The 72089-nt window shown below is 44.6% G+C and overlaps 2 protein-coding genes across 2 annotated transcripts; one reads left to right on the forward strand and one right to left on the reverse strand.

The window, feature by feature from the left end:
* The first annotated feature begins 2214 nt into the window (after positions 1-2214).
* LOC115313324 (retinol dehydrogenase 7-like) lies at positions 2215-28524 on the forward strand. Its single transcript, XM_029972276.4, has 5 exons — positions 2215-2422; positions 11628-11834; positions 14259-14441; positions 16794-16926; positions 28176-28524. Exons 1-5 carry the CDS (start codon positions 2215-2217, stop codon positions 28522-28524), a joined length of 1080 nt encoding a protein of 359 aa, XP_029828136.1.
* Positions 28525-45379: 16855 nt separating this feature from the next.
* Positions 45380-56988, reverse strand: LOC120837207 ((3R)-3-hydroxyacyl-CoA dehydrogenase-like). The gene is made up of 4 exons (XM_040206448.1): positions 56982-56988; positions 56550-56774; positions 50641-50846; positions 45380-45769 (listed from the first exon to the last, which is right to left on the reverse strand). The coding sequence occupies exons 1-4, from the start codon at positions 56986-56988 to the stop codon at positions 45380-45382; spliced, it is 828 nt and encodes a 275-aa protein (XP_040062382.1).
* Positions 56989-72089: the final 15101 nt, after the last annotated feature.

The raw sequence follows: 72089 nt of genomic DNA on the forward strand, positions 1-72089 counted from the left end.
GACATGTGTAGTGACGACAAGAAAATCTACGAACAGCGTTGCTATCATCAGTGAGGACCCTTGCGACGACGTCGCTCTCACGTGCTTGGCTCTAGAAAAGTGAAAGAACGGGTTGAAGACAACGTTGCGGTATACTTGCACGTGATGGACGTAAGTGACGGGGCCGCCAGTAATTTTAAGAATCGTTACCAGCTCCGCCAGCTTGCACAGAATGAGTGCCCACAAGCCCAGTGGTTATTTTCTGCATCTGGACATGAAATAATGCATGCGACGGAGTCGGCGAACTCGTGAAGCACCAGGCCACGCTGAACAACCTGAGAGAGCGTTCAATAAACGCAATTCAGACGGCCAGGACAATGGTAAGCGTTCTATTTGAAAAACTGGGTGCATCTTGCGTATCCGAACGAAAATGCGCTTGTTCGGTATCGTCAACAAGAAAAAAGAAAGAGTGGCTGACGGTGCGGACTTTTCCTGGCATTCAGTCTTGGCACGCGTGGCGGCTGTGCACGTCATCAACAGAAGGAACCTGTGACTTTTATGTAGCACGGACAGTCGGATTTGGTTAGAAGAAACTTAATTAAATGGGTACATCGAAGAAAGCCTTAGTTTAAAGTGCCGAATTTGATGCCCCAAGGACTGTTCATTTTGAATGCAGGGTTATTTTATCTATCACAGCTTTCTTCACAAGGTATTTAACCTACTATTTTACTTGATGAGAGCTTATGATCTTTATCTGATCACCCTATGAGAATACCGAAACGTTACCATCGCGCAGGATAAAATATCTCGGCTTGCCATGATGTATTCGCAGACCAAGAGTTTCGAAGCTCTTACAGTCCGGCGCGGTGGCACCGCTCCGGCCTTTCTAGGACGACATACTAGAAAATGTCGTAAAAGATGACGTCTAGACCGACCTCAAGGACGACCTCAAGAACGGCGTCTAGTACGACGTTGAGGACGACGTCCTGGAGGACGACGTCAAACACCACGTTTACGACGAACTCTCGGACGACCTCTTGAACGACATCGAGGACGACATCCGCATACGCGCGGCGCCTGCGGACGTCGGGCATATGCGGACTTCCTGTGAATGTGAAGGCGCTGCGCGGTCGCGCGGCGCCTCCGCATACACGCGACGCGCATACCTACGGTGTATTCGAAGCCAAATAACGCATCTCGAATCGACGGTGAAGTTGCTAAACATCGCATTACAACAAGTCTTGCACCATGTTCTATTGCTGCGCGAACTAGCTCTTGCAAGATTTGGTTGGTGGGGGAAGAATTTATGGTTTTTGTCTTTTAAACGTGAGCTTTGACAATAAAACATAGATCAAATACCTAAATATAGCGATATATATCTTAATTCAAAAGGCGAAGGGGGAAATTAATAATTCTTGGCGTAAACCCGGACTTTTTCATTGCGGTTTTTAAGGTGGATATGAGAATAGGCCAATTTAAATAAGTAAAACATACCGCCTCCGTTACTTATATATAAGTATTCGTTCGAATAAAATATGAGAGCGTTGATTGACATTAAAAGAGCGTGGTTCTTTAATGGCCTTTCAGGTTCCCCTATTGTTTGGCTGTAGAAACGTGAAACACAGAACATGCCAATAAAGAGAAGTGTTCGCCAAAAGAAAGCTAAAAAGCATACATCGATGACTCTTACCCAAGTTTAGTTATATTCATCGGAAAATGCGGGTCAGTGGGGCAGCGATCTTTTAACGAACGGTGTTCAGTGACATTGATGCTACGGGATATCATGATATCAAGTAACCGAGCGGCAGTGTGAGGTCACGTGGTACAATGATGTCAGGTGACACTAGATTCTCGTTAAAGATAGCAAAAAAAAAAGTCAGCTGAATTTCATTTAGCAAACAATGTTCAACACATAATTTAGCCAAATTCGTAGCGTAAAGTTAGAGGGTACGTTTTGACGGCATAAAATAGTCGTCACGTCACACCATGACGTCATAAGATAAGGACATTCTGATTGCCTAGCAAATATGGCAAACAAATATTCGCTCTAAATTTAGCTTGCCACGGCTTTGTCGAAAAACGCATGCGACCTGGTCGCGAAACCGCAGTCGCGTGCGCCAATAAAGGCTATCGCCGTAAAACGCGTCTGGCTGTATCCGGTGAGCACCTTCGCAGCGAGTGCGTGCTGATACAGCTGTGGGTCCGCACGTTTTTTCTTCAACCAGCGAGCGAACAATGCGAATCGCCGCGGCCCACCTGTTTCTCCTGCTGGCGGTGCCGCTCTGGCTGGTGTCTGCCAGGGTGCCACTGTTGATACAGTGCGCCCAGAGCCTCGGCCTGCTGATTCTGATCACGCTTGTCAGCTACTGGACAGTCTGCATTCTACGGCGGAAGGTGTTCCTCAAGCTCGTTGATGGGGACGGCAAAGCAGTGCTCATCACAGGTGAGGCTCAAATAACCCCCGACCGGTGCTGTATCAATGCTACAGGGAAGACGGGTCCGCTTATGACGGCATCGTCGGTGGGTCTCCGACTTGCCTCAAGCGGCATGGCTTGCCGCAGTTTGACGAGAGTACGCCGCAAAGCGATGGTCGCATGCGTCTTGGCGTCGCTGCATGATATAATCGCGAGCCTTTTGAGACGCTGCAAGACGCTGCAAGACTCGCTGGCGGCGACGCTGACAGGAGCTAGACGGCGCTGCGTGATTCCATAGCGATACCGTTCGAGGTTGAAAGGTGTAGGCATTGTCTTCTATATAATATTAACTGTTTCCACATTGTCCTAGAAAGGGAGACAACGCGTCCTTTGATTTTGACTTGGGTTCTTGAAGTTGGTAGACGTTAGAAGCTTCGATGGGTCGAAAGGTATGTCCCACTCTAAAGATAGGTGCTCACATGTAGTGAAGATACGATGCTGCTGCTTAAAGAGAATACCGCAATTATAACGAAAACAATTTTTAAAGCCCATTTGGGACACGTAGTTCTTTTATTAATTGTTTTAACGAATCTGTTTTCCATTATTTTGCGCAATATTTACGCTGTTAGACGCAATTTAGGTGGAGGTCACGGCCCGCTCTAAGCTTCGCCCACAGATCAGTGGCCCCGCCCATTACAGCTGGATTTTTCTGGCTGCTCTGCCGAACACCCTCGGAAGTCTAGTGTCACCATTTTGCGACATCTGGTAATCCTAGTCGGGCGTCTGGCACTGCCCGCCAATCACAAGCGCAGACGCGCGGCAACCTTCGGAATCGTATTATATTTTACCAAATCCATCGTCGTCTGCAAAGCCTGTAAGAATCGAACATGAAATCTGCGCGTCGGCGTTCGTTTTTGCTCTCGTCCGTCTGCTATTTCGCCCCCGTCTAAAGAAGTTCTAAAACGCTCGCAATACTCGTCCATGAAAGCGGGCGTTTTAGCGTTCCATGTAGTGCGAGCGACTATCCAATACGAGGGCCTGTCAGCGTATGTCGACTTGCGGTAAAACATGACCGAGAGGGCTAAGAAAAGCACAAATTAATACGCAGTCATTTCAGTTTCTATGTTGTTATTTTTTCGCATGGCATCCGCAGGCAAGATGAATGAGCGTCATGGGCGCTTAGTTATAATGTGACCTAAATATATTCACTTCCGCAGGCCAGGTGCAGTGCAAACCTTGAGCTACTTGCCTTTCGAAGCGAAGTGACGGGAACATACCTCAACTAATTTGATGCGAGACGAACGCCAGATTGTCTCCAGCCAAGTGGCTCGAAAAGTTTGCCTGTCTAGGTACCCTATCGAAAAATCCGGTATAACTTTTCACTATCCGGATTATGGAACCGGAAATTGGTTTCTGGAAACCCGAAATCCAGATTGCAGACAAAGGAATAATTTCTGAAAACCTAAATTCCAGATAGAATCCGGATAGAATCCAGATAGATTTCCGGTTCCATAATCCGGATAGCGAAAAGTTACACCGAATTTTTCGGTAGGGTATCTTCTCAATAATAAAATCATGGTTGCAGTAGACCCTCTCCGAAATAATGCCCTCTGTTGGCAGCTGTGAAATCCCTGCACACTGGAGGACTAAAACCTCAACGACAGAGCACAAGAGAAAAAAAAAAAACACACACACTTACACACAGAAAATGGGGATGAGCGTAGTGACGTTGCACGTTCGATGCTGTTGGATTGGCACGTAGGCTCGTAGAGTTGGCCACAGTCCAACATCCGCTATCTTAAGGAATCACTGCAAGTTCCTCGATACAGCCGCTCCGCCATTGTGCAGTGGTTTCGACCTTTCAATAATCGGCACGTGACTTTCGAAAGGGTTGCAGAATTCAAAGAGCATCGGGGCCGCTTTTAGGGAAACCAACATCGTTATTCAAAAGAAACACGCGCTAACGAACAAATCAACTCAGATCGAACAACATAGTTGACGTGGTAGTTTTCGTGGCGGGACTGACTTAGGCTGCAGTCCCGCTACGAAAAACAAGCACCAGCACAGCTCTTCCGAAGGAGCGTACTTGCGGTAGTTGTTTGTTACAAACTAAATCGGTTGAGGAAATCTCCCTCTCAACACTCCGGTGAACGCAAAATGACACACACTCGTAAAAAAATACGAGTTCAACAAGCTGCACTCGTTCAGCACGCACTCCGTCGACGCCGGCAGCCATGTTTGTCATCCATTGTGGAAACGGCAATCTTGGGATACTTTTGAAAACATCAATAACTCTTGAAAACATCAATAACTCTATCGAACTTTTTCTTCTTCAAAGATGAAAACAAAATTGCAGTCAAAATATTATTACGGCACGGCAATTCAATTCCACAACCAACATTTCACACGTCAATCATCTATTCAGCCAATGAGAGATGAAAACAACTTGTAAGCACGGGTCGGGGTTTAACGGGCTGCAGCCTCCATTTTTTCCACTTAAATTTGGTCTCGCAGCTCAAATATTTCTAGACTATGTCTTTTTAGTCGTAAAATAAAGCAAAAATACTTAGGTGTCCTGTCGATTCCCTTTAGAAATTCTTTTTCATTACGATGTCACTTTAATGGAGCGCGCACCCCATTCGGGATTTGGACTGATTCGTTATTGATAGGGTTCTATCAAAACCATATCGGCCCAGTATTTGTATTAATTTCGGCGTTGTCACACACTAATTGAAACTGTATTACCCTTTATTATACCGGCACCAACCTTAATATTAAATAATCATGATAATCTTATTTTAGCCAGATTTCTCCAAGAATGACGTGATGTTTATGATTTCTTAAAGTGTGAGTTTTACGTCCACGCAGGAAACTGAACTTACTGCATACAATACTCTCAACCTTCCTCAGCTCAAATGTACCTCACACGTCTCTAACAGCCGTCAGTTATAAAATAAAAAAAGCTGTACCTCTGCAAAAAAAAACAAAACAAAAAAAAAAAACACTACTAGCTCTCTTAATCCTTTTTTAATTATAACTGCTATTATGAGTGCCACTGCGTTGAAAGCTGAATTAAGCGTTACTTCTTTTTGGAACACAAAATAAATATAAAACGTTTTCACAGCTAGACAAATTTCATTACTACTCTGTTAAAAAAAAAAAACGCATTCTTTATAGATTTTTTATATTGCATATACGCATAAGAGCCAATGGTCGCCAGTTTGAGTAATCCGAGTTATAAATCACAAAATTGGTTGCATAGTTGTTTTGATAGCAGTAGCATGGTTTGTCACTAAATGAGCGAACTTAAAGCTTTCTTCCCCAGAGGCAATGCAAACAGTGAACTACGACCACTACAATAGCGTATTTCGCTTCTCGGTTTGATGGGTAGTGGTAGTTCGATCAATAAAGAAGTGCATGGCGGGGGTATCATGACTACTTGAAATACCATCTAGAAAGCAAGGCTTGCCCATGACGTCATTGTAAGTGGATTCTCGAACCATCCCAAGCGGCAAACACGTTCAAGCTTGACGACGGTCACCGGAAATTGGCAAACTCCTCGATTGTTGCGTTACATTTCTAACTGAATATTACTTTATATAGAGGCAGGTTACTAGCACGCAAGGTTACTCGGCAACAAAGGATTTGTTTTCTCGTAATTTCAAGAGTCAACGCCGATTAGTTTTTACGTTATTCTTCACTTGAAATATTTTTGGACTTTTTAAACTTGTAGATGTGTCTCCCCCTGCTCGTCAGCAATTCGCTGACGAATTTTATACAGCTCTGTGTCCCTCGGACAGCGAAATTAAGGTGGCAATTAATCTGTGACAAATATTCCTGCCCGCGCTCGAAAGCAATACACCCTTTGCAGTTTTACACAAGTGCCCTAGCGGGTGCCCAATGAATTTTGGTTGCTGCGTTCTTTCTTCTGGCTGCTCTCCCATCAGATCGCCTTACAGCACTGTTCACGTCTTCTCAGTCTTCCCCTTTTTAGATTTAATTTCTTCTTTTTTGGATTGCAGTGTATTTTTCTTGTTTTAAACATTTTTGTTCTTTTTTTGCCTGGTGTACTTTTTGAATGTCTAGTGTTTTTCTTGTAAATTTTGTCATCTCCGACACAGGAGTCTACAGATATCATGCCGCTGCTAACGCCGCTTCAGAGGTCTGTACTACGTCACGACGCTGTATTTCGCCATAAACTCGTCTATTTGACTATAGCATACATGGAGGCTCGAGAGAGCAAATTCGTAATGTCACTGCGCATGTCATCTTTGTAAGCAAATCAACGACGTAGCAATCGCGACGCGATAGCCAACTGCGCTTTGATCTGGACGATCGCGCACCCTCCCCTGAAACGAGAGCGCCGGACGCTTCAGAAGTGCTAGCTCGGCGATAATGCAGGACGCTGCTTATTCGTGTCGAATCCTTTGACCTGCGAACGCCCGCGAAGCCGTTTCAGTGATCGGCGTACCCTACGCAGCGCCAGTCAACAACCACCCCCGCGGCATCGCAACCTTTCTGGCGCCCGTCGGCTGTCCGCGAGCGCCGGCAATTGGAAGTCACGACACGACTTGTAAGCGAGCATTTTATAAACCTTCGCAAACATAAACCCCCGTGACGATGGACTGGCGGCGCTCGGAGAAGAAAGATTACGATGCTGCAAAGACAGTTGTTGAAACGTAAGCTGAGCCCTGCAGCGGCTTCGCAGGCGTTCGAAAGAAACGTATTCGTGAGGAAAAAGCAATGTCTGTAGTCCTCAGTAGGCTAACGGTGCTTGAAGGTCCCCCGCTGACACTCGAGAAGAGCGAGCGCGGTCGACCTGATCCGGGCGCAGTAGGTTCTCACATCGCGATTCCTAAGTTGTTGCCCTGCCTTCAGTGATGACATGTGCACTGATATTCACAATGGCTTTCTTGAGACTGCACCCGGATCGAATAGACAAGTATATAGGGCCATGCCGCGCTGTGAAAAGAGTGGTGCTTATCTTCGCCGTGGCGTAAGCAGCGACGAAATGTCAGTCGACGCCCATGTGGAAAACAACAGAATATATTTAAACAAAAAACTAAACATACAAAACGTACAGCACGCAGAATGAAATAAATCCACCCAGAAACAATAGAAACACACTGGAATATATAAAAGCAAATGATCAAAGCTAAAGACTAAAGAGTAAGAAGACGCCTATGATGAGGTAAGGCGAACTGAAATGGTGTGCAACCAGGAGACAGCACGCGGTAGCCACAATTCCTCGGGCACGCGCTAGGGAACTTGATAAAACAGCAATATCTAGATTATTCAAGTCGCAGCAATCAAAGACTACAACGAAGTTAATGCACACCATGTGCATTACACCTTTCCTAATCGAATGCCTGACTGTAGTGAGCATTGCAGGCTCACTACAGTCAGGCTGCCAGAGGCATGTTGCACTTGACAGGCGAAAGCCTGTCAAGTGCAACATGCCTCTGACGGCCACTAACCTAAATAGCCTACATTACCTCAGTTCTGGAGCACCGGCTGTCACAACATACTCGGCGACTTCTTTTCCCAGTGAGCGCAGCAGAAATTTGTGTTTTGTTTTTAGCAATTAGGGCAGTGAAATTCAAACCTAGCCAAGCTCTTGGTTCTATGGATGTTCGATGTTCAATTGAGTTGCTATGTAATAAAGTTTAACACTTCCTTACACCCACTTTCAACAAGATACTCCGCGAACCCTTGAACAAAGCATGATCTGAAGGTGTATTCGACCTAATCACTTAACAATGACGTCAGTAAAACCGCTATGGAAGTCACGGTTGGCACGAGTTTGAGACTTAAAACCCAAGCCTCTAGCCGATTTTCTTCTGGTGGCGAATCTCAAAATGCTGTCTCCGCATAGTATTTGTAACCACTCAGGTATAATTAACCAATTCCAGTGACATAAATCGGAAATGAAAACTGCAAAAACATGATAGAGCATCACTCATCTTGAATGCAGGCATCGCTAGGAAGCATACCTAAACAGCGAAAGTGTATGACATTTTATTCCTAATGTTACAGTGGTACTATAGTGATCCAGCTGTTAGGACTTTACGCCATAAGAAAGCAACAGCTTCTAGGGCCTGTGAGCACTGTTCTGTAGCATTGCCACTTACCACAGGTGACCTACCTTTACGAGTTAGTGATGACTTAGCTTTAAATAAAGTTCATAACGAAATTTATAGAAGGCGTTTTTTTAAGCCTTACATGTTTGTTAAAAAAAAGTTGTGAAAGCTACACATATGTGGTTTCTGCAGGTGAGTTATACGGCCAGGGGGACATGGAACACGCGGCTAATCGTAGTGATCAGTTGGCTAAGTAAGTAAAGTTTGTTAATTCACTTTATAATTAATGAAATTAGGCATGGGGTTTTAATTAGAAACTTGCTGAACGTCATCGAAAACCACTAATTCATTAATTTTCAGAAAGCCTTTGAGCGGATGAGAAGCGTAGCAGTGTATAAGTTACCACTCGTGGAGCAGGTACAAGTCTAGCGGCTGCGGTAAGGGGCCCGCGCGATTTTTCCGTCCCTTATGAGAGCCGAAGCCCTGTATTTGCTCCACGAGTGGTAACTCTAGCGCACTGCTGCACTTCTCACGAACTCAAAGTTTTCTAATAATTATGATTTAAATGTTTTCGATGACGCTGAGCAATTTGCTAATTGGAACTAAACGATTATTCTCACTAATTAAAAAGTTAGTTCGCAAATTTCACTCAATTAGTCGACTGATTTTTACAATTAACCCCATATTCTATGTCCATCTGGACGTATACGTCACTTGCAGAAACTGCATAATTGTAGCCCACAACGTTTTTAAACGAACCTGTAAAGCTTAAAAAAAGACACCCTATATATATATATATATATATATATTGCGTCACCTCGAGCAGTGAATTTTAAGTGTTTTTTTGTTGTTTTTTTTAGTTTGAGAAGTTTATTTCTAGACACGGATGCTGGTACAAAAAAAAACATTTCTGGCTGCCTGGCTTTTTGTGTAGCATATAGTACACGTGATCGATGCTTCCCTAAGTTGATGTGAACGTCCCTCAGAAGCTTCGGCTTGTGCTGCTAAGTGAGAACGAGTTAATCAATATCTTATATGACACCCATATAGAACCGCTTCTTAAAGCACTGGACCACATTCTACTTTTTTATCTATATGATTGCACCTCAAAAATTAAACCTGCCAGAAAAAAAAAAAAAAGAATAATCGCCTAACTTATTAAATACTTGTTGTAACGAGCATATGAAATTTTTACATCGTTCGTTATAGAGATATTTGGAAAATGCCAAAAAGCAGACTGAACTATGGAACTGAGATGTTAAGACAGCCTCCTATCGTTATTAACTTGTTTATTAACATTTACTAGATACCTGTTAAAACGCTAACATCAATTTTATTACAGATATGTTTATGTTATATTTTAATATTCTCTAGAGGTGTGCACATTTCGAATTCAGTGTTTTCTTAGAGTTGTGTGTTATCTGTTTGCTTTGCCTTGTTCTATCGTTGCAGGATTGCAATTTCTTTCTTGCATTTCTCATCGTGTATCCGCGTCTCTCAGCGAAGCGGCTATGGACGTGGTCGAGCCAACATATATTCTGTTTTTGCCCAAGTCTTCCGCACCTGCGCAAAAATATATATGTAAATAAATTGAAATTAAATGCGGGAAAAAGAAAACATGAAGTAAAACATGTGTAGAGGCTCTGCTATATTTTTCATTGGCATCGAAAACAGCCACCGGATGCTCGATTCAACAACCCCTCCGTTGAATTCGTGGAACAGTTGCCCCTCCTCCGGGTCTTTAACTATACCTGCTGACGCACGTAGGTCGGTTAACCAGTCGGCCGGATGCAATACGCACGAAACATAGGACAGCGGAAAGAGTTCCGGAAATAGTTATCGCCTTGTGAATCATCCACTTTGAAGTACCGGAAACTGTAACAACAGATCAAGGGAAACAATTCAAACGTTTCTCTTTCGCAAGTCGTTTGTTCTGGGTGCGAACTGCACCAAGAGCACAACATACCAGGCATGATTGAACGGCATAGTGTAAACATTCCTTGGTCAAATAAAGCCTGAAATTAGAGCGTGTGATTCATCAAGTTCGTTGACAGAAGTCGTGCCAGCATAAATTTGAGAAGTCGCACAGCTGCGCTAGCCCACATCCAAGTGAATTTCCGCAGAACAGCTTTACGGCACCGATATTTGGCTACTCGGTGAATATATTTTTACACAAATAAAAAACTTGCCTTTCACACTGCTGAAAATACGCAATCTGGTTAAAATCCTGCTACGAAACCTACAGCCAACTGCGCCGAGAAACTAGTCCTGAAACGTGTTGGTAAGCCCAGCTTTGCAATGTTGTACACCATTTTTTTTACAAAGCGATACGATAAATCGCCTGTTGCCGTGCCCTATGATGGGACATAGCTAATCTTACAGCGCAATGACAATGCGTTCACCCTCTCAATCGACGTCCGGCAGTACGTTACACCGTTGGACCACATCCGACCGGGGCATCTATATATAACAATGATATACATCAACCTAACAAAAATATTTCACCGTCGAGTCAAGAGAACATCTCGGGCCTATCAACAAATCCCTAGGGGCGAACCATGTAGTGCTTCCTGGTGAGCCAAAAAAAAAAAGAAATGCCCCACAAAAAGCACACGAGCAGAACCAGTATTCCAGCATGCTATGTTAGCTTAATATAAGTAATGCAAATACATTAGTTGAATGTTTTCTATATATTCAGAACTCATTTTTTGACAGATTATCGCGATATTTTACTACCGGCTAAATATCGTTGGTCATGTATTTAATCAATTCCAACGGTTGAGTTGTGGTTTTGATTCCACAGAAGTCTTCCAAAGGCATTGCTAACAGATAAGTCATATAAAACAGCATGCATATGCAAGGTGTTAAGGATAATTACAATGAGCTGGCTTAGTCTCAGCGATGTGAAAATTATAATGCAAGCTGATCATAGATACAAACTCACTTTGTTCGAAATTTAATTTGCCTTCCGTTTGATATTTAACGACACAGATTACGACAAGATAACTTGGGAACATTTGGTGTTAGAGTGCTTTAGTTGTCAGAAGCTGTTGAAGTGGTCTTGTTAATTTCACCTAGGTGATTGATCTACTCTAAGGAATTTTACGGATATAAAATGCTGGTAGTATTTTTTTATCCTGTTCTCTCGATGCAGGGTGTGATACGGGCTTCGGTCACTTGCTGGCCAAGCGATTGGCCAAGGAGGGCTTCTACGTGTTTGCGGGCTGCCTCTTCTCCGACGGCGATGACGCCAGAGAACTAAAATCTTCGCCGAACATCCATGTCCTTCAGCTGAACGTCACCAAGGAGGACCAGGTGGAGCTCGCCTTAGAAGAAGTAAAGAATAACTTGGGCTCCAGAGGTATGTGCATTCCAAACAACAGGTCGGCTACTAAAAACTGCTACTTAACTACGTAGGCTTGAACCGGTGCTTCAAGTTTCAACTAGTTCAGAAGCAGGGTTACTTTTCAGACATTAAAAATATGGAGCAAGGAGTTTCCTGAATGTTTAAACGGTAACCAGCTTGCCTGTATCTTTTTTTTCCTGTGAGATATAGAGGTTTTATAAAAGCATGAAGACGAAAACCGGGATTGTTCTGTGATGGCGCCTCCATAGGAAAGGGTAGAATGTAATTCAGATATTGAGAAAGTAAATACGCATATCAACGAAACAGACGCACATTGTTTTGGTTTCGAAATAGAGAAGCTCCAGTACGTTCTTGGAGTGCTCTAATTGACCTACGCAGCTGCCGCCAATTATTCCAAGCGCCAAGACTCTGCAACCAGATTCAATAAATGTGAACCTTACAGTGGTGCACTCGTTTGATGTCTCTTGGCATGTTTTGTTTTTTGTATACAAACAATCAATGCCCAACACCTTCCTTGCAGTTGCACACAAAAGGCGGATGCCAACGTAGACCCCGTAGCCTTGTCCAATGTATCGAAACCGGTAGCTTGAAAAAGCTTCGAACGGCATTGGGCCAACTAGTTCAAACTTGAAGCATCGGCAAAATGATGAGCGGCAACGCGCCGTCAGAAGGCACAGCCAGTCACCTCGGCTGGCGCTCTGGTGCTCCGCAAATTACTGTTCCCGACTTTACACTAAGTAAAAAAAAATAATGTATGAATAAATTATGAAAACATCGAAGAACGCACCACTTTAACTGTTTTAAAAACACTATGGTGTTAAAAAAAATACCACGCAATATAGAATAGCTTTTTTCTATACTGGTTTTGCGTTCGCAAAACAGAAGGTTCTATTTACTCCACTCGTATCCCTCACTTTTGGTTAGTATTCCCATTGGGCACATATTATGGCGCCCCGAGATAACAAAAACAAAATTCTGCTATAAAAAGAACGTATTGATGCGTTCATCACATGAATATCGACCCCTGCTACAGTTCATTGGTGAACTTCGGGATTATTTGTTTTATTGTAACCAACTTTTTCTATTGTTTACCTGTTTGTGAATAATTTGTTATCAGGGAAGCACTCTGTGTTTTATAATTTATTCTGTAATTTTTGTCCTTGATGCTGCTGCCTAACTGGGGCTGAGGACCAGTGAAGCTGATTCATCATATGTAATATTAGCAACTAAAGACAGAGTTAGGCCTTGTACAATCTGACTGTTCCCGACAAAGCAAAGGGAATGGCGACAAACATGTGTAACGGAGTGATGAAGTTATTTTTTCAAAAATAAAATGGTGACAGTTTTTTCAATTTTTTGGTACAGTGTTTGCGCACTATTAAAATCCATATACTAAACTCCTACCCTTCCACTACATTTCTCAGCGGTTTACAGCCCTGCCGTCAACATTAGACAAAATATTTTGTTTTTGTTTTCGTTCAATTCGTCACAATAGCAGATTCAGTTAATCAAAGCGCGTGGCTCTATTGCTATAATAAATTCTTATGAATACGGTGTACTAGAAATATTACAACTGCTCTGCAGTTTCTAATAATAAATATGTGTTTAATGTTTAAATCAAGGCTTCCTCAATTTAAAACAAAAACAATTTCACGAAATAATAGGAGCCATGGTATATAAACCAAGTAGCTCCTTAAAAAGTCAACCGAAAAAATCGGCGCCTGCCCGTAACGCGGTCAGAGATCTACCAAAATTGTATTTTAGTGGTGCATTTTAACCCTGTGAAATGTTAAGCCTAGCTCGCTCGTAAAAAAATACCTATATTCACACCAGCTTCTACGGCGGGTGCCAACCCAGTACACAAAGTTAGCCGAAGAAAGCATGCCTAGATTTGAGAATGTTTGCAACTGCTTGAATGAGGTCACGTGGTGCGAACCCGCGTTTGTAATAAAAGGCGCGACGGGGAGGAGACAGCGTCGATGATTTGCAAGCTTATGAACGCATAAAAAACCAATATGCACAGGCGGTATCTCTCATTAAATTGCAAACACGCTGCGGCTTGAGTTGCTCCTTCTCTTAGTTCTAGGTTCTCTAATCGAGTGTTTTGTACGTGACGCCATTTTTCGGAAAGCGCAACAAGCAGATGGCGAGGCTCGGTTGAAAGCAGACGATGCAATCGAATGTCAACTGTTCCTCTTAATAGATGGAGGAAGAAAACGCAGAAGCAAATATTCCAATCACCCTTGTTTTGCGGCCTTCGGTATATCAAGCGGCATCACTTCCCTCACCGTGGGTGCAATGAGAAAAGCAATGTATTCTACAGATATGTTGCGCAATAATTTGTATTCTCTGGTATTCGCAGCGTCCCAAACAACTACGAATTTTTGTGATCATTTTCTTTCATTTATTAAATCACAGTGCTCTGGTCAGTGGTGGCCAATGCCGGCGTGCAGAATTCGGGCCCCGTCGAGTGGCAGACCATGGCTCGCATTCGGTCCGCCTTCGAAGTCAACGTCTTCGGCGTCGTCCTCGTCGCCAAGAGGTTCCTGCCGCTGCTTCGATACTCAAGAGGGAGGCTCGTCATCGTTTCGAGCGGCTTTGGTCAGTGGGTATTCAATTGATCGACATAAGCTAGCATTTTGTTTTTCGAAGTAGTTTCGCAAAACAGCTGAGTTCCACTTACCAACCTCAAGTAAGTTATGTAGACAATGCTTCGGAAGAATAGCCAGGTATCACAGTGCTTTGCCTAAAATTATTTTTTTATCTGAATATATGGGGCTTTAAAAAGTCAGAGAAAGCCAGGGTAGAGCCGCACTTGAACTTGTTTGGCCAGAGTCGAGATAATTTGGCCATAACTCTCCAAACAAGTGCTAATATTTTGCTTCACTGTTGGTAACCGGAAGTAATTTAGCCTCTTAGGGCCTAAATTGATGAAGTGCCAGAGTTCAGCTTCCTTTCTAGTTTTACGGTTTTCATGTGGTATTTTCGGGCCTAAACTGCCAAACAAGTGCCAGATGGAGGCTTGAATACTGATTTTTCAGTTCATATGCGGTATCTTTGACTCGGGTCTTGTACTTTGTCAATGATGGGGTGAGCCAGATAAAAGTCATAAAAATGCCAATGCACTGTGGCACTAGCCAATGCATTAGAGCAAACCATACTGCCGAAATCAGGCCCCTAAAATTGCCATGTTTGTGTCAAATTAGGCCATTTCCTGCTGTGCTACATAGGCACACTCTCGAATTAGAGCATGCAACGTTATTTCCGGTACGCCCAATAAACTGAATGAGATATATCCAACAGCTTTCCTTGTATCACAAAAAAAATGAAGCGTATGACGTTCCGTGAAGTGGTGTCAGCACTCGGTCCCACCTCGGACAATGCAACGCTGCGACTCTTTGACAGCTAATTTCAGGATCAAATAAAATGTAGAAAACTTGTATTCTCGAAGCAGTGTCCTCCAGGAAAGGCTCGTAAGCTCTTTTCTGGTAGCTACACGGGTCCGCAATTCAGGCAATCCGTACCTAAGAAGACTCGGATTCGGTTGCAGGGGTTGCAGCATGAAATGAGAAAGAACTATACTTCGTTTTACATTAAGTCCAGACGCAGCCGCCGCTCGAGCTGGTGGGATTAATCAGGCAGTGTCAAAAGGGCACCACCATGTTGTTCGACGTGTTTTTGTATTCGATATACCATCGCTGAACAAATCATAAACAAAAAAGGCCCGGCGACTTGAGCTTTCCACGCTGCTTGATTGGTACCATCATCTCGTAGCGTCTGATGCGTCTTGACTTAAGCCGAGGCGAAGTATAGTTCAAAGATATTTGTTTAGGATAAACATTGAAAGTCATTAATATGGAAAGAAAACAAATGACGTACACACCTTCAAATAAGAAGTGATATACGTCAACAAGAACTGAGCTAGACATTATTGGGAAACAAGGTTCTATATCTCGCAAAGTTCGCAAAAGAGGAATCGTGCACGAAGGCTAAAAATATAAAATAGCTAAATAAATGGCCGGGAATGCGTTTTGAAAAGTTGGATCAAAGTAAATATGCCGTGTGTATGTTTTGACACTGGGAAGATAGTCAAATCCAACGGGCGTCTGGAGTCTACACTGCGGATGACAATATTAGCCAGTTGAGGACCACTGCTGGCCTGGAGTCTGTAACGTGCATCCCTCTGTAGTGATACACGAGCGTACGCTTGCAAGATGCTTATCCAGATCAAAACAGGCAGGGGTGAGAATGAAACCCAGGATGCCTGGGTAATGAAGTTACGTGGCTGGATCGTAATTAGTTGGATGTTGCTCTCGCCCGGTGAGGTTGATGTTTCAATCTGCGTTTTGGGTTGTTACAATGCACCTTTGGCCACAGTCAGCGAACTGATGTTCTTTTGGCTTTTTTTGTGTGGAAAACATTAAGCTGACTGCAAACGTGCCTATCCTCGTCTCCAAAAAAAAAGTATTCGCATCTGGATAAGTTTTGCCTTTTGCAATTTAAGCAAATATACAACGCAGAGTTCAAGCTCTGGGATATGAAAGAATGACGTGTTACACAAAAGGTCGAAATTTTTTCTCACGTTATTCAGTTTCAAATGTCAAAACTTGCATAAAAGAAAACAAATTGCCTCTTTTTAGTTGTCTAGACCAATATATCAATCGTACACGTGCTTTGGTAGACAAGTTTAAGAACACTGGGAACTTCTTTATAAATGCTTTTCCTTCTCTATTAAGCTTTCCTCAACGCAGACGCAACTACAGCGTAACCACTGCGTTTGAATGTCTGTGGAATTCCGTATGTTTTAGCGCATTGCAGAGAACGTTACGGGACGGTGCAAATGATCTACTCAAACTCCCGATTATTCGTTGCCAAAGTAGTTAGTACTCGTTATTCTTAATCGCCTCCAACTTCAAAATATTTTTTTTTCTTCCCTGCATCTCCCACGCCCAGGCCGAGATACCCTCCCAATAGCGGCAATTTATTGCATGACCAAGCACGCCTGCATTTCACTTGCCGATGGACTCCGTCGGCAGTACTACGAGAGTGGTGTCCACGTCAGCACCATTGAGCCTTGGGTGTACAGGTGGGCTCGGTTGTGAATTTCTGCACGCCATTATTCGGAGCGTGCAACACCTATAGAGTTGCGCGCTGCTCCTACTTTCTATTGCGTCGTGTTCAAGTAAGGTGATATTAATCATATACTGAGGTTGGCAGCTACACTGGATGTCATGCCAGTCCGGCAGTGGTCTATATGCGGAATGCTTAGTGTAAGAGCCGCACGGCAGCGCATCTGTCTTGGCACATGCTTGCTTGCAATACAGAAAGAAACCGTGGAACAGGAGGAGATAAGAGCGAACGGGCACTTCAGAACGCCGAGCTTTGATTGGAAGGATGATGGGTACACGCAAAGGTTATACTCACTGACACGCTCAGAAACGCAGGGAATGGGCTATTATGTTCTGGCTTTTTGCTTTCTGATTGGTTATTCCTACCTTGTTATTGCCTATGCCGCAATGTCATAGTGGCTGTGGAGTGGTCAAGAAACGCTCGGGGCTAGTCACGTCACGAGGTTTCCCAAGCCGTGAATGACTTTAGCTGCCGTTGTCTCTACACACAGTTAGAACGTGCGTCCGGCGTTCGAGTGTGAGACACTCAACGAGGAACAGACGACGCGCTTGTTCTATGGTGCCTGGAACTCGTCTCCAAATGGTGAGTTTACCCCATCTAAACAAATTGATCCCTCCATTTCCGCCTGATCACGTCATGGAAGTGACACGCTGTCGCCGGTCGTGATCCTAGCAGTGGTCCCAGCAGCGATGTGCTCGTGGAGGAGTCCTGTATTGCAGTAGGTCGCTCTGTCGTGTCGCAGTCCACGGAAGCTTCGGCAGCCAGAAGTTGGGAAGCCGTGACGACAGCGCCACTTCGCATTCGCCCGTGGCTTTCGCCAGCATTTCTACGACCAATTCGAGAATTGCAAGATCCTACAGCGGGACTATCCGGATTCTGTGACGTCATTTCTTGCCACCTCGGGACCACTTTTTACGCCTGGGCGGGATAGGACGCTAAACACGCCAGTCCGGAACGGGCTCCAGGCGCCATACTTAGTCGCACTGATTGGAGCGAGACAGTGGGTAGAGGCAAGGGCAGTTAGCCTTTCCGTCTACCCACTAATCCTTCCAATCATAGCTCGGCACTCTCACGTCTCCCCTCCCCCCCCCCCCGCTAACTCATCTCCTGATCTACCTCATTTCGTTACAGATAATCCAGACAGCCTCTAGAAATGAATGTTTTGGCATTTTTTTTAAAGTTCTAGCGGTTTTCATACCGACGTGGTTTTTCGTTGTTTTTTAGCATGAGCTTGCTAGTCTCTTAATATCTGAATGTTTTGTTAAGAAAACTTTAAGTGCTCATTTCCCAAGAATTTCATTTCAATTCCACTATTTGCTCTCGGTTTTCTGTATCATTCATTAAAGCCCATCCACAGAAACAAATTACAGGAAGGTAAGTTATATCGTAATCAACAGCGGGTAAGTTTCAGCGGGGCATGAGCAAACAAAGCCACCATCGCACCCCCCAAATATATATAGAATAACTTTTTCGAGCGCTTCATTGATATAAACAAATTACTACCTGTAACTCCAAAATTGTTTCGCATGTTAGCGTGTGAAATTGAAGTTGTTTAGCTTGTCGTAAATTCGTGAAACGTAAGGATCTGTACTTATTTTAATTGATAAACATGTTCACTAAAATACATAGTGTCTCACCTATCATCTTTTAGAGATATCATAATGCCTGTGATTTCGAATTCAAATCTGACCATAGCATATTGCCCAACAATCGTTTCTCTCTCTCTCTCTCTCTATATATATATATATATATATATGTATGTATATATATATATATATATATATATATATATATGGGTGGTTTCATCTCAAATCGTGCAGGCAAAAAGGGTCGAATTTTTAATTTCGATGAAAAAAATATATGTTATGGCGCCGTTTTTAAAAACGCAGTCGCCGCAGACCGCAAGTTCGTCGGATTTTTTGTTCGCGACTTATGAATTTTTAAAGAGGCCGCGGCGAAAAGCAGCGTTTTTCACACCCGTCGTGGGTCGGGTGTTTCGCTTGATCTCCCGCCGTGGATTTTCAGTCCACATTATATTATCTTTTTTAAAGCACTCTGTGGACACATTTAAAAGGCTCCAATACCATAAAATAATTTTAGGCGTTTTGCTTTTTTTCTGTAAAAATGTCAAAAACGCCCCCTTGGTCAATTGTTGACGAACTTTGACAATTAATTACTGGCGATCTACTTGGGTTACATCAATACTTTTTATGTCCACGGAGAGCCCAAAACACGTTCTTTATATGTATTATAAAATAACTTGGCTGTATAAAATATTATTTGCGGTACGTTTACGTTAATGTTATGTGAAAACCAAAAAGTACCATTTTTGAAATTGATTTTCTCAAAAAACCCATTTTTTATTTTTTTTATTTTTTGTTAAAATGTGGATGTGATAGTTTTCTACGCGAAAATCAAGTCTAGAAAGTGTATATTTTGTTTGTATGTTTTATATTTAGGCCTCAATATCGAAAAAAAAACGTCTTTGTTTCGCAAGACCCAAGTCAGACATTCCGACCCATCCGTCTCTATGAATTGTGAAAAAGTTTTCTTGAATTTTCTTCTGCATTTTGTAATCAATTATAAACGAATTTTGTGGTATTGAATATTTATGTATGTTTTGATAAGAGCGGGAACCACGAGATACATATCTAACCAAATCAGCAGGCCTTGTAGACTTTGAATAACCAAAAGGCACAGACGTTGTATTGTTTCGATTTATAAATCTTTCACAGTAAACCAGCACGACTAGCTAATAGCTGTCATATTACTGAGACAAAGAAAGTCACCACATCCGTCGATATGTTATATACAATTCTTTCCGAAACCAAACACTGGGGGTTTGTTCACCGCACATCGCACAGGTCACCAGGGAATGTCCTTTCACTTCCGTAATACACAAAAGTGGTGACACAGAAACGGTCCGCAACACACAGAGAGTGTGTCATGGAGAGGGGTAGGAAATAAAAATAAATAAATAGGAATTAAATTGCCCAACTGCGATCTTAACGAAAATTGCGTTAAAAAAATAAAGTATTTAGGTTGGAGTGGTGGCAAGACGATAGGTCCATGCCTGGTGGAGAGTCAGACAAAGAAGTCGACGGCACGTAAAGGTAAAACAAAAAAAAAAATCAATAATTTAATAAAGACGGGAAAACTCAGCCGCACATGGCAAGAAGATAAACCAACTCCTCCGGGCATTCCCTAAATGGGACGCAACCAAATGCGTGCGAACACGCTCTCTACATCATCGCCTAGGCCGCTACGCCATGACAAAATAAACCCAACAACTGAACAGTGCTAACAAACAGTTAGTAAGAAAACATTGAAAAAAAAAAAAAAACGTTCAAAAACGCACCCGAGAAACAAAGTTCAGCGGGGCGAAGAAACACACACGAGTCGGTCCCACGACACTGAACTCTGGCAGGAGGACGGCGTCCAGATGATGCTCGAATCTGTTTTTCCCTCTGTTACGCACATCCACGACGGCTGTGAGGAACAGTGGCTGTGCGAAAGAAAGTGAAGAATAGATTCGAGCAGGCGATGCGCGAGAAGGTAACCGAGACTATGCCTCAAGCTTCATATCGGGAGAGGAGCTTTCGAGGTAGTTTCTGCAGTTACTCAAACTTTCTCTTTCCCCATCCCTTTTTCAAAAGAGCACATCAGCCGGCGCTGACTTTTCATCTCGGGAGAAGCCCACTCTTCACAAACGGTTATAGTTGACAAGGAGGCTGACTTCGACCCAACTAGTCTCCGGGCAAAATACAAACACAAGTATATTTACCAACACGCTCGTTTTAATGTCAGTCTCCGGGCTTTGCTGTTTCCAAAAGAGATAGCCCTTTATAAGGACAGAATGAGCGGGTTGGTGGGGATAATTAAACTTAAACAGCCCCTTCTCGTTTTCTTCCTCAAGTTTAATAGATAACCCTTCGGTGCTATCGGATCTCCCCGGAGAGAGAGAGACAGCACGACCGTTTCAAGGTAAGGATAGGGCGCTCGAAGCTGGGGCAAACAGGCGGTATCGTTTCACGCATGCACGGATGGCTGGTTTCAAATTTCCCCACATCCCTAACGAAACCGGCCCATCTTCGTGGGTGCGTCTGTGGGATTTCTGTCCCGCGCCGCCGGTTTTAGCGCGCACGCGGCGTTGTTTTGGCTGGCAGAACAGTTGTTGACCGTCGATATTGTAAGGCCATGGTGTCCTCATCCTTGCAGGCAACGATTCCTTTGTTTTCCCTTGTGCAATAGTCTGACTGACTCCTCCTGGGTGGCTGTCACTGTTCGCCGCGTCAACGACACAATCGTACCATTTTACTCCTCGTGACACAGGGTGCGCTGCTCGCTTTACTGTCACGGGCCGTCCCATCTAACACAACGAGCGCGAAAGGTCGTGGTCATCTGCTGGCTCCGAAAGGGCGGGACGTTCATGCAGGCCAATGAGGGCCCCGAATCAATACGACGTCTGCCGACTCCTACACGTTAAAAATTTACGACACCTGCTGGTCTGTTAAGAAGTGTTGCTTTCTCTTTTTGGAACTCCTCCCAATCTAGCTTGCCGCCTATAATAAAATTTAAATAAGAAATAAATATAACAGGGTGGAAATACTGTATTTCATTTTTATGTGGGAACGTTGAAAAAAATAAAAAAAAACTATTTCCAAGCTTGTGAAGACGCGCAATTCGTAAGTCCATTTCGTGCCGTAAAAACATGTTTTTGTACGATATTGATGCTTAAATATAAAACATACAAACAATATATACACTTTCTAGACTTGATTTTCGCATAGAAAGCTATCACATCTACATTTTAACAAAAAATAAAAAAAATAAAAAATGGGTTTTTTGAGAAAATCAATTTCAAAAATGGTACTTTTTGGTTTTCACATAACATTAACGTAAACGTACCGCAAAGAATATTTTATACAGCCAAGTTATTTTATAATACATATAAAGAACGTGTTTTGGGCTCTCCGTGGACATAAAAAGTATTGATGTAACCCAAGTAGATCGCCAGTAATTAATTGTCAAAGTTCGTCAACAATTGACCAAGGGGGCGTTTTTGACATTTTTACAGAAAAAAAGCAAAACGCCTAAAATTATTTTATGGTATTGGAGCCTTTTAAATGTGTCCACAGAGTGCTTTAAAAAAGATAATATAATGTGGACTGAAAATCCACGGCGGGAGATCAAGCGAAAGATCCGACCCACGACGGGTGTGAAAAACACTGCTTTTCGCCGCGGCCTCTTTAAAAATTCATAAGTCGCGAACAAAAAATCCGACGAACTTGCGGTCTGCGGCGACTGCGTTTTTAAAAACGGCGCCATAACATATATTTTTTTCATCGAAATTAAAAATTCGACCCTTTTTGCCTGCACGATTTGAGATGAAACCACCCATATATATATATATATATATATATATATATATATATATATATATATATATATATATATATATATATATATATATATATATATATATGTATGTATATATATATATATATATATATATATATATATATATATATATGTATGTATATATATTGTCAGGAATGACAATTGATGAGGCAATTTTAACTGAAGAAACTAAACGTTTAATGGGGCGAACGTGTGCCAAAAACAAAAAGGGAACAGAAGAAAACAGCAGGGCGTCGCGGGCGTCGATGTCGGCGAAACCGCAGGATCGAGCGCTGGGGCGAGACCGACTTTGGCTCGCCAAGTGAAGCCCCTTATGTACACGCGTGGGCTTTTGGAATGGTCGGCATACAAGGTTGGACGCGTAGAACATTCTAACGTCGATGTAACAACACGGTTATCGAATTTACCAGAACATCACATTAGAGACAACAAAAATGCGTAGCCGCGGCCAGGAATCGAACCCTGGCTTTCTGCGTGGAAGGCACGCGCGACAACCGTTAGGCCACGAGCGCGCTGAATGCTTGGCCAGTTGCGCTCGCGGCATTATATATGTAGGTTTCCCTGCCCACACCTTAGAAGCCCCGGGTTCTCGTCCGTGCTGTCCACCCCGGAAGAACACGTAGTAACAAGGGAGCGTTTCTTACGTCTTGTTTATCCTTCGTCTCTACCCCGAATGCCCCTGCGCCTGCCCACTGAACATATACATTTAGCGCATACACATACACGGCACATACAAACATCAGCCGAACAGCACACAAACCGACACCTCCTTGAAGGGAAAGCCGTAGCGCTCTTCCCGTGACGTCGCAAAGGAAGGCCATCGGGGGCACCCGTCGAAGCGAAGGCAACACGCCTGGATCGACCGTCGTAACGCGCTTTCAGTCACATACGCGTGTCTTAATAGCTAAAATGAAAGCTGCAGATAGCAACGGGTCTATAAACATTTTATTCTACGGGCAAAACATTGTACCGCTAAATAATCGGTACGAAATGGCACGAGGTAGGCGTATGAGACGTCAATAGAAAAATGCGATTGTTTTAAGTCAAAAACATTTAGTCACGCCATTATCGCTGTAGGAATGCATGTTTTATACAGAAATAGTTCGGCGAAACGGCGAGACACGCAGTGATTGGACACAGCAAAACAGATCACAGTTAAAAATCAGGCAGACGTAGTCAACGCGGACACGGCTAGACAAGTGTCACGATCATGTAAGCGACTGTTATAGCGTGCAGTCACTGAATTCTTACATCATACCCCGGCCACATGGCAGAATTAATGTAATTTAGATCGATTGACATTATAAGGTCGACAAATCAGCTTGCGCCGCTCGTATAATCACTGAAGACCGTGAACTGATTAAACCCCACATCATTTAATGAAAATATAATAACTTTTCCGTGTGGCAGGGGTACTAAATTTACTATTTAGTCAACTAATGTACTTCTCCTATGGGCTTGAGCTGCCTTAAAACAAAATATAACTTATGTTGTAGACAATAATACTATTACCTTAATACAGTTAAGATTCTTGTATAAACGCGGTAAAGGCAATAAAGTAAGATTAGTATAAATGTACACATAAGCACCAACAACGCACTTTCAATGATCACACAGTTGTTATTCACCTTCCAATAAAAAAAACGAGAATATTACCATGCATATTTACAAATGTCGACGCAACAGCACGCATATAACGACGAACAACAAAATTTCATTCTATCACAATAATTTAAAAAATCTCAAGAAAACCCGTAAATAAGTTGCTTCGCACCTGTATAACGTATCCACACCTCCCGCTCTATCCGCCACGAAAACATTTGAACACGAACTCCAAGAAGTCTCTTTGTCGAGAGTGGTCTATCGATGATGTCCAGTGTCATCGTTGACTAGTTGTCAAGTTGCCACACATGACACTCAAACCGGAGCAGGACTTGTTCCGCGAATCCACGTAAATAACGTAGTATCAAGCGAAAAAAAAAAAAAAAAACTACCCGGTAAGCATTCGCAGATTTGGTCGTCTCGGAGAAGCCGCGTCAAGTTCTCATGGCGTTGGAAATCATCCTTTGCTCAATATCCCCTCTGTCCGTCGATGCATCGCTGCCTCAAAGCCGCCCAGTCTGAGGAAAAATCTTCCTCCTGTCTCCTCACCGTCCCGTACACCCAGCCCATCGCCCAGTTCTTCTTTCATTTTTGTTATCCTCCGGGGTCGTTCATTTCCCCGCAGAAAAGGTGAGGAGAATTTGAGATCTTTCCAGTTGGAGGATCTGCTGGAATGTCCCTCGCCGGTTTGTTTCCGTTTGCTTGGGGTACGTGGTCCTTCTCTTGCTCCTGGTGAGCGGGAGGAGGCCAGCAGATTGTCACGTCCAAAATGGGGGGACGCCCCCCCCCCCCCTCCCCACCCCCCCTTTACACTATCTCCTGACGAAGCCGAGCCTCTCGGCGAAACTGTCGCAATACATACAATAAATTCCTAGCATAGCAACGCCGCAACATTACATTTTCCCGGTCCATTGTTCTCAAACTACTCTGCCTCACACACACACACACACACATATATATATATAGATATAGATATATATATATATAGATAGATAGAAACACGTCCAAATTTGGACGTGTTTCTAGATTTTGGTACCTTATCGGAGCGCGTCACCACGCCCGCGGTCCTGCTCCCCAGTGGCTGAGATGCCCAACTCACCAACTCACGTGCGCGCTAGTGCGCTCCTTTTTACAAGGCAGGCGAGAGGGTGGCTTCGCGGCGGGACCACTGGGGGAGCAAGACCGCGGGCGCAAAGATGCGCTCCGATAAGAAACCAAAATTTTGAAACGCGCCCAAATCTTACAGTACGCCGTAAAATGCTGCCCCGGCGTTGTATCCTTCTAAAAATAGTTGATTTAGTGGATTTCAATGATGATCAGTAAGTTTCTGATTGGAAATATGGCTATTTTCACTAACTAAAAAGTTAATTAACGAGTTTTAATTAATTAGCCGACTTATTGCAAAAGTTATTCACCCACATTATCTCAGCCTGGCCGTATAACCCACCTGCATAAACCGCATTAGTGTAGCTTTCACGTGTTTTTAAAACAAATGTGTAAGCATAAAAAAACACCCCGTATATAGAATAATCCGTTCGTTGTTGCTGTTTTCACCAAGGGTTTTCCTTTCTTCTCAGTCTTATATATATATATATATATATATATATATATATATATATATATATATATATATATATATATAGATATAAACTGAGAAGAAAAAAAAACCTTAGTGAAAACAGCAACAACGGACGATTTAATCTTCGACGTTTCGGCCGGACTCCGGGCGAAACGTCGAAGGTGAAATCGTCCGTTGTGGCTGTTTTCACTAAGGGTTTTTTTCTTCTCAGTTTTGTACCCACGCCTTCGGCCTCCCGCCACCATGCCCGTTGTATATATATATATATACATATAGATGCTTTTCTATTTCCAGTTTAGTCAGGTGCATTACACCAAACGATAGTTATATGTATTTCTACGTAACGATCAGGACACTCGAACATACTTTTAAGAGTGTTGCTGGTGTAGAACATGAAATGCAAAAATTTCAAAGCTGCACCAAAATCACGGTTTATAAAACAAGCTCTGTGGAGGGATTTCTTTTCTAGTCTATTTCAGGACTGATGGTTGATGGAACGACCCTAGACTATAAGATATAGCGTCTCTCCGGAACTGAAGGGTGGCATCTTCAATCAACAAAACTGTCCTACCGTAGCGTCGTGTTCTGTATGTTTTGTACAACCAACCGCGAGCGGAACATGCATGAAGGCATTGCCATTGCCAATGCATTGGTTACACCCACTCAAACATTGAATTCGTGGGACTAGATACAGGGCGTCCTTTTCTAAAGAGAGTAATAAAACAAAAAAAAAACAGGACTTGCTTTAGGGCGTTTTTAGCTGTTCTGCTAAGTTTGAGGCCCTAGGGTTCATAGAAAAAGAGGCAAATCGCGCAAATGCTTAGGTAAAGAAAGAAAACATTGGTTTGGCGAGTTATATTTTATTTTAATTTATGTTGGACATAATGTTGTTGTAGAATTGACGCTCAATCTTAGTGCAGTGGAGACAAGACGCGAGTATGTTATGAGGAGAAACAATTAGCTGGTTTTATGGGACGGCAAACTGTAATCCCCTACACAACGAAAGCAACAGGCAAAGCGCAACCTTGACGTTGATCTCTCTCTCCTGTGCCTTCTCTGCAACCCACGTCTCCGTGACGCCGGTGAAGTCAGTAGTACGAAGCAAGCATATAGGTCGGTCAGTTGGTAACCGCTGAACGATCATGAAAAAAAGGAAACCGGTGTCAGGGATTGAACACCGGTCACCGGCGTGTACGTTGACTGCGCTGCTAACTGAGCTATGGACCCAGCACGCAGGAACGGGAGGAGCAGAAGCATGTGGTGCGAGAAAAAGCGCGGATCAGAAAGGGGTGGAAAGGACAAGAAAGAGAGGAGCAGAAAAAGTTGGCGTAAAAAGAGCGCGTCGAATGAGGCGGAGTGGAAAGGGCAGGGAAACGTGCTTCCCCTGTTGTGGTGACCGAGAAAATTCAGAACAAAGGATTTGTATCCGGATAAAGGTGAAGGGAAGTGCGCCCAGCGGCACACAGAAACAATGGTGGGACGTTATCTGTTTCTATACAAAACTCTCCCCTAAGAACCACCCGAAACTCAGAGCACCACCCAGCCGATAAAGCTATACCGCCTTTAAACGCATTTGGCAGAATGACCAAAGATGCAGCCAGTTTTTAATCATACCTTAAATTTTCATGTTACGGTTGGAGTATACTGAGGTCAATCTTCATTTCTTCGATCACATTATGAGACAAAAGTGAAACGAAAGACATTTTATTACACATGTTTATGGATATATTTTGCTAAATTACCGATTTGTTCATTTTTCTAAGGACCCCTAGCTACAAACTTAGCCCAAAGGCCGTCAACTCAGCCCTAGTGGTAAAAATAACTGTAACTCAAGTTCCCGTTTTTTAACATTCCGCCCTCCCCCCCCCCTCAAAAAAAGGCCAAGTGTACACGTCTTACTACCGGAAGGAGTTGCACCTGAAATAAGATATTTACTGTCATCAATACGCCTGACGGGCAACAAACGTGCTGGTAGCTTGGTGATTATAAAGGTTTCACACTATCGCAGCATGTCAATTTATGGCGGCCTGTAAATGCACATGTCGGCTATTTTGATGTCATAAAACGATTGCTACTATCTTGAAAGTTTCAAGACAATTGTTCAAGGCCGACATTCCAAAATGTGCAACTCTAACGCAAAGGGAAAGTTAGTATCTTTAGTGATGCAACATTATCTATGTTGTGTTTTCCTGCCATTGTGCAGGACTTGTTGATTTTCTCGCCGACTTTCCCAGTTTAAAAGGTTCTGATGGCCTTTGCGTCTATTCAATCCTTCAGATAACAATTCGGATTTTCTTTTCGAACTGCCTACGCTTTGCCCGTCATATGGCCATGTATCTTATTGCAGTGCGATCTGAACAATATATCGCCCCCCCCCCCCTCTTTTTCCAAGGATTTAATTTTCACATGTTTGTGTGGAATTCTAGCGAACGCTGAAAGTGAAAAGTCACCAGATTCCATTTGCAGCGCAATGACTTGTTCTTCACGAACGGATTATATATGTTTTATTAACACCTGATGTCAATCAATGTGAAAGTCGCCTATAGGCTAAAATATTTAAAGGAGATGCTACACAAGAATCAATATCTTCATTGTATTCTCAGGACGAAGATTACGAGCCCCGACACAGCTCACGACATGCTTGAGGCCGACGCCAAGCTCCTTCCCGCCGATGTACAACGAAGCATCACCAAGGAGAAGTTGTCGAAGTTCAAGCGTATATGCGATGCCTTTCTCAATCTTGCTGCAAGGGACGATCCGAACGAGGTGGTGCAAGAGATGACGCTGGCTGTCAGAGAGTGTACGCCCAAGGCGTACTACATGACTGGAGGCCAAATGGACTGTCTGGCTCGCTGCCTTATCGGTGTCATCCCCGTAGAACTCACAGACGCATGGATCTCGCTTATCGGAAAACTGATCTTCTGGGGACAATCAAAAGTAAACCGAAAATGAGCAAAACAAGAATACTATATTGCAAACACTTAATGAAAATAGTCCTGCATTAATCGAAACGATCTATAGTGTTCCTAAAGACTTTGCCAAAGAATATATTTTACTATGTGAAAATCAAATGAACTTGGACCCGACAGCGTCTATATAGTTTGAATGGCTGGCGCGCAGCCTCGGGGTTATCTTCTTTAAATTGGGAGGGGTGGATGCCGCCATCATTTGTCGTTGACAGCATTCGAGAGAGACAAAGAGCCGTCTTTGCTATCTTGGCGAATCCGGCATCACGATACCTTGGGGGCATCGCTCTCCTTTGGGCGCGGGATGAAAGCGCGACTTTCTTCGAACGCGTGCTCTAAACACCGCTAGGATAGAACATGGTGCTGTTCGTGCGCTAATTCAAATGAGTGGTTTACAAGGTATTCTATTAGGAAAGCATCTGAGGCCCTAATAAAGCACAGAAGAAAGGATGTGTATATTTCGACATTGCTCCGCCACCTGAAGGTTCCAATAACTTCATACAATTGGGGGCGTAGACATGGTGGTTTCAAGGATTTGCGTAATACCATGTTTCATAGATTACCTAGTTTGAAATTTATCATCACGCTATGGAAACGCTCTTCCTTTTCTCAAAATGAAGCACGAGAAGGAGAGGGGGGGGGGGGGGGGGTTGGCGACATCAGAAATCAACCAACGGATCCCTCGGGAAACTTAAAGTGAAACTCCGCTTCATTCTCGGTTCTGAGAAAGCAATACAGCTCTCTTTAGTATAATCTAGAGAAACCACATGTGAAATATTAGAATGTAATACCACCTAAATGATTATTAAACCGGCCAGCAAAGAATAAGATGCCCGTAATCAGCAAAATGCGCTAATTTAGACGGTGACGTGCGGCGCAGTCAACCTTGTATTTTCGTTGTGGCTGACGTCTGGTGCATGCGCAGTTTTTTTCTTGGCATTTTCTTTTCCAGGGAGAGCTTACCACACGGCACTACCGGCGCTCCATGTCTGAGCGAGGGTAGAGGCAAAAGAGAGACGAAAAAAAGAACAAACGAAAACAACAAAAAAAAAACCTGAAGAGGGAGAGGGTGGTACGGGATGTCGCACGCTATGTTTCGCTGTCTAGCTGCTTGGGTTGCCGCTTATATAGCCTGCTTCGTCGTCACTAAACTCATTGATAGAGGGAAAGTGGCGCCAAGGTGAGGACCGGAAATAAGTAGCTGTTCGATGCAACCAGCTGAAGTTTTTCCTATAGAGTTAAACAAAAAAGTCAGATAGGAAGAAAAAAATACGAAGAACAACTCACCACTAAAATAAATAAAATGTTTCTAACCACTTAACGATGGAAGAATAGACGCTTTACACACGCGCCAAATTGAGCCGCCATAGCCGCCCTTCTCTTGTCTTACCGAGGTGCCGAGCCACTGAAGCGGGCGTTGACGAGTCTCCACAAGGGCCTATGCTGGGGAGAAGGACACAGCAGCACTTAAAGTGACAATAACCTGGCCTGCTGTGGCAATGGTGAAGTGAAGCGAACGGAATAAAAGGAAACAAAAATTGAAGGTCAGTTATGGCGGCGCCCATGCACAGCTGCTGCAAAGCGTCTATACAATGAATGAATCTCCCCATACCGTGATGCATGCAGGAAACTTTAGACTTTTTGCACGTGTGACAACCTCGCTGGTGCTCTCCGTGCGTCAAGTGACTATGCGTGCGCTGAGCACGAGACTGCGCACACCGTCTCGTTCACTGCTGCTCGTCATGTGAACTAAAGTTATGGCAGCGCCATGCATGCCGCAAACGCTTGGAGAGATTGGTCTATTGCTAGCTTAAGTTGCTTCCGCACGGCATTAGCAGTGTCGCATCCCTACGCTACTGTTTCCACATTTCGAGTTTCTCTGCTTTAGTGTATGACGATCATTGTACTTCCGCAGAGCAAAGCGCAGCCTCATCAACAGGAAAGCTGAAACAAATTTTTGTGCAACCTCATTACAGTTCGGGAGATGCTCTCCTAAAAAATCACAAAGCACCAGCGCAGTTATGCCTGGTTCGTCAGCAGTACCATTTACAATGTTCGATTAGTATGCTCGAAAGACAACCTAACACGTGTCCAACAAGGCAAAAACAGGTGTCGACACCATGAACAGTGCGTTTGACTCATTAGGTCTTCGGCAAGACTTCAACTGAATCGGTTCCTGTGCTTCGTGTTCTGAGGGCATGTTAGTGCAGCTTTGCACCTGGCACAAAGATTTTTTTTTAATTTTGTGCAGACGGCTTTTACAGTATACCCACAAAGGTACTGCAGCGAGAGTTGATCGGTCGACTTCAGCCCACTTGTTGAATTGGTAGCAATACGGTCGTCGACGGGCTGAGCTAACATCTGAGACTGAGCATCTTCGTAAGGCAACTCCCACTCAGATACCTCTAGGACGACGACGTCTTGCAGCACCTCTTCCGGCTCAGCCTACACTTTAGAAATAATGCCCGCCAGACAATGATAGGTGTCGATCTCATAGGTCCTTGTGTGGCATAGTTGAAAAAACTGACAGTTTAATTGTACGCAAAGCAGTTTTAAACTGCACAGGTCGCGGCACGGTATTTTTTGTTTGCCTAACGACATTAAAAAGGTTCTCAGGTGCGTTTTGAGAGAACCGACTGAGGTACAAGTACCTAAAACCATTCTCTTTAAAGTAAAGTTTTGAATGGATGGAGCCGTAGTTGTGATGAGGACACCAATTTGTACAGGTTTCCGCGCTGGCTTCTTACCTGATCCTTGGGTTGTGAGTCGTTTCAAGAGGTCCCGCGCTTCAGACAAGAACTCAACGGCGTCGTCATGTTTCCCAGCGTCAATCTCACTCATCACCAGGCTCATCTTGCGCGATAGTAATAGGCGGAACCACTTAAAAATGGTTTTCGAAACCACGCTGTCGTTGTAGCTCAGAGGACATCTAGCCCTCATTCACGAGCGCCCGTATTGCCGACCCTGTGCTATGGTTTATCACACCCAGGGCCGAAGCAACGCTCATTTTTTTCATAATGGCGGTGACCAAGATGCCTGTCCTTAGGTGGAGTGCCAACTTCAACTCGCTTGTTCCATCCCTTGGGGCCACCTCTCGGACATAGTTGATCGACACCTGCATAGCAAAATGTTCAGAGAAGCAAGGGGAGCGCACGAGTGGTATTCAACTACACTTATACTATCAGATGACTATTTGAGCACAAGTGGTGACTGATGATGATTGACAAGAATCCAAATTTACCTTGTTTGATGGAAGGTTGTGCTTCTGTACCATCTCGTGCGGAATGACGACAGTGTGTTCTCGCACAAGATAATCTCTTAGGTTTTTGAGGATTTGCAGTGCATCTGCTAGGAAGTACGACTCTCGGTCAGACCCGCTGGTACACGGAGGTTAAGAGTAGACTGAGGTCTTACCAAGATTAGTGGCAGTAATGCCATGTTCCCTCCAAAGGCCCAGGTTCCCTTGGCCATGTCCGTCATGATGGCATCAATGGTAAGGCCAATTGACTCGCACTTTTTGATGAGGTCGAATGTGAGGTTCTTCACTTGAGCCGAGCAACTGGATGTCCATGTAAAAATGATTCACATCAAGAGGCTTTTAGCATCAATGTTGGCTACTACTTTTATTTATCCCCTTTTGTCTCAAATATAAAAAGGTAAACCTTGCCTCCTTTTCATTGGATTTATTAGTGACATAGTTTATTAGTGAGAAATACTGCCATGTTGTATTTAAAGATACCATTAGCATGTAAATAATCATAAACGGTAGGTATTTTGTTAAAATATGTGGCTACCTGTAAACTCTTACGCAACAGTTTGCTTTTATCGTGACGACATTCCTCGAAGCATGTTTTGCAGGTTCATCACTGGAGACGGATCCTGGAGCCAGTGGGGCAGTGATCTTTCCGATGACTTTCTTCTAGGATGAGTCATAGTTTTTGCCCGGGGTTATCTGCATCTCATAATCATAAGAGCAGCAGGCCATTCCACAGGCTGCTTTGAGGCAAGATTGGCGTTACAGGCCGACGACTAAGGTGGAGATTCTGCAAAGCAGATCCTTCTCACCATGGCGGAGCAGGAAACAGGCAACGGTGGACAGTGTAGAAAGGGGGAGAGAAGGAAGCGGGGAAAAAGTGGAAAGCGCGGACTCTTTTTCGGTTTTTAAGCGACAAAAAAAGCCCCGTCAGGACACCTGCATACGATAAAAAAAATTCAAATTACATTCCGACACTAATCACACAAAATAAACTGTATGTAACATTTGCCAAAATGAGATTTTTTTTCCTGCGACTAATTTGTGCAATGTAGAACATCGGAGACGTTTTGGTAAGAACGTTCTGCTTTACAAACAATGCATTCTTTACATTGCATATGACAAACAACATATCTGGTTACCAGGTTTGAACTTGACATCCTCTATCCTCCGCTGGAATGTACGAACACTTGGCAGTGGCACCACATTCTTACTGATGCACAAATAGCCTTTGTTCCCACACGCACAACGTAGCTTCATGGCCAATTGGATAGACTTGTCCGACAAACGCCCACCTCGCAAGCCATGCTTGTGTATGCCCTCCACCTGAATAGTAGCAAAAGGAGCATAAACACGATATCCGCATTAGAAGAGCAAACACAAAACACAAACTCCGAATGACCGCTCAGTGCATAATATTAATTGGGGCACACATTTCACCAAAGTTATTTCTCCAACATGCAGTACTTTTTTATTAAATGTTTTGTACAGCACTAAGAGGAGAGAAGGAAAAAAGGTGCTCTACTTGCCTGAGCAAACCAGACATGTTGCGAGAATACTGAGGGACAGGGGTTCTGTCGCTGACAATTACTGGCGACCATATAGAGAAAGCAAATTGCATCTACTGCAGCAGACATATTAAACATCAGAATTAGTTATAAGCATGTACCTGACCAGCTGCTAGGAGCATTCGGTAGCCGTTCAGAAGGATTTTTCTTTCTTTCTGAAGCGTGCTGGATCGACTTTCTGCATTTTGTAGTTTTATATCAAGTTCTTTATTCCGATCTTTATGAATTAGGCAAACTGAAACAAAAGTAAACACCGATGTGAATATTTATGACACAAAATACCTCATCTTAACATGCACAAAAGAATTGTATCAAACATATTAACATAAAAATGTTTTACACAGTTCCGCCAAGTTGTAATTTGAAGATTTCCTACATCCAGCGACTGCACACAAAGGTTTGTTGCTCATGGCCGAGCTTCGAGCCTGCAAGTACGAATAAACTATTTAGACTAAGCAAAATATTTACATTAACTTTCAATGCCGCAGATGATAAATTGAGCCAATGCTGTACACGAGCTTCACTAGAGTCCTAAACATGCGTCCGGCAATAGTGCTGAACGAATGCACGTCGCCATGACGCGCCTTTCGATGAAACAAAAACAACAGTGGTAGGCATCTCGTAAGTTGGAAGTGACTCACACTCATGACCATTGAGAACTACAGTGAATTCAAGAAACTGGATTGATGTCACTTACCTTCAGCCATTGCCCTGTTTGCTTCATTGCTCACGGCCGAGTTCCCAGGCCGCAAGTTTGCGTCACCTGTTTGGACAAAGCACACACACACATCATTTGAGTAAATGCATGCTTCAGCTCGCACAATTTTCGTGGACACACTTTTACCGAATGTCGGTAGATTGCAACAACGCACTGTACATTAAAGTATTACCCAGAGACAACCTACGAGCTGCCGCCAGCGCCTATCATCGATTCTCAATGAGACGGAGTCAATACACTCGGCAAAAGATGCCATACACTCTCATTTGCTTTGTGGTCGAGCCATTGAAGATTGTTAAAGCCTTGCAGCATGGGGGCATGGCTCCTCAAAATTAGGCATCTCTTGAGTAAGAAGTGGCTGACACAGATAACTCGTACGGTGAATCCATGAGACTGGATTGATGTCCCTTACCTTCAGCAATTGCCGAGGTTGCTTCTTTGCTCACGGTTGGGTTCCCGGGCTGCATGTCTGCGCCACATGTTCGGACGATAACCACACAATCATATCATTTGTGTAAATGTATGCTTCAGCTCGGCACAATTTCCGAAGAGAAACGTTACTAAATGATTACCGAATGTAATAAGGGCTGTGCATCTAGTTCATATATTGCTCAGAGACGACCTGCGAGCTGCTGCCACCGGCTATTATCAATTCTGAATGGGACCGAGCTAATACACTCGGCAAAAGATGCCTTATACCATCATTTCCTTTGTGATCGAGATATTGAATATCGCTAACGCCTAGCAACATAAGGGCCATGGCTCCTTAAACACAGGCATCTATCTCTTGAACACAAATTGACTTACACTGCTCACCACCGTCAACTTTTACGGTAAATTCAAGAGGCTGGATTGATGTCGCTTACCATCCGCCATTGTTGAGGCCGCTTCGTCGACCACTGCTTGATTCCCGCGCTGCATGTCTGCGTCACCTGTTTAAACAAAGTACACGCGCCCACCATTTGCGTGAATGTATCCTTCAGCTCGCACACTTTCCGAGGAGAAACGTTAATACAAAAGAACTACAAAATGCAATAAGTGCGGTACATCTTTTTCCCGTATCGCTCAGAGACGACCTGAGAGCTGCTGCCACCGTCTATAATTAATTCTGAATGGGACGGAGCCAATGCATTAGAAAAAAACATGCCGTACAACAATTTTCTTTGTGGCGAGTCATTGATAATTGTTAACGCCTAGCAGCATGACGGCCTTGGCTCCTCAACCACTGGCATCTGTTGAGTAAGGTGAGACTGACGCTGCTAAGTACTCAAAATTTCTACGGTGAATTAAGAGACTGGATTGATTTTACCTACCTTTAGACATCGCCAAGACTGCTTCGCCGCTCACAGCCCAGCTAGCCCAGGCTTCATATTTGCGTCACCTGTTTGAACAAAACATGCGATTACATCATTTGTGCAAACGCATGCTTCGACTCGCACTATTTCTGAGGACAAACTCTCACAAAATAACAGAATACGAAAAGAGCTAACACCTCATTTGACTATCGCTCGGTACTTCAGTGCCACCTACATTCCATCAATGTGACTTAATGTGGTATTTCGATACTCGTATGCTTTGCAAGAATTAGTTGTTTTTGAACATGTCAACAATTCTCGTCCTGCCGAAAACTTGCCACTAGTGCCTCCACGAAGACATGCCTTCTGGAAATATTGACAAATCTATTTATGTATTAAGCATGTTGGCATACTAGGCATAAATCAATTAAAACGTAACCAAATATGTCTTAGTTTTTTCCTGCTTATCACAGCTTCCGAACTACTGCAGTGGCTAATTCCAAAAGAGCAAGACAGAAAGGACCTTACTAAGACACAAAAAAGTTTGCTGAAATCGGCTCAGTAACGCAAGAGCTCTGTCATTGTACTGCTTGTTTTAAAATGTCCTTAATATTTTTCTTAAATATGACCCTAAAACCGTAGCGATCTAGGATAAGCAATAAGAAACAAAAGAAACCCCCACAGTAGTAATAAACACATCTTACACGCAAAATGACCTACGTGCGAACCAAAATAAACAGTTCCTGGAAAGAAACTCACGTGTTTTCAGGTATTCTTATTAATCTCCCGGAAGGCGAAAATTTGATACGCGATGCAAACACCTCTACCAAAAGCGCAGAACGAACGAACGGCAATAATCACTATCGAAGGAGGAGTAAGTAGAGAGTTCAAACTCAACCTGTACTTACATCGCATAGTCCTTTGTCGGGGAGGCCTCCTTGCATGCGTCCGCGGTTTCAAGTGAGCGAAAAGCGGCGGCACGGCGTTCGGTTTTAGGTTTCGTTTTCTGTCTGCTCGGTGTCTTTCAAAGGCGTCTGATGTAAAATGATCCCGTCGGTTGAAGGGGAATTAACACCAAGGTCGATTGAAGTCCACGTATGGCTCACCTCGGAGAGTGGTGCATGCCCCGACGGCGAGAAGTTCTTGCGGCTTATTTTCCGTAACCATTCTTTCAGTCGAGCGATGTCTCACTTGCCCGATGACCACTCTAAGAAAAAGCTTACCTTCTTCGCAACGGCTGCTACACATGCCGGCGCAACACACTGGCATCTCGACAACTTTCTGCCGCAAAACGGGAGCCCGGTGTGCAGCGGTGCAATCGCCTGGTTGCACAGGAATCGTAATAGCGACGTTGGGGAAGCAGCGAGCGGCCGTGAAGCCAATTTGCACTGCGTGATTTCTGTCGACCTATCAGAAAGCAGCGTTGTTGGTTTCCCACCACATCAAAGAATGGCGCTACTTTCCTCCATACTTGTGCTCGTTACTTGAAAAATGTAATGGATTACATTTAGACATTACCGAGCCGCATATGTGATAGATTACAAATTACTTTCGCTGAAAAGTAACGGAATACTTAACTCGTTACGTTACAAATTACTTTCACGTTACTTTTAAAGCGCAGCTCTTAGGGGCCTGTTCCCGGCTTGAGCGGCGTCGCCGTCGCCGTCGCCGTCGGCGTAACCAAGGTCACCCCAAGGTCACTTGACCCCCGAGGTCATCCCAAGGTCACGTGACCCCTCCCCAAGGGTCACGTGACACCCAAGGTCACGTGACTCCCCAAGTTCACCCCAAGGTCACGTGACCCCTCCCCATTGTCACGTGACCCCCAAGGTCACGTGACACCGAAAGTCACGTGGCTCCCCAAGTCACGTGACCCCAGGGTAACGTGACCCCCAAGGTCACGTGACACCCAAAGTCACTTGGCTCCCCAAGTCACGTGACCCCCAGGGTCACGTGACCCCCGATGACGTCATCAGTGACGTCACTGATGACGTCACCGGCATCCGCATCGTCATTGTTATCATCACAGATGACGTCATCAGTGACGTCACTGAGGACGTCACCGGCATCCGCATCGTCATCGTCATCATCACTGATGATGTCACCGGCATCCGCATCGTCATCGTCATCATCGCTGATGACGTCATCAGTGACGTCACTGATGACGTCACCGGCATCCGCATCGTGATTGTCATCATCACTGACGACGTCACCGGCATCCGCATCGTCATCGTCATCATCACTGATGACGTCATTGATATCCGCATCGTCATCGTTACTGATGACGTCATCGGCATCGGCATCGTCACGTGACCCCCCTAGGTCACGTGACCCCCACCCAAGGTCACTTGACCCCCCTCAGTACCCTTCCCTCCTCCTCCTCAAGAGCTGCGCTCTAATTCGGCGTTACAGGGAGTTGTAAACGGCTTTCACTTTTAGAGCGCAGCTCTTAGGGGCCCGTTCCCGGCTTGAGCGGCGTCGGCGTCGCCGTCGGCGTCGCCGTCGCCGTTGGCGTCGCCGTCGCCGTCGCCGTCGCCGTTGGCGTCGCCGTCGGCGTCGGCGTCGGCGTCGGCGTAACCAAGGTCACCCCAAGGTTACGTGGCCCCCAAGGTCACGTGGCCCCCAAGGTCATCCCAAGGTCACGTGGCCCCCAAGGTCACCCCAAGTCACGTGACCCCCCCCGAAGTCACGTGACTTCCCTGAAGTCACGTGACCCCCCCCCGAAGTCACGTGACACCCCCAGGTCACGTGACCTCCCCGATGACGTCACCGGCATCCGCATCGTCATCATCACTGATGACGTCATCGGTGACGTCACTGATGACGTCATCGGTGATGATGACGATGACGATGCGGATGCCGGTGACGTCACTGATGACGTCATCAGTGGTGATGACGATGACGATGCGGATGCCGGTGACGTCATCAGTGACTTCACTGATGACGTCATCAGTGATGATGACGATGCGGACGCCGGTGAGGTCATCAGTGACGTCACTGAAGACGTCATCAGTGATGATGACGATGACGATGCGGATGCCGGTGACCTCATCAGTGACGATGACGTCATCGGGGAGGTCACGTGACCTCGGCGGGGGTCACGTGACCTGGGGGTGTCACGTGACTTCGGGGGGCATCCGCATCGTCATCATCACAGATGACGTCATCAGTGACGTCACTGATGACGTCACCGACATCCGCATCGTCATCATCGCTGATGACGTCATCGGAGTCCGCATCGTCATCGTCACTGATGACGTCATCAGTGACGTCACTGATGACATCATCGGCATGGTCACGTGACTCCCCAAGGTCACGTGACCCCCCCCCCCCCCGGGTCACTTCACCCCCCAGTACCCTTCCCTCCTCCTCCTCAAGAGCTGCTCTCTAATTCGGTGTTACAGGGAGTTGTAAACGGCTTTCACTTTTTTTCTGTACACTTATCCAGAAAACAAAGAAAACATTTTATGATATTTTTCAAGCACATTTTCTGCAGCACTACTTTCCATTTCTCATATGCCCGTATTATGGTAGTTCTTCTAAAATAAAATATTTTATTTAAGAGAAAGAGTGTAGGTGCACTTCGTTCACCTGTAAACTGACAAGGCACCGAGATCTGTAACCACACCTGCCATCCCGCTAGCTTACGGCCTCGGGAAATGATCCCTGGAATTGTGCAGACAGAGCTAGCGGCGCGCATGTTCAGTAAGTGCGTCTATTTTCAATACGAGATTTGAAGTTAAAGAAGCGATCTAAGAAAGATCCCGAATGACTCGGGTGTTTCGCCTGTTATTAAAAAGAAAAGAAAAACTTGGTTGTAGCGTTACAATGTATAGCCCATGCAGGATACAGGTGTCCCAGCTTACCTTGATGTGTTTCCTTAGATTAGAGTTTGTGTTTCTTGCTGATGACAATATGTGTATATGTTTGTTTTTTGGGCAAGCAAAGTATGCACTTAAACTCTAGGTTTCCGTTCTCCTTAATGCCCTGAATTTTGAACATCTGATTAAGAGATGGCTATGGAAACGACGGACTCCATGACCAAAAACTCGACCATTCAGAGAAAAAGTGGTGGTTACGGGTTATCGATCGCTCATCCCCCCAGTTCTCACTTTCACACCAATATTCCTGAAGGCGAGGGGACGGGTGGGCAGAGAGAGCGAGAGAAGCGGTGTCTATCGGTCTCAAAAAACAATAGAAGCTCACACCACTTTTACGCGTTCTCTCTCTCTGCCAGCACCCCTTAGATGGCCTAACCCCCGCCGCCCCCCCCCCCCCCCCCCGCCCCTTTATGTTGACAGTTGACTGTCAGGGGAGACCACCCTGCTCAGCACAGACTCCCAAGTGCAAAAACAAGTCGTCCGTCTTGCCGAAGACGCCGCCGGCATCCAAGGGATCCTAGCCGCCGTCTGAGGAGGAGATAGAAGGGGGCCCCTTAGCGGGTGAACGACTCTTACTGCATCTCTTGGCGCAATAAGCGTTGGTCTGGCTGACTGACTGACTGAAAAGTGAGGATTGGACTCGATCACGATGCCCAGACAAGTAAACAAAAAAAAAGTATCGTACGGACCCTCGAAGACGATGCTCTCAGCCTTGCATCGGGCGCCTTTCAGCCGTGCCTCAAGAGCGTGCTCGAATACAGTAGTGCACATCAAAGTGAAAGCGAATTCGACCCTCTCGCGCGAAGCTACATCGTCTGTTACGCGAGTCGTGAACCTGCGAATCGAGGGGGTACGGAGCCGCGTTTGATGTCTCTGCTGGTGGCGGGAGACGTCGATGAATTTTTATCAGGTGAAACGGTGTAAACCTCAAAACCAAATAAACACGAAGAGCTTTCTACTCCCAGGGAGAGGAAGAAAAACACGATGGAAGGCGACGGACACCCTACTCGGCGTTGGCTTGATCTTTGTCTTTCGAATATTTGAACGTGCTTGCCCGTTTTTCTATTGGTTCTAGTGACCGGTCATAAAAACAATTGTGTTTTTTTTTTCGGCTATTCTCCCTTCGTGCTATCTTTTATTTTGTTGAACTTGATTTCTTTATGTTGATGAATGTTCTGCTCGTATTGCTCCAGTTACTGTATTATGCTGATATTTATAAAAAAGTAACAAATAAATAAAATCATCTGTTACCAATATTTTCTAACGAAATTACATTGGAAATTACTTCCGAAAAATAAACTGACATGGCAATTACGATATTACTCGGAAAAGTAACGGATTACTTCCCAAGTGTGCTTTCCTCCCATCTAGTGACTTCAGTCGTCACTGGCGTTGCCTCTTTGCCGCCGCCGATCCGCCTGTCCTCTCTCCCCACTCCTCGTCCTTCCCCGTGCATCCACGTCGTTTCTGTATTACCCCAGGTAGGTCGCATGACCCCTTGTATCCCACGTGGGTGCGTATGACACTCTCGTTGAGGGTACAATGTTGCGAGGCCGTGTCGAAGTTTCAGTTTCGGTTTGAGTTTATGGTAGATAAGAAGATCGCACGAAAAATAGTTTGCTTTTCATGGGGAAACTAGGCTTTTTTTGAAGTACCTTTTACATTTATATCACCCGCTATTTAAACATTTCCGAAATTCAGCGCAGTTGCCCTTTAGCTGATCAACTGCGTCCAGAGATGCCAACGTGGGGAAAGTTGCTCGACGCACCCACTCTCTAGTAAAAACACCGCCGATATGTCAAAAAGATGGATAATCTGAAATACCATCTGTACTTGAGATCTATTACAACGGAGTAATTGACACGTCACGTGAAGGGTACTACATCTTCTTAGAATATAAATGTCTTTTTTTTAAGTTCTATTGTTTAGTTTATGGATTACCTTCTATTCAATTGGGGACCAGCGCCGCTTAATTGTGGTGACATTTACTCGGGCAGAAAACTTCAATGTTTCCAGACCAGCCAGTAGCGTATCTGTGAAGAGAGGTCCAGCAACCGCTTTTAAAGGACAAGTTCGCAATACTGGGTTATCTTTGTTATCTAGCACCGGTAAGAGCGGTGCACAACTTGGTGCTGTGTCAGCGCGAGGCTCATAGTCACGGTCTCACCCATCGCAGCCACCCCCAGAAGATGTGTCAACTTTATTCTTCTCCCTGAATTGTCGTACGTGAGGTGGCAAAGCCAGCAAACCGACCTTTATACCGGTGCCCGTTTAATGTCACGCCCGAGGCCTATGCTTCATTTCACTCAGCGTCCGACCGCAGTCTGATCCGATGGAGGCAATAAGGCAGTGCCAAAAAGTGCATGATAATGGCGCTCGTCGTCTTTACGTCTTTGCTCTTCACGGCTAAAACATTCACGCACAGTGAGCCTGCTTTAATTGCGCCCGTTTTGTCAATGTTTGATAGAATTGGCCGGGAGAGCAAACGCACAAAGATGACAAGCGCCGTGACGATGCACTTTTTGGCATGGCTTGAATTTGCTTCATCGCAATTTAGCGTCGGCCTGGTCCGACTTGGTGAGAAAGGAAGTACACCAACCCTACAATAAACCAATCCGGCCAATCATGTCCCTCGCGGGAAACACTAAATCACGGCTCTGTTTCGCGTTCTTATGCGTGTGTTACTCTCTATCGATGCAACCACGCGGAACGATGTGCCATGACATTGCGTTTTATATGTCTGTGCCTTTGTTTTTGGGCTGCAACTAGCGTTTGACTTTGGTCGGACTTGAACAGAGAAGGTCTACAGGAAACCTTCGTTGGACCTGCCCTCCCACGGCCGCCTTTTTTGAATGCGGGTATTTTATGCGTTTGCAGTGCCTTCGGATGCCGTAGCATGTCTAAAAAATCCCACACTGCACCATTTGAGTTAATAAAAGTCACAGGGTCTCTTATATTATCCCTAAGACGAATCGAAGGCGAAATATCAAGCGCCAATTCATTAAAGACAGACATGATTTTTATAATTCACTTCGATCCCTCCTAATTTGCTTTGTCATCCTTCTTAATTTCATTGCCTCTAGCTCACCTGAGGGGTCACTTAAACCTGATGGCGAACCTCTTAAGACAGCGCTCTCAGACGACTCACCTTTGGCGCCTTTTCATTGGCTGTATGCGTCGGTGTATGCGTCGGTGTTGGTGTATGCGTCGGTGTGTGTGTGACTGTGTGTATGTGGCGTAGGTGAAAAATCAGGGAGGAAAATCAGTCAATTGTCTAGGCGCACTGGGCGCTTTTGTCCCGGCGACAGCGAACCTCCGAAAACGGCGCGCTCTCTGATGACGCACTTTTGGCGCAATTTCATTGGTACCTTTCATTTTGGTACATTTCGTGTCGCCGACGTGTTTTCGCTTAAGGACTTTGAAGGTCGGCTGAACGATCAGAGATATCAGGCTATCGTCTTATTAAATATACTGATACGAGTGCGCCATGTGCGCAGTGTATAATGATAAGTAAAGAAGCAGTGCACATTACACAAACGTCTGAAATTGAGTAACATATGGGCACATGCAATGATATGTAGGCTGCTACCAAGAGCGGTAGCAGCCGACATTTAATCAAATTGGTCTATTCAACGCGCCTAACCAGTGCCTCCTATATAGGTTATATTATGCCTGTCAGCTCCGAGCACTGGCAAGCGGAAGGGAGAGGGCAAATAGTACGTGTGGTTGCCGTGCGATGGAGCCACCTAGGCGTACAAACCTGCCATGTAGTGAAGCCAACCATCTTTTCCTTAGGAGTTTCAATGATGTCGCCCAGCAGCACCGAAAGCAAGAAATGCAAATGTTCTTGACTGACAGCTCGGGACCAGCTCGCCACGGAATATTACTTCTTGTTTTCCCACTTTTTCACCCCCCCCCCCCCCCCCCCCCCCCGACTCGGCGCCAACTATTTCTATGCGCGCGATTCAAGGTGACCGCCAAAGCCCCAAACTGCCGCCAAAGCAGACGGTCAAGCGGCCACGCGTTCGCGCTGCAGAAGCGAAGCCTGGCCGTGCTTGTTCCGTAGTTTCGACTTTTGTCTCAGCGGAACTCGTTTTAATTAGGGCGGTCACATCCAGAAGAGCGTTCGGCATGTTGTTAAAAGAACACATATATGATATATCTTCAATAATAAGGTAAATACAACATGCTAGAAAACTAGACAAAACGAATGTCCGCCAGGCGGCGCTACCTAGCTGTACGTGCCTGTGGTGAGGTGAAGCATCGGGCCTGGACATGTCTTGGAGAGAAGCTGACAGGCATAGTCTAACTTATATAGGAGGCACTGGCCTAACATTTATTTTTAGCTCGATTAGGAAAGGCGGTATTCTTTCACATTTACCTCAGTTTGTTTTCTAGATGACATGTTCCGAAGGTCTTTGGGTTCCTAGGGTCTCTGGGTCACGAATACCTTCGGGTTACGAAGGTCTTAGGATAGTTGCATTTTGACCCGAAAGCACGGTTTTAAACGAAGGCAGATGTACGAGCCCACGAACCGCCCATATTTCAGTGTTATCCACTCCTCGATCGGGGTCAAGTGTTTTGTGGGCAGCGCACAAAAATACGAGCAGAAAGGAGGTGAGGAAACGCCGATCGTCCACACGCGTCTCTGCCTCTCCTCTCGCTTTCCTGCTCGTTACGTGACAAGGCTACGCTTGCGCACTTGCGACTAATCTAACTGAGAGACGTCCGTCATTCAATTGCAGACGTTCTTTATAATTTCAGTTCCTGCTTCGTTTAAATCTATGCTCTCCAGTGCTCTGTCGTAAAATACTTTAAAATCTATTCAGAAAAAGAAAACCTTTCAATTTCATGTTGCTGACTGAGCATGCAGACTGAGCATGCGCAATAAGAACTGTGCCCTGCACTCTGCAGCACTTCACGCTCGATGGGCATTTCCTTATTTGCGATCAACGCTGTCCGTGAGCTTGCAACCAATTCATTTTTTATTATTCGCAGTGGCGTGCGTGGTTATATCTTCTGCCTGTAAAGACATTCCTGAATCGGCTCCACTGCTACGCAAAGCTAATTTCCAGTACATTTCACCTCTGCCAGATATTTTGTATGTTTTGATTGTATCCGTTCGCCATTAAACCTTCCGCCCCTTTCGCGAATCCAGTAGTCGTTTAACTTTATGTCAACTCCGCATCTTGCCATTCGTGCATCAGCGTCTGTGTTCCGCTGCTTTTTGGGTGATTCCCATTTTAGTTACTAACATACTTTTTTTGTGTATGTGTTTTTTCAATAGTTTGTATACGTGTATTCATGTGATCACAACCCGGAAACGAGAAGGCATCATCATGCTGAAGAGAGAGCTCCTCTGGAAATATTAAAATAAGATTTTACTTGTTGTTTCTCGAGTCCGTGGATTTCTGTTCTTTGTTCGAATGGCCACCGGACCACAAGTACCGTTAACAGGTATATCTGCAGGTTGTGTGATTATAATTGGAAGGCATTTATAAAACGAAATGGTTGTCGTAAAAGCCGCATTCATTCGGTTTTTGTGCGTAATTTATACCTCAAGGGGATGTAATCTATTAGGCTAATCCTCACGGTCAAATATTTACCTATAATTTAAGTTTATCTTGTTGTTTTTTTTTTAAGTTGCGAGACAAATTGTACAGGTTCAATAAAAGAAATGAAAACTTACTGAGCGTCATACAAACCCTCTAGATCAGTGAATAATAATAAAAAAAGCTTTAAGCAAATATGAAGGGCGGAGGTGAATAAATGTGTATTATTAGGCAAGCAGCGCTTCTCAGAGATGGACAATTGATTATGTACTAACTAGCCTGACTCTATACTTGCACAAAGAGACTATTGACTATCCGCTGATCGGGCAGACTATGTAAGCTTTTGCTTGCATTTTGAATTATTGAAATTTGATATTATCTATGAGATGCCTTCCCAAGCGTGACATTCATTAAGTGTTGGTGTGAATTGTTTTGTCTGCAATAAACGTTTGAACTCACGACCGGCAAAACCAGGAGGCATAGATAAAAATTACACATTGCGCAAGTCTCTACGGTTCTACCTTGACATCATGCACTGGGCGTTTATTTTTTACCGAAAATGCTAAGCTACTGCTCATCCCGTTACATCGACGGCAGCTCCCGTCATGAAGCTACTCTTCGGACTGCACATGAACGCGATCGTCTCGGATATTTCCTCAGGCCTTGCCCTGCGCTTGAACATCGCTGACTTGTCGAAAGAGGCCACCTTTTCTTCGGGTAGGTTGGTGAGCATAGGCGTATCGACGGGACCCGGCAGAATGGCATTGACACGGATGCCCTTAGTGGCCACTTCGAGGGCCACTGCCTTCGTGAGGGAGACGACGCCGCCCTTGGAGGCGGAATAGGAAGGGAGTTCAGCAGAGCCAATTGTCGCGAGGTCACTCGCGATGTTCACGATGGTGCCGTCCGTGACGTCGTTAGCCAGCATGTGCCTCACCGACGCTCGGTTTATCAAGAACGTTCCCTGTAAGTGAGAGAAAAAAAAAAACGTTGAAGCGTCATCAGAAAGGGAATGGGCGTCAGAGGTTAAAAAGAAAGTCCGTGACTACGAGGCCCAACAATGGCTCTGAGACGCAAAAACAAAGTCGACGCTCCAAGTGTACCTGACCCACAAAACAACCATCGCATCGGAAGCACTGCTGTACGACAACAGCCTGGGCAGCCGCTTGTTCTCTGAGGCGCGCGCAGGGGCCCTCCGGACACTAGTTTACAGACGCCGGTTTAATGCTACGGTGACCTCGAGCGCATGTCGGGTCTGCGGAGGCTACGATGAAACGGTGGAGCACGTTGTGCTAGATTGTGCGGGACTTCAGCCTTCCCGGTGCCCACGCCTGCAGAGCCCCTTAGTGCTCGCAGAGGCGTTGGGCTTCACAATTACTGAAATCAAGCGCAACCAAGCAGACTACTCTGATGCACAAAGCTCTGCAGCTACGCAGATAAAAGGGCCTTCTAGCAACCGGCACTGGCTTGTAGTGGCCACTAAACGAAGACTTGAAGACTGGTGGAATAAGATCCACCTCAGGGGGCATTAAGACCTCTTCGCTCCCAGGCTTGCGCACGAACTTAGTTCGCGCTCGCCCGTTTCAAAGGGAACAAGCCGCATCCTCATCATCATCATCATCATCATCATCATAACATACACTCAGACGCCCACAGAATGAGAAGAAATGATCTAAGCACATGCCGTCTGTGTGGGTGTGTGTGCGTTTGGACGTCAAAGGTCACGTGGCCCCAAGACGTCACGCGATTTCATGATATCACTGACGTCACAGGACACGTGACCTCGTGTCCTCGCGTGACCTTAGGGTGTTATGTGACATCATGGTCTCACGTGGCATGGTAACATCATTATCCGTTCCTATGGGCTAAGGTCTAAATGGGCCATGGCCCATAAGGCACACGTAGCCCAGAGAGCATAGTTGATATATAATCTACGTGTAATATGTACCGCTGGAATTTCACGCTGGAATATAACGGTTTGCTCGTGATGATGAGCATATAAACACAGATTATTTTAAAAGCCCACTGAGTTGCTACGCGTAAAAAAAAATCTTCAGTTTGGTTATTTTTAATATTATTATAAGAGCGTCGACCCGAGTCACGGTCAGCGCCGTATCACGGAACGCTGTAGTGATATGAGAAAACAAAATGATCCCGAGTACGCACATAACGTTCATATGTGAGCGTCGTCTTCCAGGTTTTTCTGCTGAGTGCATGCGGCCCCTGTATTTTTTGCGTTGGTAGGGCTATCCATTGCAGGGGTTGTTCGCAGTCAGTGCATGCGCACAAACCACATAAACAAGCTTTGTTCTCACGCGACTATTCGGGCTAATATCGCCGCAGCGCTCCGGTATACGGCGCTGACCGGCCTGCCGTTCGGTCGACGCTCTTGTAAGGGTGGCAAGAATAAAAGAAAAAGGCAGAGGGACGTAAAACTAAAAATAAACATTTGCCGGGGCGAACCTGAGCCATACGAAAATGAAACCACGAAGAACCGTACATTTTGCAACGAAAGAGAGACTATCCTGAACCGGCCTTTTACTGCAGCTTTTAGTCGCAACTTCAACCCCATATAGAGGGAAGGGGGTAGTTTAAAAAATGGCGGAAAAAACAGGAATATGTTCCCCATGATTTTCCCGGGTGCACGCTTGCTCGCTTCTCAGTTTGCAAATATATATATATATATATATATATATATATATATATATATATATATACATATTTCTCTACAAATACAAAGCGGTCAGGGCAGAAGCACATCACAGGTTTCGGAAAAGTTGACGCGCGTTAACAAAATGAGCATGTTGATTTTAAAAGCTTCACACCAGAAGATAATTCCTATTCTGAAGCACTCGCGTCTTTCGTTGAAACCTCATAATACATTAGCACGGCGACGAGAATGATGCGGTAACAGCAGCACCAATGCCAAAAATCCCGACCACCGTCTCTTCAGCCATTGCCTCCCGCTCCTCTGAATCGTTTTTCGCTCGCGAAATGCCGACCACCGGTCTGGAGTTGCGAATATACGCTTTACGTTCAGGAACGTTTTTGAACCACGACACTCGATGACAGCTGAATAGGCTGAAAGTTTCAAGAATAGCAAATATTAATAGGAGAAAGGACCTGGTCAAATCGGAGTTGAACCGTGTTCCTCAGAGCAGCAGCTGCGTGCGTTGCCAACTACGCCATGAAAGATGCATTACACTCCCTAAAGGAAGTGGCGGCTCGTGGCTTATCATATACAAAAAAAAAATAATAATCCTGGCATCAATATGGCTCGACATATCCGCATCTAATCACGGTCACAGTTTCGCAGGGTACACGTCGTGAGAAGTTCGTGCTGGTGGTCGTTCGCCGTCAGCGTTGGTCATCGTCATTGCCTTCATAGTCCACTTCATTGCCATTTTTGTTTACCAACGTGGGTTCTTGTTGCGACTGTCACCTTCAGTCATCATCGCTGTTGCCAACTCGAAAATATAATGCCCGCTCAAGGAATATCGAAAAAGGCTACAAATCACTAAATTAACGCGCAGGTTAATAATGAGTTTTGAACATTCTTTACTCCTGCAGTTACATTCTAAGCAGTTCACTAAATAAAATAACCCTTAGAATGGACCTCTCTTGTATGACGCAGAGCGCTTCCATGAGCATAAGCATGTCCAATAAGCGTCTCGTTCTTTGACGCGCTCGTGCGCGCAAGACGCAGGGGACAACGACACGTGTACCTCGGTATCCAGAAAGCCACGTACGAGCGCAATAAGTAGAGGAGGAAGTCCCGTGTTCCCAACACCTCGTAGATCAGAAAGCATAAGTGCTGAAGCCTCTTGCGTCACTAAAGAAGGCCGCCATAGGCCGGAGATTGGACACAACTACGGCGTCTGCGTTCGGCTGAACTTTGTGTTCAATCAGTAAGAACACGAATCCCAGCACGAACGCTGACACCGCAGTCGCGTCCAATCTCTGGCATACGGTTTCCATCTTTAGTGACGCAGCAACATTTAGCACTTACTCTTTCTTATCTAGGCGGTATTGGTGTACCTCACTCTCCCGTGCACACGCGCATGCTCTTCGATGTGACGTTGAAGGGTCACGGCATGTTGTGTCCGAGCTACCGGGCATGATTCGGAGCTTGTGGATGACCATAGGTTTTGTTCGGAAAAGCAAACAACCAGAGTTCGGACAATGATGCTTCCTACTTTTCAAGCCGGCAACCCCAATGAACGGTGGTTATTTAGCTGAAAGTTTTTCAAATCAGAAATTACTTATTGTGACTGTGAAAACATAGCTTGGCGACGTCCTAATACACGAGAGCTAGAGTGCCGTGTGAATGCTTTAATATACACATTTGCCTTTGATTGGAAGGATGCGCCATAATGAGGCGAGTTTGGAAGGATTGCCTTTTTTATTTAACCGGTTGCATAAGGAGGCGTTATACGAAGAATCCCTAAAGCAGTGATCCTGATGTCGCTGAAAACGGCGTGTGAAAGAATGAGAAGGAAAAAATTAAAAATTTTTACAATCCCCTGTAACGCCGAATTAGAAAGCAGCTCATGAGGAGGAGGAGGGAAGGGTACTGAAGGGAGAAGATGGAAAGTCCCCCACTATTAACATGGATATGGATTGTCGTGTGCTTCACGCAAGTCGCAGAAAATGCATATATTTGTTGAGAGCATCGCGTGTAAATTTAGCAGGAATTTAGCGGGGCAATTTTCCCCCTAACTTTAGCGGGGAATTTTTTCCACTAGATTTAGCGGAGAAATTTTCGCTGCTAATTTAAGCGGAAAATTGTTTTCCACTAAATTTAGCGGGAAAATGTTCCGCTAAGTTTAGCGGTAAACGGTTTTCCGTAGAGTTAGTGGGGCGTTTGTCTCCGCAAAATGAAGCGGGGAAATGTTTCTCCTCTAAATTTAGCAGGAAAGGTTCTTCCGCTTGATATAGCGGGGAATTTTTTTCCCGCTAACTTAAGACGGGATTTAGCGTTATCGTCATCATCACTGATGACGTCATCAGTGATGATGACGATGACGTTGACGTCATACGATGACGTGGATGATGACGTCATCCTTATCGTCATCGTCATCGCGCGGTTATGGCGACGCCGCTCAAATCGGGAACGGGCGTCTAAGAGCTGCGCTCTAAAAATATCTAAAGAGAGCGCAGTTTTCACCGATGTTTGAAAGAGGAGAATGCAATATAGTTTCAGGAAGCCCAAGAGACGCAGGGCTTAGCTCGTTAAGCTTAAACTTCTTGCTCGGTAATTTGTTTTCGGAGTTCTTATTCGCTTATGCCGAAATCTCCTCGACTGGGGAGTGACAAGAGGAGGGTCGGCCGCTAAGTGTAATGTGATCCCCAGCTTGGAGCACCGTGAGTGAAAGCTCGCGCTGCAGAACCCAGGGATACTGTCTTCAATCCACACTTCTCCCCGTTTCGACCCGGATGAGCATCGGACGGGCGTGCGGCCTTGTATCGCTAGTGCGCTATGTACATTAAACAACGCAGGCTGGAAGTCGTACAACACTGGCTAAATATTTCGTAAACAGCGTAAGCCAGTGGCGGTATATATCGGATAGCAGAGAAACCTTACGCTGTCTAATTTGTATGGGGCTCGACACGTCTTACGTTTCTGTCGCAGTCAGTGACTACAATGAAAGAAACAACGTTAGGCTGACCCGGTGTTGTGTGAGTGCGTACGTTCCACATATTTTCGTTAGGCACTTGCATAGTTGTTGTTTTTTGCGTGAAGTTGTTACTTTTAATTTGAATAAAAACTAGTGAACGCCAAAAATGTTGCCCTAAGCTGCGCGAAGCATGGTTCATGGTATAGTGTAGCCTTACCCTTAAGTCGGTGGCAAGTACATCGTCAAAGTCTGTGTCGCTCGTCTCCTCAATGGGCCCTGGCGTTCCCAGGATGCCTGCGGAGTTCACCACGACGCTGACCTTTCTTCCTGGAAAGGAAGACTCGATCTCTCCAAACAGATTGCTGACAGCGGTCGAATTGGACACTTCCACGTATATGGCCCGGTGATCCCCGTTGTATGATTCTGTAAAACGGGTGCACACAAAGAAAACGAACGATAAGCCAGTACGCAATCAGCAGGAGGTTAGAGATATGGAATCAGCTTGAAGGACAAAGTAATAAAGTTCCACATACCCTTATATAATCGGCTCTTTAGGCGCCAAACGTTCCTTACGTGAACCTTTTCCATGCATCACATAGACGACTAGGAGCCTTATACACCTTTTTCGTTTAGCCTCGCACCAAGTTAGATTGTCTCAGTACCCGGTATGCGCTCCAAAAAAAAAAAAAAAAAAAAAAAAGAAGCAAGAGGTTACAGCCCGGAAAAAGCACAAAAAAATAAAAAAAGAAAAACAAACACAAAAACATATAGGAAGGACATAACAAGAAGGGATGACGGTTGCAATTCAAATGTTAACATGTTCTACTGGCGAGGCTAGAGGAAAGCGATTATTTCACGCATACCGGAAGTTCCAGAATGGAAGATTGCGATGTCCACGTAGGAAAGGTATATACGCCATTCACAATGCGGAGGGCTAAAACTCTGCTTATAGCCGAGAAATTGTAATGGGAAGCTTGTCTTCGTTCTGTGTGGTGAAATTTTCGGCAATATTTAAGTTGCGAATATTTATACAGCGAGTATTTAATGTGAATCAACATACTGCTATACTAGTTGAACACTGTGGAGGAACAATTTTTACAGGAGAGTACAGCACAATGCCAGGGAAGGGGTGCTGATGAATGAGGCTATCATTCCCGGCGGCCACAATAATCGTAAGAGGTATTTTATAGTCACCTCACAGGCTCAGAGAGCAAGAAGTAGTAGCGTTCCATCCGATTCTCCTCGAAAGGCGTATCTTTTGTCCGCTTTTTTTCTCTTTAGTTTTCGGGTAACACATCTTCCCATAATACTTTATATGACGCTGTTGAAGTACCGAAAGGCGGTTTATTATGTTTTATACCTCTTCACCATTTTTCAGAGTTCAGAAGAGGATTTTAATAAGCTAAGCGTGGATGGAACTACGGAAGCTATTACTCATGCACACCTTTGGGAGATGGTGGCTCGGAGAACAAATTATGGCACCCAGATGGTTCGATATACGTTGCCTAAATTGCTGAACCAGTTAGAAGAGAGTGAACTGGAATTGAATAGAATATCACCAAAACAACTTAAAGAATAGTTTATGGGCTTAGATAGGTAAATTAGCAATGATTTCATCTTTCATGAAATATTTTTTTTTTATATTTCTTCATATATATATATATATATATATATATATATATATATATATATGTATATATATATATGTGTGTGTGAGGCAGAGTAGCTTGAGAACAATGGACCGGGAAAATGTAATAAGTCAGAGATCCGTACTTGCGGAGTTGCTATGCTAGGAGTTTATTTCCTAGCATAGCAACTCCGCAAGTACGGATCTCTGACTTATATATATATATATATATATATTTATTCTTTGTTTGCTTAGTACGTATTTTGCGCTTGTATATTGTCCTCTTCTTTCACCTTGAACCATGTTTTGGTATGGAAAATCTTTTTGTATGTGTTTCTTTTTTTTTTCTCCTGTGCCTCTGCTATTTCGCCTATGTAGGAGGTCGAGGACCTTGTCAAGCTGTGCTTTACAGCTTTTTTTCTCGACATCCGCCATCAGTGTTGATGGGAAATAAACTTACTTACTTACTTACTCTCTCGGCGTCAACTATGTTCTGCTGCGTCTTCAAGGCTGGCGTCGCTTCCTCAGTGCTGCAACTCAGCCCTGCTGCGAGAGCACGTGGTTTCGTCTTGCATCTCTTTCCAACGATATCTAGCGCGAAAGAGAGGCAAAAGAAGTAACGCGCTCGCGCATGCAGCTTTGGCAGCGTTGGAACACTCTGAAAGCAGCGCCACCCTTGAAATAGCTTGAAATAGCCTAAAATAGCTTGCGCCGAGAAACGCGAATAGCTGCCGTAAGTCCGTCCTCGCTTCGATTATTGAAGACCGCTTTTGAGCGCAGAAGGAGGGTGAACAGCATAAAAATGGAAGTAAAATGATTATGATAGTAATTCAATTAATGCAAAGGTGCAGCGAGTTGGACAAGAATAAGAATGAAATCTCTCAGCCCACCTAGCTGTGTTTGGAGATTTTTGTTTGTCCTTTGTTTCTGTTATTCTTCCTCTCTAGGGATTATTGTTAAAAACATTGCACCTCATTTGCATACATTAGAAGCGGTATGTAATGTTATTCACGCGGGGATGCTGTGTAAAGCGAGAACTAGAGAAAACAACACGCAAGGGCTTACGTCTGCCGAGCGGAATCGCCTGAAACACTCCGTCTTTTCTGCCCTCTGAGGCAGTCACGTGTTACGAAGACCCTCTTGAAACTGTTTTAGCAGCCGCGATTGACAGCGGCGTTCACGAGAAAACCGCCCCTGCACGAGCAGTCGCAACCAGAGTTTTGACTTTTGATGATTAAAAAAAAAACAAAGTAAGATACAGAGCAACGTTAGCCTTGCGGTACAGAATGAGAATACAGGGATCGTTGCTGGACAAAGGTTACCTAAGGGCCACATGGAGTTTGCCATGCACACGTTACTGGAATGTACACGTTACTAAGAAAACTCAAAAAGTAACAAATTCCAGTACGCGACTCCAGGTGTTCACAGGAAACTTTTTACTTTATCTCAATTGCAAGGCACCACTTTTCGCTATTACTCGCAAAGCCATTTACGTCTCTGCATCCGTTTTGTGCTGTCTTGTTTCCTCCTCAGGCAACTACCCTTAGATTTAACTCGTTCATCATTCTCTGTAGAACACATCCGGAATTTATGTGCGGCAGCATCCGCTGTGGTTGCATTGTGGCGGCTTTCAGGGGAATTTTCTACCCTGATCGACTCAGTTTTTGTGGAGAATGCAGCAGTGATAATGTCCCAGTTCATTTCAAGACTAATCTTTTGGCTGTGAAAACCTGCACTGATAAATACTCTCCTCTGATGAATGAACAAAGACGTATATACAGGACGTTTCACGGAACCCTGGCCCAACTGTTCTTGCAAAAAGTACGCATCGAAAAAAAAGAGGAAGTTGATCTCACATCGTCTTTAGAAAATGGCTCAGCCAGAGAAAGTTGTAACGTTCGGTATAATTTCACTTTTTACTAAGAACATTTCGGACGTCACCGAAACCCAATTTATTATTCCAGTTTCAAGAAAAAGTTATCGGGCACACGAGGCATTTTACTTAGTTTCAATAACAACAGAAAAGGAGACACACAACATTAAACTTCAATTCGCGTTTAAGTTTCCGTGTTTTATCAGAACTGATATCTTTGTGAGCAGTCCCGCTAACCGCGGCGAAGGCCGCCGCATCTATCCCCTTCAATTCTCGCAGGAAGGAACGAGGTGTGATGCAAGTTGGAGAAATTAAACGCTGTACTGTTCGAATGAAATTTATAAAGTAACCTATGATTCTTGTATTCTCCACCCTTGTGCAATGATTATGTGGTGTCGCACGTTTGTTGCGCGCTTTGTCGAGATCGATCAGGACGGCTGGCGCGTGGGTGGCATTTCACAGGAAACTAAAATTAAATAAACGTTCAAATATGTAGTTTTATAAAGTACTGTGAATTAGTGGTTTTCAATTACTGTAAGCAACATATTTTTTGCGGGCTCAGTATTTCGCGATTGAGGTCAAAGCTAAATTTTTAGAATATTTCGTGGGTTCTATTTTTTTCGACGCGGTGGGATCTTAATATATATTCCAATGTGTTTACATGTTACTGGAATTGTTCGCGAAACCTATTTTTTCGTGAATTGTGGGCGATTCGGGAAATTTAGAAAAAATGAGGCCCTCGCGAAAATTAAGATGTTTACAGTATCCCAAAACTGTTCCGACTATTAAAAAAATACCTTAAACAATTACTCGTATCAAAGCGAATTCCTCATAATTTCATCATAATAGAGAATTCGTCATAAGACTTTTGTGTTACGGAACGCTAATATATTCTTAAAATATGCCCTGTGGAAGAAACAGAAGTGCGTTGAAACTACTGTTGTTATCAGTAGTTTGTGTTTAACTTTATCCACAGACCACTTTTTGAGCGGAGCATCCAAAAAAAAATGGAAATTTTCCTTTCTCGCTTTCTTGACGATGTGGGGCTGAATCACAAGTGAGCAGTCAGTGCACCGCATGACTATTTACGCTACGCAGTGGCTCATGTTACATAGAACGAAAGCGCCGTTATTGCGTAAAGTATGTTTCAGTTACTGCAGATAACCCTGCTATTGAAATGCTAATATAGCAATTCTGACGGGATTAACTTCTCTTAGACTCAAGTTTCAAGAGGCGTTTAAGAAAAAAAAAAGAAAAAAAGTATAAAAGGCAACAAGAAGAGATAGTAAAAAGAAACTCGTACACCGGATTCACACCAACGCTTACAGTATTTTTAATAAACAAGTACTATACATCGTTTCAGCTTCCGTCTTAGCGCAAACAAAGCTACGTGTGGCCGGAGCCATTCACACGCCGGCAATAGGTCACGAGATCTTGCCTGCACTTTTGCATCAGTCCGCAGCGCCGCTGGGCGTCCGCGCCGCCCGCGCTCGCCGAGTATTTTGTTTGCTAAGGGCGTATCGACGGTATCGTCTGCTACAGGTTTAAAAAGTGCCCTTTTACGTTCTGAAATTTAGTCACAGGGGATGTCAGTACGTAGGCTGGCCGCTGGCGTCTGTGTCCGAGCTTTCCACCTGCACGGCATTTCGGCATAATTTCGAGATGTAAGCACACATTGCTGGGTGCCCGATGACCCGGCAGTTGATGTTTCCTTGTATTGTCTGGATATACAAGAGATCGAGGCGCAGTCCTTTCCACCAGCTTCTCGGCGTTCGATGCGATTGGTGAATACAGGGGGGCCCTGATTTCGCCGCGTATCAGTGAATTGTAGTGGCCCGGACGCTTTTCTTGTTTACAACGCATACGCGCTACGACGCGGCCGGAGTCTCCTCCCGAATTTGAAAGTAGACATTCATCTCGACAATCTAACACTATTCTTATTTCCGCCGTTTGAAGCAAAATTATTCAGACTGTCCAGTCGGGGAATGTCGTCGGCAAGAAAGCCGGGAGGGTTGTCGCTGTAGCACGACATTCATCGGTGATTGCACCTGACGCAAGGAACACTGACGGCTAACCCTGCCGACCCAAGAGGGCTGAGAGAACTTTCCGTTACGGTGAAATGCTATGCAACTGCCACGCGATTTCCCATGTTTCGTTTCAGTTGATGAGGGAAGCTGACCAGGGAAAAGTTAGAAAATAATTTCATGCCTCTTTAATCGGATCCACTGAATCGTAGCCACGGCTTAGCTTGAACATAGAGTAAACAAAAGTATAGAAGCTAAGAAAGTTCTCGGTCCAAATTTCGCGTCGTCACAAGTCAGGCACCGTGGCCCCATTGTTTACGTCATATGACATATATTCTTGTTTGTTTAGTGTTTTAAAGCACTGCAGGGTGGTTAGTAATTTAAACGAAGAATGAAGTAAAAGGTAATAATTCACGAAAATGTTAAACAAATTAGTGACGTGTTTCTACACGACGTTAGATATTGCATGTTTTGTTGACCTTCTGTTGTTGTGCATTTTGAAATGCTGAAACAAGAAAAGTGTAAGTTGCTAACGTGTATGGTTAATCAAGGCTCTAAAGAACACGTGGCGGCTTAATGGAGGAGTAAGTAAATCGACGAACCTCGCAGCATCTCTAAGGTCTCATTCGCGCCCGTTCTGTTCCTGTCTGCCACGACGACTGTGGCGCCCTCCCGTGCGAGCACCATGCAGACGCTCCTGCCGATTCCACTCGCGCCCCCGGTGACGAGGGCCAAGCGGCCGCCGAGTCCCAGAGACTGGCACGCGGTCTGAGCACCTGGAGAGCCAGGGTCGTCCCTTTCGCCGTCGGCCTGGTAGAACGCAATACCTAGAAGCGGGAAAAAAAATTGTTAAGCTTCTTACGTATATATTCGTGGCAAGATTACACTACTCGATATTTATTCTGACCCTACCGTATTCACTTATTGGATAAATGGTTCCCTGATTGAGCACATTGCCGGGTCTTTTTTATGAACTGGGGGCCAGGAAGCTAGATTTATTTTACATAACAGCACTATATACGAGAGTTGCTTACACGTCATTTTCGTGCATCTGCTAAATCCCAGTCTAAAGCAATCACGCACACAGCATACGCCGTGATATGGTGCTTTTCTCCGAGGGTGAATGGGTTAGCCGGGCATAGCAGACGCACAATTACGACTATCACCATGATGATGCAGCTTTACCGCTGCCTGATTGGCCGCATCGGATTGTAGCGACGGTGGTGGTCGCGGTTAGTAGGAAATGTTTACTCTAAGCAGGGCTGATACGATCTCTTTAGACTAGGACAGTAACTCACTAAGAGAATAAGCAGAGCTAGTTGGTTCTGATGCATCTTGGGTGAAACCAGCTGAACAAAGGAAGGAGGATGACAGAAGGGAAAAAACAGCGGTCGGTTTGCCATTTTTTTTCCTGTCATCCCTCGTTATTATTCTCATTGCCCTTTTTAGCGTATGAAAACAAATCACTGTATCCGTGACGTCTTTCTTTGCGCGTAAACGTGAGCGGATCGAGTAAAGTTTCTTCGACAAAGCAAAAACTCTTAGGGAACTGAATATTTGTTTCTAAAGCTGATAGCGGGGAGAGCTGGAAGAGATTGCTGCCGGGTAGCGAAAACAAATGGATCATTTCTTAAAATAATTACTCAATCATTCCTTTATTCTTAGTGCTCTCGGACAGCCAAAGCCTCGGTAATGATGCGCAGGATGTGGATTAGGCAGTAGTAATGAACGACTTTATCGCAACAGAACACGTGTCAAATATATCAAACTCTGCCACAGGAATGTTATAATGCGAGACATGGGACTATTTTGGGTAACTTGATGCGCAACAAACGTCGGAGAGGTTCGCAAAGCCAGCGTCGGAATATTAATGTTGATAGATGTCAGATCAGGGGAATCAATTATCACACGCAGCAATTTATATAGAAAATAGCATCTCAGACACAACCCCTAGAATACAATTTGTGTAACTTCCGGTGCCTAACAGTTTTTGATATTCATAATCAAATATATAAACCCTTTTTAAGGCAAACGCCACCAGGTGATGTTCCAGTCTTTGACGTCCTAGAGAAATTCCGATTTATAAAACGAAGGAACAAGGGCCACCTGAAGACCGCTGCTTGAAATGCAGATAAAACGTTAAAACCCTATTCACCAGGTGAACACCAAAAGAACGAAGCAGTGGAACATATGTTAAGATGTATCGTGTATTCTTGTAAACCAGCTTGCCTCCTCAAAGACCTAATATTGTACAGCCGACGACTCTCGTTAAATCTTTAACTTCGTTGTCCGTGTAGCGTTTATGGTTTCTAGCACTGGTGGCGTAAGCAAGCTCAACAGGGTTGCAAAGACGGTGGATGCGACCGCAAGTTGCTTGAGACGCAAGCGATAGTTCATGTTTGTAAAATGGAAAAGGGTCTATAACCGACTTCCGGAACGTAAAAATGCGAAGTAAACGGTTTTTAACATTTCCTGTTTCCTCTTCGCTCGTATGCCCAAATAGAATTCGAGACAACTGAGAAAGATTACACTTTTGCTCGTATTAACGAAGAATACAACCGAAATACACATGATGACGTGGAAAACTCGCGCGTAAATTTAGAATCTACACCCAAGGTACGGAAGGAGGCATCGATAACGTTATTACCATATACTGTCAAACCCTTAACCTTATGAGCTCTCAAGTTTCGCGTATTTCGCGAATTGAAAATTCGCGAAATACGCACTTAAGAGTTTCGATGCAGGTGTCTGAAATTCGCCAAATTTAGTAGTCGCGATTATGTCCTCTGTTAAAGATTCGCGAAAAATAGAGGCCGGGAAAAAAGGAGGTTTAACAGTATACACGAGCTCTCGACTTTCCGCAACGGGACATTTTCATGCTGGTAACAAAAAAAAAAAAAGTATGGTTTCATGATCTTAATTGTGTTTAATTTTTCTAAACGCCAATAAATTTATATGTACGCCTTGGTATTTACAACACTATTTGAAGGACTTATATAAGTTTGGGAACGAAACACCACAGCATATCACTGTATACTGTAAGCTCACGAGTTACGTTGAAATTGGCAGCTTTACTAGAGTAAGTTTGAGCAGAAATTTTGCCTCTACGGAAAATCTAGAGGGGAAAGAGGGGTGCTTATTTTTAGAACAAGGCTATTTACTTTAGAAGCAAGTTAAAAAAAATTAAGGCGATCCTTCGGTGTACCATCAAAACGTAGCATGTGCTACGTTTTGCATTACGGATACAAAAATAAAACTATGCAGCCTGACAGAGGAATGTCAGATCAGGTCACGACACAGTTTCACGATTTCGCGTGACGTCGAGGCTATTTACAAATAACTTTTATGAACATACAATTAAAATCAGAAGACCCGCACTGTTTTTCGAAATGAAGTGCCATGTTATCCCGGCCGGCATCTTATCATACGAGCACCATCGAGTAACATATATGCAAAAAAAAGGCTTACCCGTTTGAAGAAAGATGAAAAATATAGTCAGCGGTTTGAGACACATTCTTAAGTACCACGTTAAAACAGTTGAATTCGTTGAGCGCTTATAGGAGCAATGCCCGTTGGATTCATATAACTCAGTTGTGGCGTGCCTGGATCGACTCAAATATGCAGAGGTTCACAAACAGGTGTTTCGATGAAGCAAAATACTGCTTCCTCTTTGCATTTTAAATAAAACGCTCCTCAGGACGAGTGACGACATGTCTTTCAGGTGCGCGTGGACAGGAATTTGTGGCAGGCGCTTCCAGTTAACTTATCTGGCCCCACGTGGCGTGTTCAACTTTTACTTTTATGCCGTGTGCGAATTCCACTCAAAGTAAAATGTGTGCGAAGTGATAAAAGAAAATGAACAAAAAACATCAACTTCAAATATATAAAAAAAGAAAATGAGGGTATGGCGGTGGCAACATACTGATAACTTTATCATTTTCCTTTAGAGTTTCAGGGCGATACTGCGATTAAAGCAAGAACACAAAAAGTTCTAAATAATTTTGTAGAAATCATCGCATGAATTTTTATAGTTCTTATAGTTGTCTTGGAGTGCGAAATACTTAGGTACACAGCGAAAGTTTGCGGGGCGCGGGAAATGAAATGACTGGTTGCGCCTTTCGATGGTGGGCGGACGCTCTCAACATTCACGATTTGAGAATGCGCTTCCTTTCGTGCTCGCGGTCACGTCGTTCGTACTCCCATCCTCCAGACGTTCACGAGATAACCGAGACCGAAAAAAGGTGCCACTTTTACAGCAGTGTTGGAGGTAACGCGTTACTAGTAACGACGTTACTGGTAAAGCGTTACATTTTTCGCTAACGCAGTAACGTACTCGTTAGTTTTCTGAATGACTAGCGAGTAAAGTATTTTCGTTAGTTTTTTACAAAATCGGCTGTCAAATTACGTTACTCGTTACTTTGACCAAAACTGGTGAAATCCTGCACGAGCATATCGCTGCACGGAACCAGCATCCGTCACAGTAAAGCTAGAAAAAAGAAAAAAAAAAAAAAGAAAAAAAAAGCTCACTTTTTGAAGGCGAAAAGAACCTTCGGCTACCAGCTAATTCCGTTCATCCTCCTTTTTCTCTTTTCATAGCGTCACCACCCACAAGGCTTGAACGAACGACTGCGTTACAGCCCCCTCCCCTCCCTCCTCTTCCCTCTCTGCTTTGAGCAGCAGAGGTGGACAGTGGAGAGACATCCGTTTACAACAGTGGACAACTAGTGGCAAAGCGATTTGCTCATTTCTCTAGTTTCACAAAAAGAAACACGCTTTGTGGATTTTTTTTACCCTTGCTCTCCGCCTCACTGCCTAAAAGTTCCTGACCCACTTTCGTACACAGAAGAATCTTTCGTTTGATTAGTCTTTAACTCCCTAAGGTCATGATAAAAACATTAAAAAAAGTTTTAAACCTAGAAAGAAAACTTAGAAACACGACACTTTTTTTTCACAGAAAAACTAGGAGCTACTGCTGGTAAGAGGCAGCAAGTGATTATAGCCAGTGTGCTGGTAACCGGTGTTCTGTTCCAGATTGTGAAGTAACTCAGTCTCTGGTAATAGTATGAACCGGACTGTTACTAAAACCGGCGTGCAGATGAGGAGTGTTGGTTGGCTGGTTGTGCTCCAGCAGTCCCAGTTCGCATGCTGTAGTTTATAAAAGCCGATTGACTAACATCTCCGACTCATTCTGCGCGTGAGATGGACATGAATAACAAAACTCCGTCACCATGGCCAGCAAGTCTGAATGAAATGTATCAACTAAAGGAGACAGAATCAGATAATTTACAGTTTCTATGCCTATTCTGCATGCCAAAAATTAAGCTGCTTCGCGCGTGAAAACACTATGAAACCACTCTGTAAATTTCTATCTTTATCCAAGCTTGTTAAGGAGGCTTATCATACATCTCTGCCAAACATATATATGTACTCGAACACAAAAGTAACGTAAACGTAACGTTCGTTATTTTTGAAAAGTTACGGTAACGGTATATCGTTACGTTTGTAAAAGAGTAAGGTAGCTCGATAACGCGTTACTTTTTACCAAACTAACGAGTAACGCTATTTCGTTACTTTTTTTCGGTAACGGGCACAACACTCTTTTACAGGCACCATGCCGCGCGTTTGCATCAGCCACCGTGATGGGTGCGGAGCTCGTGCATGCTACAGATAACCTTTCGTAGCACCTTGCGCCAGTCCCTCTTATCTCGCGGGCGTCGAAAGGAAACGAGCGAAAAAAGCATTCCCCGGAACAAGAGAGGAGTCGCATGCGCAATGCACGGGTCTTGTAAGCGGCATCGCGCCATGAGAAGGCACAGCCATGCCTTTCGGCTGGTGCTCCCTTGCCCCGCAAAACTTTGCTGCCGATTCTACCTTCAGATATAACAGTGATGTCAGTGAACATAGGCAGAAAACATATGCTATTGTTAGTGACTGATTATGAACAAGATGTATCAAAGAATGGATTGTGAGTTTATGTATTCCAGGCACGTAATTTTTCCGCGTCGGTTCATATCCATTTTCCGCCTCGTGCAATGTCGTCACAAATAAAAAAAAAATGAATTCAGAGCAACATACAACGCTTAAATAGGTGAACTTTCACCTACAAACTTAAATTGAAGCTGAAGCGGTTTTAGACATGAGAAAAAACATCCGAGGCTAGTTAATCAGAACTCAGCCGTGACGAATATCGCAATCGTTTGGTCATTTTGTGCGTGGATTTACGAGAAAAGTGCCTTCAAAGTGGAGCTGAAGCCACGCCCCTTCGAAGCAGACGGAAAGGGGGGAAATTATGAAGCCCGTCAGCCGACGTCACAAAAGGTGCGGCTGGTGGACCCCGCCGCGGCTGGCCGCGGCTCCTTCGTAGGCTGATCTATACTGATTTCTCGAGCCGTTGTCGTTCTGCTGCTGCATAGTGCTTGCTTTTACCCATTTACCGTTTGCCTGACCCAATCGCCTGACGTGTTGATGGTTCTCTTGTTTAATCACGGGTTCGCGGAAGTCTCGTGGCACTGTACCAACTGACGGATGGTTTTGCCGAAACCGTACTCATCTGTAGCTGTCGACTTGCCCGAACAGCGCTCGTCGCTGTGGTTCTTCCCACTTACCTCCATTTTCACTCAGACACCGAGATTTAAAAAAAATTGGTCTCCGTTATGCAAACACGAGTTTGAGCAAGTACACCATTTTCGTTCGGGACGTGTTTGGGACGGCGCACATCAAAATCATGTACGTATGGGTTTGGGTGTGAAGAAGGCTTGCCTGAACCTGACGCTCTGCCGACCATATTTGAAGATAAGAAGTCAATTCAGTGCATTGAAAGGCACATGCAAAGAGGATACAAAACTAAATAAGAAGTTTAGGTAGACTGTTCTAGAAAAAAATTATTACGTGATTAGAATTGCGCTGTGTGCTGGAAAAGCAGCAGTAATGTAGCCAAACAGCAGGTTTCCACTGGCTCTTTTGTGGCAACTGCCTTATAAAAGTGTTTTTGTTTTGGTTTCTTATATCGTTGAACTGTCCTTGTTTCCAGGACCGATTACTGTACCCAAAATTGTTTTATTTTGTTTTTATTCTACTCCGCTACCCAGTCACTTCGGAGAGGGCGGCTTGTAATAAGTGGTCAAGCAATTCATCATCCGATTTTCACGGTGCACCTTGTTTTAAAATGGACTGGCTGGGGTTTGATTCCCGCCAGCCCTTGTCCTTTTAATATTTATTTTGATTGCGTTACTGGATTTTTTCCAGATGACTCGAGAATCGTGTTGTTTGTTCGAGCGCGAGAACTTTTAGATACCCACGCGCTTACAAACAGAGCTACGCATGGCTGCTTGAGTCAGTCGTCCTTCAGCCGCCGACAAAATATGTCTTTGTTATTTTATATCTCTCGGCACAAGTTCGCAGCGTTAGACGTTCATTTTAAGATATACCACTCGCGTTTATGTTTTTATTCGTGACAATACGTTGTGACGAGAAGAAAATGGTACTTACCGCATCGCGCGTAAGCGTCCAGCTATCCACGGCAACGCGAGCAATGGCGGTGCGGGCACGACAGCACGACATATGCACAATGCGGCTAAACCAGAAACCAAAACTATTCGTCGATAGTCTCCTGCTCCAGGCTTGCACCTGAACCACTAGGGGCGCTGCTATTTTGCGTAATGCCCGTTCATGGCAGTGCGAGTTACTCATAACCTCTGAGATCAAGCCCGTTTTTTTTTTTTCAAGATGGTTCGTTTTGGGCGACTTGAAGAAGTTTTTGAATTACCGATTCTCTTGAAACAGAGACTAATATGGGCAAAGAGAAAGACTGGCCAAAACACGTGTTCCGACAGATTATGTCGTATGTAAATCCTAAGCCAGAGCTTTGTTCTCAAAGCTGCATGGGCTGGGGAGGCCCGTACACTACGATGTTTAGGAACAACGCATGCTCTTACACCTTCAATGCACATAGAAGTTACCCAGTAAATACATAACTGATCATTCTTTCAGTGGTTAAAATTAAACCTTCTGTCAATCTACAAAGGAGAGTGGTGGGGCCTAGGCAAACAATGCGTGTGACTGTGTGTCATCTGCAACAGTTGCTCTTGCAGAGGTCGTGTGTAGATGCACTTCCAGCATGCTCCTTGGTACTTGGCAAAAGGTTTACTGTTCGAACAAGCCTTTGCATAATCGTTCAGCTTTGGGCACAAGAGAAAAACTAGTTTTAATTTGTTTCCTCGAAAGTTAGCAGGCATCATAGATATGTTATTATAATTGGTTGCTCCTTTGTGAACAAGTGAATAATCGAGATGAGACAATGTTGCAGATTGGAAAGGGGGAAGGGGGAGGGGTTGGTATTACCCTAATATCCTTTTCCAGTTTTTAATTTACAAAAACCAAAAATTCATTTGATTTAAATATTCAAGTTTCTGGTTATAGGTTTTACATTCATTGTTTCCTTCTTTGGTTCTCTAAGTTGTTTTTATTGGTTTTTGGATATCTCTAAACTGCCGCTAACTTTGGTATACCTTGTAAGCTTTCGAATGAGAGAAAGAGAGAACGGACAAGGACAAGCCTGCAAACACATTTGAAGGTTTGTAGTTCTGTGTGCCTACGCCCTCTTTTACTCGTGCTTCAGGGATTAATAATTTAGTTTTAAACCACCTCCCTTGCGTCAGCTTTTCCTGTTAAGCTCGGTTACCTCTTGACTAAAGTCGTTAATACCTTTCTCAACTTGTCCAATATTAGCGCTCAAGGAAGAGGTGAATTCGCCTATACTGGCAAACTAGTCATGGACATATTTGCGACATACATTTTTGTTTATCACGAACGAATATACATCTAATTCACTGATGAAGTTCGCAAAGACTAGAAAAGAATGAAGTTCGCGAAGAAAGGCACGTAGCAGATATTTTAAATAATATAAAAAAAAACTTCGAAATGCATAATTGTGTCGTTATTGAACGTTCTTACCCTATCGCTGCCAATGCCAAAAAGTTCGAAGCAGGTCTAAAAAATCGCTCGTTGAAAACGAGCAATATGTTTAACGTATCTAACAAACTCACATATCTAGAAATCACTCCTAGCCGCTTGAAGAAACAACGAGGGTTGCACTGTTATTGAAACTTTACTCCAAGAAAGGCCCTTTTTTTGCGCTACAAACCTTCTTGAAGAACATCCAGGGGTCACCCGCACCGGTCTGCAAATTGAAGATATATGTATGTGTCAGCATCTCTTAACCACCTCAAAAGTTTGCGCAAATTTTGCTCGATTGTCTGCACTTGTGTCTAAGTCTTACTTTATGAATATTTATACTTTTACATAAGATGACTTCGTAATGTCATAGACGACTCTAGCTTCGTGTTATACCCATGAACTTTACTCTAAAAAATAAAATCGACATTATTATGAGTATTATTTTGTACTTTATATTTGTTTGAGTGATGAACATACTACTAATGTAGGTAAGAATTGCTTTCACTGTGAATCGCAAATCGAACGTCGAAATGAATTCAAAAACGTCCAACAGTTTTTGGAATGAAATCAACACTCCCAGATATTGGACATTTACAACTCTTGTACGTACAGTTTCAAAATTATATTCATGTAATTTTTTGCTTTTCAAATCTGTTTGTACAAATGCATATAGATATAGAGTACGCACACCGATATTTGCTTAAGGGTTAGAATTGGGTCATAGTGTTGTCGATGGCAGCATTAGATTGTCTAGTGGAGTAAGCATTATCAAGGAATCGGGAGTGCTATCTTCTAGCACTATGAGATTTCTGTTTGTTACAAATATGTATGTTCGCTGGCAGTTCACAGCTTAAACTAAACCATAATTTGAAACGTGTAAAAATGAGCAAAATAAACAGAGAATGCAACCCAACGCAGTCTCTTGTTTTTTATTGTCGTTCAATGTCTACGGCTGCGGTGGAGGCAGAGCATCGGGCCCCTGCTTTTCTCGGAGAACACTCGGTTCTTGGTGAGACTACATCACTGTATCCGCGGCAGTGTTCACAGGGAAATTGCACACTTAGTAGTTGTAGCGCGAACAGAAGGAATTAGGCTTCGGTCCTAAGGTGGTAATCATTGATCGCTACAAAATAGGGTTTCTTTTATATCGAGATGAATTTAATATATATTCCGCCCTTTCTGACGAAGAACGGACTCCGGCCGAAAAATCGAAGAATAAATCGTCCGTTGTTGCTGCTTTCACCAAGGGTTTTTTTCTTCTCAGTTATATATATATATATATATATATATATATATATATATATATAATTATGTTATATAAATATTATTAATTAAATATAATTATGTTAAGAAATCAACGCGTATATATATATATATATATATATATATATATATATATATAATAATGGCGGAGCCAGGATTCGAACAGTGGGCCGCCCAATATCCGGTCGGGTGTGTAGAGGTTAGCACACCCGACCGTCCATTGGGAGGCCCAGAGTTCAAACCCTGCCTCCGCCATTATTTCGGGTTTCGGTGGGATCCTGAAAACTTTAATTTTTTAATTCATTGGATTAAGTACGGTTCATTCATCTGCATATGTTCGTTTATATCCTCCTCGGAGGGCGCGCCACAGCTCGAGCTGAGCCCGGCAGTTCCAAATAAAAGCCGACCAGCCAGAGACTGTCTACTCCTTCAACGACAACACCGTAACATTTTGGTGGAGGTACGTCCCCTGCGCCTCTTCGCTCACTAACCACAACGCTTCTCCGAAGTCTGAGGCAGCTTGCCCCAACAATGTCTCGAGGTGAGGCGTCAGGCACTCAAAATCTCCGTGCTGGCTCCGTCCCCTACCGACAGCGAGACCCTCCCACCTTCGGCGGCTTCGGAAGCGATGACGTGGATGACTGGCTCCGCAACTTCGAGCACGTCAGCACTCAGAACGCCTGGGACAACACCCTAAAATTGGCCAATGTGGTTTTTTACCTACGTGACACCGCCAAGGTATGGTTTGACAACCAGGCAGTTGAGATAGCCTCGTGCGACGCATTCAAGACCCGTCTATCAAATGTCTTCGGATGCCCTTCCAGCCGAACACAGGACGCGACCCGCAAGATTGCGACTCGCGCTCAGTCCGGACTCGAGACAACGCCGGCTTACATTGAAGACATACTGGCTCTATGTAAACGCGCGAACCCGGCGATGCCTGAATCAGAAGAAGTCAGCCACATAGAGAAAGGGATTGCAGAAGACGCATTAAACATACGGATTTCTCAATATCCAACCACTGTCGCCAGTCTCCAGGAACAGTGCCAGCGATGGGAAGCGCTTCAGAATCGGCGCATTTCAGGAACAGAAAGCATCACCCGCCTCCAGAATTGCGTCGCGTCATCTCCACTTTTATCGACCGGCGACATCGCTTCCCTCATCCGAACAATATTCAAAGGAGAGCTCGCCGCCTTGTCTCCCGCGCCTCAACGAAGCTTATCAACGATGGGACATCTTACCCCCGACGAGTTACGAACACTCATTCGAACTGAGTTGTCTCGATTTTCACCTCCTCCCGTCGAGACCACATCTTTACCTCTACCAGCGGCACCCCTACCACCCGACGCAGGATGCGCTACGTCTCCGGCACAATATTATCAGCCCATCACGATGTACCATCCTGACCCTCGAGCACCTTTTCCCCGGCCCTACACTGAACAACGACCTTGGGCTCCTCCAGTAGTTCCTCCAAACTACTTTACGGACCGTCGACCAACTTGCTTCTACTGTGGTACATCAGGTCATATTTCACGCTTCTGTTGCCGTCGGTTATCGGACACTGCAAGAACCGCATCTGGCTCCCGGCACTTTACGCCATATGAATACAGCCGGCTCTACAACCAACCTAACGAGCTTGATGATCTTCGCTTCGGTCAACAACGGCGCTCGTCATCTCCGTCCAACCGTGATCGCAAACACCGCAGGCCCTCACCCACATACCGGCACCCCTTCCCTCTCCGCGGGCAGTCCACCTTTCCAAAAGCTTTCCTCGATGGGGAAAACTAAATGAGGCGGCTAAAGGAGGTACGGCTGCTTCTTGGTTTCCTCGACATCCCCCACCGACTGTGTCCTCATCTAATTTAATTGACATAATCATCAAAAAGGTGAGACTGGCAGCACTTGTTGATAATGGATCATCAATTTCAATAATTAGCGAGAACATTTCAAAAACGTTAAAGCTTGTTACCACACCCTGGGACGTTGGCAGTCTCCGTGGGGCCAACACGTCCCTGATGCATACTCTTGGGCTAGTTTCCGTTGAAATTTCTATCCATAACGAGCCTCATCACCATTGCTTTGCTGTCATGGACAATTTCACACACGACATAACTTTAGGATGGGATTTCTTAGCCAACCGACCTGCACTTATTGACTGTGGCACGCGCACACTTCTCCTCGGCGAAGATGCGAATGACGCTTCCACATCTAGACAACAATGTGTACCTTTCCGCGCAGTGAATCACACACGGATAGCACCATTTACTGGCGCTATTGCACAATTGGCAGGATCTGTGACGGAGTACACCTACGTGCTGGAACCAAATCGCGAAGTGTTATTTCAGAAGGGACTTGCTTTACCCATGTTACAATTATAACATGTACCGCGGCCAAAACCACCGTTTTTATAGCAAGTACCACTAACAGTGCACAAGACTTGTCGGCTGGTACCTGCGTGGCGTTCACAACAATTAACAACATAGAGTATGTAAATACTGTCAGTTATCATACTGTAACTCTGAAATCCCATTTGAATGATCACCATGACTCCTTCAAGTTGCTTCGGAAAAACGTTAGCACTGATTTGCCACCAGAGCAGCAGGATACCCTACACAAGTCATTATGCTCCTTCATCGACATTTTTTATCTTAACTCTCGGCTTCTGGCTCAAACATCTGACGGTAAACACACTATCGATACTGGAACAGAAAAACCCATACGCAGCCGTCCGTATTGAGTTTCACGTTTAGAACGAGAAGTCATCCAGAGGCACGTGAGTGACATGTTACAGCAAAATATAATTGAAGAATCCGCAAGTCCCTATACTTCGTTTCAGCTTCGGTCCGAGCGCGGCCGATGCTATGAGCCGAAGGGCCAATGAAACTGCGAAAGAGGCACAACGTCATGGCGTGCTCTCTCTGCAGTTCATAGGACCAGCCGGTATTCGCCGTCTCTCTGTGCGTGCTCCTCCGCCGGTAAGTCTTATCAAGCGCAGAGAGCACGCCGTGACGCTGCGCTTTTTGCGGTGTTTGATTGGCCCTTCGGCTCATAACATCGGCCGCGCTCGGACCGAAGCTAAAAGGAAGGATAGTCTTCTCCCGTAGTGCTTGTGAAAAAAAAAAGTTGGCACGTGGCGTTTTTCTGTTGACTACAGACGACTCAACAAAATTACCAAAAAAGATGTTTATCCCACTTCCCCGAATTGATGATGCCCTTGATACGCTGCATGACGCCAACTATTTTTCGTCGATTGACATGCGCTCGGGCTACTGGCGAATTAGCGTTGACAAAAAACATCAAGAAAAGACAGCGTTCGTAACACCCGATGGACTTTACCAGTTTCGAGTCATGTCTTTTGGCTTATGCAATGCTCCTGCAACTTCCGAACGTATGATGGATTCGCTACTCCGCAGGTTGCGCTGGACAACATATCTGTGTTACCTGGATGACGTTGTCTTTTTTTCGCATACTTTTCCCGAACATCTATCTCGATTGACAACTATTTTAGAATGCTTCCGAACCGCCAGCCTTCAACTCAACTCTAAAAAGTGTCTTTTTGGTACACGAGAGATCAAAATTCTTGGACATGTCGTCAGCCGTCACGGAATATTACCAGACCCAGAGAAACTCCGCGCTGTTACCGACTTTCCACGCCCCGGGTCAGTTAAGGCACTCCGTTCATTCCTTGGACTCTGTTCATATTTCCGACGATTTATTCGCGGATTTGCTGCCATTTCCGCTCCTTTAAACTTTCTCATCAGAAAAGCTCGACCGTTCGTGTGGTCTCAAGATCGAGAGGATGCATTCGCAACCCTGAAGACCGCATTGACCACCAAGCCAGTCTTGTCACACTTTCACCCTGCTCTTGATATCGAACTTCACACTGATGGTAGCGGTTATGGACTTGGTGCGGTACTGATGCAGAAGCAAGACGCTCACGAACATGTTATCGCATATGCAAGACGAACTTTGTCCAACGCAGAGATGAATTACACCATCACTGAAAAAGAATGCCTTGCCGTAATTTGGGCAGTCAGCAAGTTTAAACCTTATATATTTGGGCGTCCGTCTAAAGTGGTTACTGACCACCACGCTCTGTGCTGGTTATCAAACTTGAAAGATCCTTCTGGACGTCTGGGACGATGGGCACGGAAACTCCAAGAATACGACGTCTCCATATTCTATAAGTCCGGGAAACAACACGACGCGCCCGACTGCTTATCTCGGGGTCCCATCTCACCCTCCCCAGAAACTTCCTCAGCTGCCGTTGCCGCAATAGCTTTGACCTCTAGTTTGGATTTTGCTCTGGAACAAAGGAGAGACCCACACTTGCAACAGATCCCCCCCCCCCCCCCCCCCCCCCACTGTCTGAACAAAACCCACCTCACCCGCCACGAACATCGGCTTGTTGGCCGCTAAACAATGCAGAATGACGTACTATGGTATCGTCGCAACAATGACCCACATGGTCCTACTCTGCTCTTTGTCGTTCCAAGAGATCTCCGACCTGATATCTTAGGTGCTCTACATGATGACCCCACAGCTGGACACCTGGGCTTCATTAAAACTTATATGCGTGTGCGCAATACCTTCTACTGGCACGGCATGTACCGCGACGTCTCCAAGTACGTAGCATCATGCGTCCAATGTCAGCGACGAAAAAGGCCAACGACTGCACCAGCTGGACTTCTACATCCTCTCGGTCCACCTCACTGCCCATTTGAACGCATCGGTGTCGACATGTTGAAGCCCCTCCCTCTTACACACAACGGTAACCGCTTGGTCATTGTTGCCATGGACCATTTGTCACGTTATGCAGAGACCGCTGCCTTACAGTCCGCAAACTCAGACGAAGTCCCCTCATTTCTCTTACACAATATCATTTTGCGACACGGCCCCCCTCGTCACATACTGAGCGATCGAGGAACAGTATTTCTTTCCCAGGTAATACAAAAACTATTACTTCTTTGTGGAACCATTCATAGACCCACAACAGCATATCATCCACAAACAAATGGCTTGGTGGAACGTTTCAATCGCACCATTGCCAATATGATTTCCATGTATGTCCAGTCTGACCAACGCCAATGGGATGCTGTTCTTCCGTTCGTTACTTACGCATACAACACTGCCGTTCAGGACACTGACGGCTATTCTCCATTTTATCTTCTCCATAATTGCCCTCCAACCATATTCTTGGACACGCTGTTAACTTGCCGTCCAAATGACGAACTTCCCGACACTGTAGCACATCTCGTGTGTCGTGCTGAAGAAGCGCGCCAACCTGCCCGGCTACGCACACGTACATCCCAACAACGCCAATGCCGACGGTATAACAAGACTCACCGCCCCGTTTCATTTGAAATAGGTGACCTTGTTTTACTCTGGACACCTCAACGTCACCAGGGCTTGGCGACCAAGTTCCTCCTGATTTAAAAGGTTAAAAAGCGCAACACAACAAGGACAATAAAGACACGAAGACGACAGGACGGGCTAGCGCCCGTCCTGTCGTCTTCGTGTCTTTATTGTCCTTGTTGTGTTGCGCTTTTTAACCTTTTAAATCAGTATGAACCAACTCGCCCAAACACAAGTTTTAATTCAAGTTCCTCCACCGCTACATCGGCCCGTACGTAGTGGTGCGCAAGCTATCAGACCTTTCATACCACGTGCAGCAACAACAAGACACTACTGACCGACGCCGAGCAGCCTCCGATGTAATCCACGTCGCCCGCATGAAGCCCTATACCCCCCGACCCACCCCATGAACCACCACCACCCTCGTTACAAAAAAACAAACAATATAAATATATATTGTTAATTGCGGTCGGGAGGACCGCGAAACAAAAGGGGGGTGGGTAATGTATATATATATATATATTTATATATATATATATATATATATATACGCCCTCATTTGTTTACAT

The sequence above is a fragment of the Ixodes scapularis genome, unplaced genomic scaffold, assembly GCF_016920785.2.
Source record: "Ixodes scapularis isolate PalLabHiFi unplaced genomic scaffold, ASM1692078v2 PGA_scaffold4__175_contigs__length_147842914, whole genome shotgun sequence".
Classification (NCBI taxonomy): Eukaryota; Metazoa; Arthropoda; class Arachnida; order Ixodida; family Ixodidae; genus Ixodes; species Ixodes scapularis.

What these genes read in the sequence shown, in the direction of transcription:
- LOC115313324 (XM_029972276.4), top strand. Translation starts at nt 2,215, where the DNA reads ATGCGAATCGCCGCGGCCCACCTGTTTCTCCTGCTGGCGGTGCCGCTC. An exon ending in CAAAGCAGTGCTCATCACAG is followed by an intron (nt 2,423 to 11,627) that starts GTGAGGCTCAAA and finishes CTCTCGATGCAG; the next exon opens with GGTGTGATACGGGCTTCGGT. An exon ending in GAATAACTTGGGCTCCAGAG is followed by an intron (nt 11,835 to 14,258) that starts GTATGTGCATTC and finishes ATTAAATCACAG; the next exon opens with TGCTCTGGTCAGTGGTGGCC.
- LOC120837207 (XM_040206448.1), bottom strand. An exon ending in GACCTTAGAGATGCTGCGAG is followed by an intron (nt 50,847 to 56,549) that starts GTTCGTCGATTT and finishes CCCGTTTTACAG; the next exon opens with AATCATACAACGGGGATCAC. An exon ending in TACTTGCCACCGACTTAAGG is followed by an intron (nt 45,770 to 50,640) that starts GTAAGGCTACAC and finishes TCTCACTTACAG; the next exon opens with GGAACGTTCTTGATAAACCG.